This window comes from Dasypus novemcinctus, chromosome 9, assembly GCF_030445035.2.
Source record: "Dasypus novemcinctus isolate mDasNov1 chromosome 9, mDasNov1.1.hap2, whole genome shotgun sequence".
Classification (NCBI taxonomy): Eukaryota; Metazoa; Chordata; class Mammalia; order Cingulata; family Dasypodidae; genus Dasypus; species Dasypus novemcinctus.
In genome coordinates, this window is record NC_080681.1 from 110,385,460 (window position 1) to 110,453,619 (window position 68,160).

The following is a 68,160-nucleotide window of genomic DNA, read 5'->3' on the forward strand; positions in this document are numbered from 1 at the left end:
ACCCGTGTGGTGAGTTGGCCCATGCGCAGTGCTGATGCATGCAAGGAGCGCCGTGCCATGCAGGGGTGTCTCCTGCATAAGGGAGCCCCACACGCAAGGAATGCACCCCATAATGAGAGCTGCCCAGCATGAAAAAAATGCAGCCTGCCCAGGAGGGGCGCCGCACACACGGAGAGCTGACGCAGCAAGATGATGCAATAAAAAGAGACACAGATTCCGGGTGTTGCTGACAAGAATACGAGCAGACACAGAAGAACACATAGCGAATGGACACAGAGAGCAAACAACGGGGGGGGGGGGGAGGGGCGGGGCAGGGGAGAGATTAAAAAAGGTCACTAAAAAAAGTACTACCTATAAAATTTAAAAATATATACATTAAGTTAAATACATTTGTTCATCAAAAGATATAAAGAGAATTAAAAGACAAGTTGCAAACTAGGAGGACATATTTGCATCAGTATTACCACAACTGAGAAAAGATTAGTGTCTAGAATATATTTTTTAACATATTACAAACTAATGAGAAGACAACCCAATAGGAAAATGGGCAAATACTTGAATGTCCAACCTATCAACATGTGACAATATGCTTAAACTCACTAGTAATGCAGAAAATGCAAATTAAGATAGAAAGACTAATTTACGTTTGATTGTTAAAAACTAGAAAGTCTTAAAATGAAGTATTGGCGAAGATATGGATCAAGTGAAATTTTTTAAAAAAGAGTTATTATTTATTTATTTTGTATTTCTCTCCCCTTTCCCCCCCACTCCCCCATTGTCTGCTCTCTGTGTCCATTTGCTGTGTGTTCCTCTGTGTCTGCTTGCATTCTTGTTAGTGGCACTGGGAATCTGTGTCTCCATTTGTTGTGTCATCTTGCTGCATCAGCTCTCCATGTGTGCTGCACTTTTTTTGTGTGGGGTGACTCTCCTTGAGGGGCACACACCTTGTGCATGGGGCTACCCTCCATGGGGGACACCCCTGCGTGGCACGGCACTCCTTGTACACATCAGCACTGTGCATGGGCCAGCACACCACACAGGTCAGGAGGCCCTGGGTTTGAACCCTGGACCTCCCATATGGTAGGCAGTTGTTCTATCAATTGAACCAAATCTGTTTCCCTCTGTTATTTAAGATAAGAAATAAAATGAGGCCACCAGAGGTGTGAGTTAGGTAGCAATGAAACCTTGGGACCATGTCCTGAGACACTCCATTATTTGCAATTACGGAAGGTGACAAGGAGCCAGGAAAAGAGACTAAAAGGAATAGCCACTGGGGTAGGAAGAAAATCAAGAGAGGGTGGGAGTCCTGAAGGCCAAGCAAGAAAGTATATTCATCAAAAATAAACCCATCCATCTATGGCCAATTCATTTTCTACAAGAGTGCCAAAATGTTCAATGGGGAAAGAATAGTTTGTTCAACAAATGGTGCTGGGAAAACTGGATATTCACATACATAAGAATGAAGTTGGATTCTTATCTAAGAAAACTTAACAAAATAGATCAAGGATCTAAATATAAGAGTTAAAACCATAAAACTCTTAGAAGAAAATGTAGGGGATAAACCTTCCCAGCCTTGTATTAGGCAGGGGATTCTTAGATATGATACCAAAACACAAGCAACAAAAGAGAAAATAGATAAATTATGCATAAAAGGACATTATCAAGAAAGTGTAAAATCAACCCTAAAGAATGCTTTATTTGTTTAATTGCCTGTCTTCCCTACTAGACAATACATGGGAAGGAGGCTCTCAGCCACTTGAGCTACATCTGCTCCCCTAGATAATACGTTTTTTATCTGGAAATCAGATATCTGATAAGGGATTAATAAACAATATATAAAAAACTCCTATAACTCAACAACAAAAAGACAAACAACCAAATGAAAAAATGGGCATAAAACTTGAATAGACATTTTTCCAAAGAAGATATACAGATGACCAATATACACAGATTTAGCTATTAGGGAAATGAAAATCAAAACCATAATAAGATACCACTTTAAACCCATTAGGATGGCAACCCAAGCATCCATCAAGAGATGAATGGATAAACAAAACATGGGATATCTGAATATTTTCAGCCATAAAAAGAAATGAAGTTCTGATACTTGATACAATATTGATGAACCTTGAAGACATCATGTTGAGTAAAATTAAGCAGAAACAAAGGAGAAATGTATGATTCTACTTATATGAAATCCCTAGAATAAGCTAATTCACAGAGAAATAAAGTAGATTATAGCAGAACTGGTGTGGCTCAGTGGTTGAGTGCCTACTTCACATACATGAGGAACTGGGTTCAATCCCCAGTACCTCCTAAAAAATAAAAAAGCAGATTACAGGTCACCAGGGGGCAGGGGAAGGGAGAGAGAGAGGAAGAACAGGGAGTTATTGCTTAATGGACTCAGAGTTTCTGTTTGAGGTGATGAAAATTTGGTAATAGATGGTGGCGATGGTATATTGTGAATGTAGTTCGTATCACTGAATTGGGAGAGTGGCAAGCAAACACAACAAAACAAACATCACCCTCTTCTTCCCTTCTGTTCTCTATTATTCAGAACAAACTGCCCAATTCACAGATTCTTCAGTTGATGGTTATGAATATTTGTACATTAATGATTTTTATCTCTTTTACTCCCATGTGCCTCCCAAGGAAAGAACTAGAAAGCTGGAAAGAATTAATAGATTATTTATTATATTATAATTTTCTGGGATCAATTAAGGCACTGCAGCATTCTGGAAATGCATTGGAGGCTCAAGTAAAATTCATTCAAGGGACTGAATTTGGACTGATAGGGGGCCTTCCCTGATAATACCTGGAATATATTCAGACAAGAGAGTTTCATATCACAGGAGACATAAAATAAAGTCAGTCCTGTTTCTACCTGCTTCTCCCAAACATGCGTAGACTATCAGCATTGAAGACAGTAGTATTTGCTTAACCACTGAAGTTTGCTTCCTTGCCAGTAAATTTTCCGGGAAGGGAATAGGAATCCTGAGACAAAAGGCTACAGAACTGAAACAATGTCCCTGCTGTGTGCTCCCATCCAGTGGGCTTGAGACAACTCCTGGGGACATTTTTGTTGGGTTACTCCACACCCACAAATAGCTACAAAAAAGAAAAGTAAAGAAAAAAAAAAAAACTCGACAATTAGAAGGCTATTTAGAAAAGGCATTTTAAAGCTAATAGATACACAGATGTGCCTTCTTGCTCTAGACTCTAAATTGTTCTCCCAGCCTCCAGTTTCTCCCACACCAACTCATTCTGCACATTGTAGCGAGATTAATTTCCTTAAAGCACACGTTTGATCTTGTCACTTCTGTGCTCAAGTACCTTCAATGACTCCCCATGTCTTTAAAATAGCCAGGCATTGAAGATCTTATTTCGAAGCCTCTCCTTCCTTTCCTAGCCCATCTCCCATTTCTACCTTGAATTTCTACTGAACTGAATCTTCTCCCCACTACAGGGCTCTCTTCTTTATCTTTCGTTCTCTCCTCTCACTCTTCCCCTAACTCACTTCTACCCAATCTTTCATTCTTTAGATGTTATTTCTTCTGGTAAACTTTCCCTGATATTCTCCCTTTACCCATCAATCTTCATGCTGAGATAGGGGCCCCAGCAACAGTCTTACACAGCACTCTGAACTTCCTCCTGTTACAAAAGAAATTATATGCATTATATTGTTTTATATGAAATTTATATGCTTTTATTGTAGTTATTTGTTTAATTGCCTGTCTTCCTTACTGGGCATTAAGTTCTGTGATGTCAGGAACCATATCCATGTTGCTCACCTTGTGTCTCTTCAGTGCCTGGTATGCAGTTATGAAAGCAAACAAGAAAGAAGGATAAGTAAACTGAACTTGATTCCAAAGTTTTATTTTTGTTCCCCACTGCTCATCCTACTTGTCTTTTCTACCATTCCTATCTATAAAATTCCTACCCAAACCAATTATATATGTAACTAGATTTATGTTAAAGCTGTCACTGCAGGAAAGTAGGAAAGAACAGTCTTCTAAAAAGATGGTGCTATGTCAATTGGATATCTACATGGGAAAAAAATGTATCATGATCTAACTACACACATATACAGAAATCAATTTCAGGTGGATTAAAACAATAAGACTTTTGGAAGAAAACAGGAAATCATCATAACCTGGAGGGAGGCAAAGATTTCTTAAATAAGATACAAGGAGCTCTAATAATAAAGGAAAACATTGGTAAATTAACATTCAGATTAAACACTTAGTTTTATTAAAAGCACCATTAAGAGATTAAAAAAAGGTAAGGCACAAAATAGAAAAACAATGGAGAAAATCAACAAAACTTAAAGTTGGTTCTTTGAAAAGATAAATAGAATTAAAAAAGCTTTAGCTGGAGTGACCAAGAAAAGAAGAGAGAAGACAAAAACTCAATTACTAAAATCAAGAACTGGTCTTTCAGAAATAAAAAGTATTATAAGGGAATACTATGAAAAATTGTATGCCAATATGTTATCTAACCTAGGTGAAATGAACAAATTCCTAGAAAGATGCAAGCTACCAAAACTGATTCAAGAAGAAAAAGAAAATCTGAATAGACCAATAACAAGAGATTGAACTAGTAATTAAAAAAAAATCCCCACCAAGAAGTCTAGACCTATCTAGTGTCACTGGTAAATTCTACCAAATATTTAAAAGAATTAACACCAATCTTTCACAAACTTCAAAAAAATAGAAAAGGAGGCAACACATCCCAACTCATTTTATGAGACTAATGTTACTCTGATATCAAAACCAGATAAAAACGTCACAAAAACAGAAAACGACAGACTAATGTCCCTTGTCAATACAGACTAAAAATCCTCAACAAAATACGAGCAAACAGGGAAACGGACTTTGGCCCAGTGGTTAGGGCGTCCGTCTACCACATGGGAGGTCTGCGGTTCAAACCCCAGGCCTCCTTGACCCGTGTGGAGCTGGCCCATGCGCAGTGCTGATGCGCGCAAGGAGTGCCCTGCCACGCAGGGGTGTCCCCCCTGTAGGGGAGCCCCACGCGTAAGGAGTGCACCCATAAGGAGAGCTGCCCAGCGCGAAAGAAAGCGCAGCCTGCCCAGGAATGGCGCCGCCCTCACTTACCGTGCCGCTGACGACAACAGACAACAGAAGCGGACAAAGAAACAAGACGCAGCAAAAAGACACAGAAAACAGACAACCGGGGGAGGGGAGGGGAATTAAATAAAAAAAATAATAATAAAATAAAATCTTTAAAAAAAAAATACTAGCAAACAGAATCCAGCAACAATTAAAAATTGTTTTACACTAGGGTGAAATAAAATTTATTTCAGGAATGCAAGGTTACTTTGACATACAAAAATCATTGTAATAAATCATATTAGTAAAATAAAGGACAAAAACCACGTGGTTGAGAGAAGACAGGAAGATGGTGGCAGAATCAGGAGCTCCTGGTGTCAGCTCGTGCTACAGGGCAGTTAGTAATCATCCAGAACTATCTAAAGCACATGTTTGGGACCCCAGGAGACCACAAGAGTAGTCCGAACCATCCTTGAAAGTATGGAAGGAGGAGACTGCCTATCTGCAGAGAGAATTCCTGAGTAGAGCCCTCCATGCCCTGGAGGTCAGTGCCCATGGCACAAGTCACCTTAGGAGCTCTTCTGTGGCTGGAGTTGGAAGCGCCATTTCCCCAAAAACAGGGGAGGAAGACACAGTGTGGCACCGACTTCAGCTACTGATTAGTAAATTTGGCAGGCTAAAGTATAATCTTAGGAGCAGCTAAACTTTGAGCTAACTGCCATTGTGATTCCGCTCTTGGCATGAGGGGAAGCAGGACTGATTGAAAATCACATGCTGGTAGGGACCGGCTTCTTTCCGCCCAGATCAAATTGTAGCTCCAGTCTAAATCCCAGCCCCACCTCTGGCAGAGGGGAAGCTGGTGGGACCTGCACCACCTCTTTGGAAAGCTGCAAGCCATGCTGCAGAGGCTGGTGCTATCCTACTTTAGTGGCACAAGCTGCCTTAGGATCTATTCTGTGACATAGTTAGAAGCTCCATTTCCCATAAATGGTGGAGGAAGAGACAGTTGTCCACTGACCTCAGCTACTATTAGTGGACTTGGCTGGCTAAAGTATAATCCTAGAAACAGCTAGGGTTTGAACCTGTTCAAGTTGGAGAGTCTGGTAGCCACCATTTTGACTCCATCCCCTGGCATGAGGGGAAGCCTGGCTGACTGAAAATCCAGTGAAGTTAGGGACTGGCTTCTTTCCACCAAGATCGGACTGCAGCCCTAGCTTAGGCTCCAGCCCCACTTCCAGCAGACAGGAAGCTGGCGGGACCTGTACCAGGCTCTCCAGGCAATTGCAACTGCTCTCTGCCAGCACAGACTGAATAGCCAGTCACCTGGGGCTGCATCCCCACACTCCAATAGGATAGGAGAAGTGCTGGGTATCCTCAGCCTCTCCAGACAATGGCAGGAGTTTTCAGCCCACATGAACTGATTTGTTGAGTGCCTTTGAGTCCATCTCCACCTCTGCCCCCCCGTAGGATAGGAAGGGACTGATGTTCCTTCAGCCTCTCAGGGCAACTGCAGGCAGTTTTGGCCAGCACAAACCTGACTGTTGGGTACCTGTGGTTCCACCCCATCCCCAATAGGACAAGAGATGGACTGTGTTTACCCAGCATCTCTAGGTAACTGCAGGTGCTTTTGGCCTACACAGCCTGGACTGGTGGGCACTTGTGGATCCACCCTTACCCCACAGTAGGAAAGGAGGGGGCTTGTGTATCCACAGGCTTTCCGGGAAATGGCAGAAACTTTTGGCCTGCATGGACTGGACTGCCAGATGCTTATGGATCCACCCCCACCCCCAATAGAATAAGAGGGATCTGGTGTCTCCACAACCTGTCCATGCAATAGTGGGTACTTTGGCCTACAGGGACTGAACTGTTGGGTGATGCAACACCATTCCCTAATAGGATAGGAGGGGGCTGGTGTTTCCTCAGCTTCTCTGGGCAACAGCAGGTATTCTTGGCCTAAAGGCACTGAACTGTTGGGTACCCATAGAATCACCCCCACCACACAATAGGATCAGAGAGGGCTGGTGCTTCCTTAACATCTCCGGGCAATAGTGGGTACTTTCAGCCTACAGGGACTGAACTGTTGAGCATTGGTTGTTCCGTTCCTACCCCCTAAAGGGCAGAAGGGACGGTACTCCCATAGTCTTTCAGGGCAACTGCAAGTGCATTTGGCCTGCATGGAATAGATTGTTGGGCACCCTAGAGGGTCCATTCCCACCCCCAGCAGGGAAGAGGGTCTGATGCTACATCAGTTTTATCTGGGCAACTGTGGTCATTTTGCCCACAACTATTATGCCATCTTCACCCAAGGTAGGGGAGAAAGGGGTATGAAGCTTTATCAGTCTCTCTGGGCAACTACAGACGGCCCAACTTGGATTATTATCCACGACTGCAGCTCTCTCCTTACCCCTGACAGAGGAGAAAGGTGGGAAAAGCTTCATTAATTCCTGGGGCAATGTAGGCGGCTTCAGCCTCCACAGCTTACAACACCAACTACATACTTGATTCCTGCTACACAATGAGCAAGGGAGAAAGGACAAAAAAGCCCTACACTAAAGGGAGAAATTGCCCCCAGAATAAATACATCTAGCAAGTCAGATGCAAAAACACCAAAAAAAAAAAATTATAATCCATACCAAGAAACAGGAAGATATGGCCCAGCTAAGGAACAAGATAAACCTGAAGATGACATAAAGAAGTTGAGACAACTAATCATAGATGTTCAAACAAATCTCCCTAATAAATTCAACAAGATGGCTAAAGAGATTAAAAAGACACTGGGGGAGCATAAAGAAGAATTTGAAAGCAAACGTAGAAAAATAACAGACTTTATGGGAATGAAAGGTGCAATAAATGAAATTAAAAACACACGGAATCTGTCACAGCAGATTTGAGGAAGCAGAAGAAAGGATTGGTGAGCTCAAAGACATGGCCTCCAAAAGTGAACATACAAAAGAAGGTGAGGAAAAGAATGGGAAAAATTGAACAGGGTATCAGGGAACTAAATGACAACAAGAGATGTGCAAACATATGTGTTTATGGGTGTCCCAGAAGGAGAAGAAAAAGGAAAAGGGGCAGAAGGAATATTTGAAGAAATAATGGTGAAAATTTCCCAACCCTATTGATGTACATAGATATCCATGTCCAACAAGCACAACACACTCCTATCTGAATAAATCTGAGTAGACCAACTCCGAGACACATACTAATCATAATGTCAAATGCCAAAGACAAAGAGAGGATTCTGAGAGCAGCAAGAGGAAAGCAATTTATAACATATAAGTGCTACCCAATAAGATTAAGTGCTGATTTCTTATCAGAAACCATGGAGGCAAGAAGGCAGTGGTATGAAATATTTAAGATACTGCAAGAGAAAAAACTGCCAGTGAAGAATTTTATATCTGGCAAGATTATTTTTCAGAAATGAGGGCGAGTTTAGAATATTCACAGATAAACAGAAAAACTGAGAGAGTTTATAACTAAAAGATCAGCTTTGCAGGAAATACTCAAGGGAGTGTTAGAACCTGAAAAGAAAAGACAGGAGAGAGAGGCTTGGAAGAGAGTCTAGAAATGATGACTGTATCAGTCATATCTGTTACTGTATCACTAATAGTACCTAAGAGTTTCAAAAATAAAATGACAGATAAAATGCAAAGATCAAAATGGATGAAATAAGAACTGCCTTTGGAGTAATAATATTGAATGTTACAGACTAGTGGAATAGATAAGAAAATATGAACCATCTATATGCTGTCTGCAAGGGACTCACCTTAGACACAAGGATAGCGATAGATTGAAAGTGAAAGGTTGGAAAAAGATCTTCCACACATACAGTAACCAAAAAACAAAAACAAAAAACAACTGGGGTAGCTATACTTATTTCAGATGATATAGACTTTATTTCTTTTAAAGAATTATTTTATTTATTTCTCTCCCCCCCTCCCCATTGTCTGCTCTCTTGCGTCCATTTGCTGTGTGTTCTTCTGTGTTCATTTGCATTCTTGGTGGCAGTGGGAATCTGTGTCTCTTTTTTGTTGCATCATCTTGCTGCATCAGCTCTCTGTGTGTGCAACACCACTCTTGGGTGGGCTGCGCTTTTCATGCAGTGTGGCTCTCCCTGCAGGGCGCACTCCTTGTGCGTGGGGCACCCCTACACAGGGACACCCCTGCATGACATGGCACTCCTTGCACACGGCAGCACTGTGTGTGAGCCAGCTCACCATATGGGCCAGGAGGCCCTGGGTTTGAACCCTGGACCTCCTATATGGTAGGCGGATGCTCTAACAGTTGAGCCACATCCACTTCCCTGATATAGACGTTAAAAGCAAAATTGTTATTAGAGACAAGGAAGAACCAATACCACATCACACCCATTAGGATGGCTATAATAAAAAAAAAAGATGGACAATAACAAGTGTTTTTGAGGATGTGGGAAATTGGAATCCTCATACATTACTGGTGGGAATGTAAAATGATGCAGCCACTTCAGCAAACAGTTGGCATTTCCTCAAAAAGTTGAGCATAGAGTTACCATGTGACCCAGTGGTTCCACACCTATTATATTTACAAGAGAATTGAAAACACATGTCCACACAAAAACTCATACATAAATATTCATAGCAGCATTATTCATGATAGCCCAAAAGTAGAAACTGATGAATGGCTAAACAAAATGTGATACATCCATATAGTGGAATACTGTTCAGCCATAAAAAGGAATGAAGTATTGATCCTTGCTACAACATGGATGAACGTTGAAAACATAGTTAAGTGACAAAAAAAAAAAGACACCAAAGGCTACATATTCCGTATATGTGTAATGTCCAGAATAGGCAAATCCGTATAGATAGAAGGTATATTAGTGATTGCCAAGGGCTGGCGAGAGAGGATAATGGATATGGAGATCTTTTTAGGGTGATGAAAGTTTTCTGAAAATTGATAGTGGTGATGGCTGCACAACTGTGAATATACCAAAAACCATTGAACTGCATGCTTTAAAAGGTTGAACTCTATGGTATTTGAGCTGTAACTCGATAAAGCTGTTATTTAAAAAAAAAAGGCAGGTCATAGATAGACAAAGGCCTTATATCTAGAATGTATATAAAACTCCTAGAAATCAATAATGAAAAAGGAAGACAACCAAATACAAAAATGGACAGAAAGATTGAAAAGTTACTTCATAAAGGATGAATCCACATGGCCAATAAACATATATGAAAGTGTTCAGTTCCAGTAGTTATCAGGCAATGGAAATTAAAACCACGAGAGACCACTGCACACATGTAAGAATAGTTAAAAGTAAAGATTCTAAAACTATCTAAGTGTAAGTGAAGGATATGGAACAACTGGAACTCTCATACTCTGCTGGAGGGAATGTAAATTGGTGCTACTCTGTGTAAAACCAGCACTATTGACTAATACTGAATATACACATATCCTATGACCCAGCAATTACTCTACTAGAAATGTTCCCAAGCAATCAAAATGTTCATAGCAGCACTATTTGTTCCAGCCCCAAACTGGAATCATTTTTAATGTACATCAAAAAACAGAATGGATAAATAAAATGTTGTCATATTCACATAATGAAATACTACCACCACGATGAGAGTAAATAATCTTCATCTACATGTGAAAATATGAACAAATATTGCAAACACATTGTTGTGCAAAAGAAGCCAGAAGCAAAGGAACACACACTTATTTATATAAAGTTCGGAAACAGAAAAAATTGTTCTAAGGTGGTAGAAGTCAAGACAGTGGTTACACTTTGTGGGAAGTGAGTAGGATAGGAAGGGGAAAGGGAAGCTTCTAGAGTGTTGACAATGTTTTATTGTTGATCTTCATGTTGGTTACATAGGTGTGCTTAGTTTGTGAAAACTCTTTGAGCTGCACACACACACGTATGTGTGTATGTATGCTATATTTCAATAAAAAAATCTTTGCCAAAAAAAAAATTCTACCTGTTCTTCAAGTCTCTTTTCAAGTACCCCCTTATCCATATTCAGAAAGTCACTAAGTCTTTGGGATACCTGTAGTTGGAAGCAACTCTACTGTCTTTATGATTCCATAGCACTTTATGGAATATTTTGACCATTTAAGTAGTATCTATCTATATGGAAGGAACAAGAGCTTTGGAGACCTGGGATCTGGTGCCAGCCCCTTCCCAGGTGGGTGATCATGACCAAGTATCCCAAAGCCTTTATGGTTCTTAGTTGCAAACAGTTGGAAGGGACTGCTGACTTAAGCAGAAAATGGAATTAGGCCATTGCCAGAACTTGCAGAGGGCCAGAGGTATGTTGTCAGAGACCATGATTAAAATCATACCAAAGAACTAGTTAGGTTCAGATACCACTGCGGTTGTTGTGTGGCACTACTCACTCAGCCAACTCCATAGGCATTGCTTTCTGGACATTCAATGACCTTGCCACTGTAGCTAGAACCCCTGATGCTGCTGCCTCTTGAAATGGAAAGTGCCAACACACCTGCCACCAAAATGGATTCTGCACAGTTCCTCCCCCTTTATGTTACCAGCTTCTGGATTCTAGGTCCATGGTGGGAGCATCTGAGTCATAGACGGTAGTTATGTGCCCTCATCCTTACTGAAGGGACTCTGGGAAATGAATATGTGGCCTTTTTACCTTTTATAGCAGGAAGTGGTCTCGCATTTTTTATAGTAGAGGATTCCCCAAAGAAAGGTCACCAAGAGAATGACAAATGTCTACTGAATCACCCAATGACAAGTCACATCCTTGAGCCTATTTCCTTAGCCATAAAATAAGATAGTAATGGCTCCTAAGCTTGGGAATTCTAAGGATTAAAAGAGCTCATGGGTGGAAATGGACTTTGGCCCAGTGGTTAGGGCGTCTGTCTACCACATGGGAGGTCCGAGGTTCAAGCCCCCGGCCTCCTTGACCCGTGTGGAGCTGGCCATGCACAGTGCTGATGCGCGCAAGGAGTGCCCTGCCACACAGGGGTGTCCCCCGCGTAGGGGTGTCCCCCGCGTAGGGGAGCCCCACGCGCAAGGAGTGCGCCCATAAGGAAAGCCGCCCAGCGCGAAGGAGGGAGCAGCCTGCCCAGGAATGGCGCCGCCCACACTTCCTGTGCCGCTGACTGACAACAGAAGCGGACAAAGAAACAAGACGCAGCAAAAAGACACAGAAAACAGACAACCGGGGGAGGGGAGGGGAATTAAATAAATAAAAATAAATCTTTAAAAAAAAAAAAAAAAAGAGCTCATGGGTATAAAGGGCCTCATAAGCTTGGCATATAGTCAGAACTTAGTTTATGAGAAATATCATTATTGGTGATCTGGGGTTCATTCTAACATTTCTTACAATTCTAGGGGTCCTCAAACCTTGGCATTTCAGCATCTCTGGAGTTTAAGTGCAGGTTGAGAAATAGATTCCTTTTGTAGTATTTGAATAAGTTACCAAACTTTCTAAATCATGGAAGGGTCTGTTGATGATAGCCCATCTTTTTTCATCAGTCTGTAGAAGTGATAACCCAATGTTTAAAAAAAAAAATCAGGCTTTCCCACAAGACCCTATGTACATTGTCAGGCAAAGGAAGTTTTTAGAAAAAGTGTTTGTTAGTTCTAATTGAAATCACTTGACAAATGTTCGATTTAAACATTTTTATTTTTAAATATTTTTCTTTAAGTGTTTAATATCTTTTATTGATTTAGTGGCCAAATAAGGCAGTATCAGTTAACAAAAGCGCCTTGTCAAAAATGAAATAACCAACTGTGTTGTAAGATCCCTGCCACATGAGACCAGCTGCAGATTCCTTGAGAGCAGGGACTGTCTTAAAGTAATTAATAGCACCTTAACTTACACATAGAAGCCCTTCAAAGGGTGTTCATTGAGTTATCTTCATTAGTTAAAAACAAAATATTAAACCCTTTTATTTGCCCCCAACTCATTGCTCCCCCTCTGCTTCTTCCTTCATTTCCAAGCTTTCGTTAAGCAAAAGAACATACAAAAGGGTAACCCCAAGAAGCTTCCACTGTGGGCAGAAGAGACTGGTTTCAAGGCTGGAACATTCCAAAGGGTGTTTTTTTGTTTTTGTTTTTTATTGTAATATGTTTAGGGGAGCATCTCTGTTTAGGGCTTGAGCCCTCAAAGAAATGGCTTTGCCCCAGTTAGAGTCCATTCCTCCTCTTACTCCTTGGACCTAAGTAGTAGTGAGAATGAATCAAGAATCCTTAAAGCTTGGATGGTTTTAGAAAGGGCTCCTTTTGCTGCACTCATGGAAACCCAAAGAAAGCTACCAAAGTGACTTTGTCCCCCACTTTCAACTTGGAAACTAGACCCCTGATCTCCAAATACATGGAACTAACCTGTCCTCTTTTTGTTCAGCCCACAAAAGAATCTGTGCTTCTTTGAGCCAAGATGGCAAGGCACAAGTGTAACATAATGAAAAGATGGACTTTGGAGTCAAAGAGACCTGGTTTAGAATCCTGTCTTTGAAACTTACTTTGAAGGGGAAAAGTACTTTTATTTTTGAGTCCCAGTTTCTTATCTGCAAATGGAAAAAATAACATCTCCCAGGGTTATTGGGAAAATGAAATCCTATGAGATAACTTACATGAAAACACTTTGTGAAGTGCCTGGCACTTGGTGGATATTTAAACATGGTAGGAAAAAAGATGGCTGGGAAGAATTTGTCAGTACTTCTCCAGAGCTCTTTAAGGTATTTTTATATAGGGATGACATAAGCTGTGTGACCCTGAGTAAGTCCTCTTTCCCCTCTGAGCCTCAGTTTCCCCTCAATAGGGATTTCTGACCTCAAGAGGAAGAGAGCCCTAGAATTTGAGATTAAACAGCAAGAGTGTGTCACTTTCTGTAATGAAATAAAGGTTTATTACCCTGTTTCCAAGATGCCATTAATTGTAAAATGCACAATTGATTAAGAGGGACCTGTCGGTTTTAAGACGTTCTGATTTCAGAATCATTAAAATGTGAACAAATTTATGTCTTGCAACTGAAGAAATAAGGTAATAATAATGCCAGCCCCATTATTAAGCATCTTCTAGGTGCCAGGTACTTTGCTAAGTCCTTTAATTGTTATAAGAACCCAGTGAGGCAGATGTTATCATTCTTACGCCAGGGATGAGGAAAGTGAAGTTGGAAAGGTCAAGGCACTTTTCTAAGGTCACACAGATAGAAAGTGGGGCTTAATTTCCAAATGCTTTGCCCTCTCAGTAGATTGCTCTCCAGGCTAAGGAGTCAGAGATCAGCTCTCTATAGAGAACTGGTTTGTGGATGTGTTCTTCGACTAGGTCTTGAATCTCTGCAAGGTGACCAGGAAGGGCATAAGTAACATAGAGTAGTTATCTAATCAGTCTAATACTGGTCAATGGAGGTAAGGTGTCAACAGAATGGTCAGTGTTGCTTAGGGCCCAAATATAGGGGAGCCAAGAATGGAGACTGGGTCAGGGTTAATCCAGCCCTGTGGTGGATAGAGGAGCCCTGACCAGCCACCTGGTTCATTCCAGGCCTGTGGACATTGGAACAAAGCCATTGTCAATATTCCTCAAGGTCACCCTATTCCTTCTGCTTGGACTCTATACAAATGAAGTAGAAACCTTTTGAAAAGAAATTAGCTTTTCCTGTGACCTTTCTTAAAGAGGGGGAAAATGTGCTGACATTTGTCATAAGCTAGCCAGCGGTCATCTAGTACTAGAACAAGTTATAAATTAACAAGTTGGTTTTCTGGTTAGTTGGCCCAAGTTAGCTCCCTTTTGCTGATTATGGGATTTAATATTTTGTTCTTCAAAGCTGTGGATTTGACACTTACTCTGAGTTGGTCCCACTGGTGAATCCTTTCCCTGATTTCTGAATAGAAGACTCCTGGGCTATATGTCTGTCTGTCTATCAAACCACACTAGTGGATTCTAACACAGCTTGACATTGTCAGATGACAAAAGAAAGTTCTGTGGCCTTTTGGTAGGGTGACCACAGGGATATGAGCATAGTTGGGATGAGGCAGGGCAAGAAGGGGGTGGGGGTTGCATGAAGCATCACCTATTGCATAACAGATGTCTCTCTTGACTCAAATGAAAGGAAATCATAGTGAAACTGCCAGAGGAGAAGCGTGCTTCTTGGTCGTAATGCTGGAGAGGGCTCTTCAGACAGTGACGGAGATAGGGCAAGGGTAGGTGTCACCGATTCTCTGCATGAACATCAACAGGGATGAAGGTCACGGTTGCAGGTTGTTGGTTGCTGTTACCGTTTGGGCCCAGGGCAGAAGGGGAGGCTGGCTTGTGGCCTTTGGGCTCCAGCTCCCGCCTGGTTCTCATTTTCCTGTAATGAGATACATTTGCCATGGTTAAGCCCATTCCCCCCAGAGGAATGGGTTCTGTGACTGTCTGAAAGGTTAAAAAAAATTAGTTTTATGTTCGAAGTTGTAGTTAAGTTAAATTTTCAAGCCTCTTATCACTTGATATGCTTGTGGCTAGAAATTTTTACATTGTGGATTTGACACAATGACATGTTTACATTAAGAATTTTTTACATTGTTGAGAAGAGAAGGTACTTAAAACATGTCTTTCGTTCCGTATACTATAAAATTTATTAACTAACAATAAACATTAATTCTAATATGACATTCTAACATTCTCACATGGTATTTCATTTTGTTGTCATGCCAAAATTCTTTGTTAAAAATTTCAAATCTGGGAAACGGACTTTGGCCCAGTGGTTAGGGCGTCCGTCTACCATATGGGAGGTCCGCGGTTCAAACCCCGGGCCTCCCTGACCCGTGTGGAGCTGGCCATGTGCAGTGATGATGCGCGCATGGAGTGCCGTGCCACGCAAGGGTGTCCCCCGCGTGGGGGAGCCCCACGCGCAAGGAGTGCGCCCGTGAGGAAAGCCGCCCAGCGTGAAAAGAAAGTGCAGCCTGCCCAGGAATGGCGCTGCCCACACTTCCTGTGCCGCTGACGACAACAGAAGCAGACAAAGAAACAAGATGCAGCAAATAGACACAGAGAACAGACAACCGGGGGAGGGGGGGAAGTTAAAAAAATAAATCTTAAAAAAAAAAAATTTCAAATCTCAGAAAAGTTGTATGAATAATACGATGAACACCTGAATACCTTTCACCTAGATTTACCAATTGTTAACATGTTGCCACATTTGCTTTCTCTTTTTCCCCATTTGCTAACACACATGCATGTGCACATGCACAGATAGTTTAAAAATTATGAGTTAGTTCCAGTCATCATGCCATTTCACCCCCTAAGTTCTCCTAATAACAAGGGTATACTCTGATATAACCATAATGAAAATAATGCACTTTGAAATCCTTCCATTTCAAAAGTGACAAAATAAGGCACAGAGGTCAAGTGATTTGCCTGTTTTGACAGAGCAAACAGTGAACTCAGATCTCTAACTCCCAGCCCAGGCATCAGTGTGAACAGGGATAGCTTAGTGAAGTCTCTATCCAAATTACACCCTACAAAAGCGGCTTAGAGTTCCGGCAACGATCAAAAAGGATGAAGGGCAGGTGTTGGAGTTTGTTGTTACTTCAGGAAGGGCATTTAGGACAAACCCATATGATAATACCCTAAAGATTTTTAAAAACAAGTTTTAATATTATTACTACATGCAGTGGTAGGAGTATTGGTTTTGGAACCATACAGACTGGGTTGGAATCCCAATTTTGCCAGTTAGCGCTGAGTAAGCTTGGGCATGTTACTTAATATTCCTGTGTGTCAGTTTTTACAGCTTTCTATAAAATTGGGGATAATAGTAGCATCCATCTTGTGGGGTTGTTGTGAGGATTAAATGAGTTAACATGTGTAAAGTGCTTAGAGCCATACTTGCACAGGGTTAGAGATAAATCAGTATATGTTAATTACCTTTATTAATGGTATTAATATTATAAAAGCAATGCATGATTACTACTCAAAAATAAGGAAACACCCTCCCCCCAAAAACAAAAAAACTCCCAGTTCCACCCTGCAGACACACTGGTTGTTCACACTTTGCTGTGCATCCTTGGGTATGTGTGTGTGTAGCCCATGCATATGATCATAAAGTATTGTAAACATTGACAATATTGTAAACTGCTTTTCTCATCAATAAATACATTTCTTCGGTATATATTAATATTTTTGAATGGCTGCCAGGTTTTCTATGATGTGGTTTTTGTGGATTTTTTCTTTCTTTCTCCTTCTTTATTTTTTTTTTTTTCTGTTTTTTTTTTCTTTATTTATGATGTGGATGTTTTTTTTTTTCTTTTTAGGAGGAACTGGAGATTGAATTCAGGACTTTGTATATGGGAGGCAGGTACGCAATAATGTGAGCTACATCTATTCCCCTATGGTGTGTGGGTTTTTTTTTTAAGATTTATTTTATTTATTTCTCTTCCCTTCCCCCCTTGCCCCGCCCCGCCCCACCCCAATTGTCTGTTCTCTGTGTCCATTTGCTGCGTGTTCTTCTTTTTTGTCCGCTTCTGTTGTTGTCAGTGGCATGGGAAACTGTGTTTCATTTTGTTGCATCATCTTGCTGCGTCAACTCTCTGCGTGTGTGGCGCCATTCCTGGGCAGGCTGCATTTTCCTTTGAGCTGAGTGGCTCTCCTTACGGGGTGCACTCCTTGCGCGTGGGGCTCCCCTATGCGGGGGGCATCCCTGCGTGGCAGGGCACTCCTTGCGCGCATCAGCACTGTGTGTGGGCCAGCTGCACACGGGTCAAGGAGGCCCAGGGTTTGACCCTTGGGCCTCCCATATGGTAGACGGACACCCTATCCACTGGGCCAAGTCCACTTCCCTATGATGTGGTTTTAAGTGAGGCTTTTTAATAAAATTTCTTCCCTGAAAAGAAGAACCTTTGAGCAAAGTTTTTACTAAAAGGTGATAACACATAAAACGTAATGAATTTATTTTTCATGTGGTCACATTACATTATTTTATTTTCCCTTATTTTGTCCCAGAAAGTGAAATCAGGGACTATGTGCCTTACAGTTTTTGTCACCTCATATACACATTTCTACCACTTGATATAATCTAGCAGAGGTCTCCCAAGAGGACTGAAACATTCCCACATTATCTGTAATTACATACAAGTGTTTACCACAGTGCTCACACCATTAATATTATATCTTAAAAATATTTCTCCATGTACGAAAATATTTGGCTACTCTACAGTTCTTCCAGCAGGTCAGATGTCAAATAAGGACCCAAAAAATTTCAGAGCATTGGATGAGGGACTCCTGGCTACTGCTGGACATACGACAGGTACCCACCCCACAACTGTCTGCTCCCATTCACTCTGACTTCGCTGAGGGCCCAGGCCATTCCAGATCCCAGGGCACCCGTACCTGTTGTACATCTTCAGCAGGATCAGAACCACAGAGAAGATGATGATGACAACCACCACAATGGCAGCGATGATGGCTCCAGAACCTACAAAGAGGAGAGGAGAGGAGAGGATAGGAGATGGGAAAGTGTGCACTGAAATGCAGAGAGAAATGCAGAGGGGCTGAGAGGGGACATCTACTGTGGCACAAGACAGTCCCCACTAGGTCAAGGGAAGGAGGAGAGAATGATGTGTCCTGGGAAGCTCACTGCTGACCCCAGGGCAGGGTGACGGTGCATCGCGACTCCCGACTGTGTCCTCAGCATATCATCTGCCAGAATTCTGCCTTAGGTCAAGTCCTATTCTCAACCATAGGTATCGGCCCCAATATACCTTCAAGTTTCTTTTGTGAAACTGACCAAACATGTCTTCTCTTTTTGATAATACAAAAGTAAAATGTAATATGTGATATTTTTAAAAAATTTCTTTCCCCTTCACCGTGCCCCCCTCCCCCAGTTGTCTGCTCTCTGTGTCCATTCGCTATGTGGTCTTTTGTGTCCACTTGGATTCTTGTCAGCGGCACCAGGAATCTGTGTCTCTTTTTGTTGCGTCATCTTGCTGTATCAGGTCTCCGTGTGTGCGGCCCCACTCCTGGGCAGGCTGCACTTTTGTTGCGCTGGGCAGCTCTCCTTACGGGGTGCGCTCCTTGTGTGTGGGGCTCCCCTACATGGGGGATACCCCTGTATGGCAGGGCACTCCTTGCACACATCAGCACTGTGCATGGGCCAGCTTTAATATGTGGGTCAGAAGGCCCTGGGTTTGAATCTTGGACCCCTCTGTGGTAGGCAGATGCTCTATCCATTGACCCAAATCTGCTTCCCAATATGTGATTTTTGTAGATAATTTTGAAAATATAAATACAAGCCAAACAAAAGGGGTGGGGTGGGAAATAAAAACCTCATTGCCCCAGAACCACTGGTCTTCTAGACTGATGTGATCTTATATACGCATATGCATATTAAACATCTATCCATCTATCTTTTTTTGAAAAATTTATTCTATTTCTGAAAACCCATCTTAAGGAAATATCTCCAAACATGGAAAAATATTCCATATACTGTTTAATAACAACATCATGATGATCTTTTCAAACTGTAATGACATCTTTTTCATGACTTTAATGGCCACATAGTATTCCACTTTTTAGATATACCATAATCTGTTTGTTAATTCCCTTTGGGGATATTTATGCTCTTTTCAAGTTTTCATTAGTAAAAACAAGGCTATGATGAATGTCCTTGCAGCTTAATATCACAGATTTTAATTTCAAAGTCAGCTCCCAGTACCAATGTCAAACTCTAATTTTAGGTTTGAGTCCAACATCCTTGTCAGAATCAATACTGAAAATATCAACAACCATGAAAATGCTCATACTTTAGACCTATCTATTCTGAGGAATTTATTTTAAGGGAATATTTCTAAATAAAGAAAAAGCTACATGATGAAGATGTTTATTACATTATTCATTTTCTAAATATGGAAATGATTAAAAAGTATAGCACACTTATCCCATGAAATAGTATATAATTTAAATGATTATTATGAAGACTAAGGTAATATGGGAAATAGGAAGAAATAAAGTGTAGAAAATAGAATGTATAATATACATATCCATATACACATGCACATACTATGTTGTAACCATTAAAATATGTGCACGCAAACATAGTGTTGAGTAAAAGAAGCCAGGCACAAAAGCATATATATGGTATGATTACATTTATATAAGATTCAAAACCAGATAGAACTAATCTGTGATGGCAGAAATCAGAATAGTGGTTACCCTTGGGTGGGTGGGGGTGGGGACTGGAAGGGGCACCAGGACTTCTGGGATACTGGGGGTGGTCCGTTCATTGAGTGGAGGGCTGGTTACACAGGTGTGTTCACCCTGTGAAAAGTTCATCAACTGTGCACTTCTGTTTTGGGCACCTTAATGAATGTACACAATACTTTCATTAAAAATTGACTTAAAAAATGCTAGGTATAAACATACATATGAAGATAAGAAGAAAGACTGGAAGAAGAAAACAGGAGGGGCAGGGAATTCATTATGTAGTAACTTGGTTTTTTTCTTCCTTGGGGTTCCGTCCGTGATGATGCTTTACTTCAGGGTTTCTCAATCTCAGCTGAACTCTGTTGGGGTAGACTATTGTGTGCACCGCAGGATGTTTAACAGCATCTCTGGCCTCTGGCTACTATGTGCTGTAGCAACACACACACCCCCGCCCCGGTTATGATATCCAAAAATGTCTCCAGACTTGCCAAATATCCTCTGGAGGTAGGGTAGCCAGATGAAATACAGGACACCCAGTTAAATTAGAATTTGCAATGAACAATGGATAATATTTTAGTTTAAGTATGTCCCAAGTATTGTGTGGTACAAACTTACACTAAAAAATTATCCGTTGTTTATCTGAAATTCAGATTTATCTGGGAATCCTATATTTTCATTTGTTAAATCTGGCAATCTTCTCTTTTGGGAGAATTGCTGGCAGTGATTGTGTCCACCCTGCATTTTCTCCTCTGAGTTTTTTTGAGACTTACCTCAGCAGGCCTCTATAGGCCTCTCCCATCAGCAAGAGCAGAATAACTCATCCATCTGCATCTCCATGGAGGAGACATACCCTGCCAGTCCCACACCCTGCCAGCCCTCCTGGTAGCAGGACCCCAAGTGTACACCCAAAGGCTGGTCCAGTTGGACAGCTTTCCAGATGAATGGAGCTTTCTTTCATCAGCAGAGCTCTCTGCATATGTCAGGAAGCCTGTTTCATGTACAGAGGTAAGTACATAGCCAACTGAAATGGCTAAAATGGAGTTGAAATGGACTCAAACTTCCCCTTATACAATCAGTTGATTTTTCAAAGACTTATCCTCCAATCTTTCCTTTTGGGGACTGCTTATTCCTGGCAAATGTCTCCCCAGGACTAACTCTTCCCTATATTTTAAGGTGATCCATTTAGGGACATCTTACAAGAAATTCACATTTCTATTGCCCTCTAGACCCCAAGACTCTCTAAAAAAATAATAGTAATAGTGGTAATCATAACTATCATGATCATCCTATTAATACTCAGTGGGTGCTTATTACGGACCCGAGGCCATTCTAAGGTCTTTCACGGAGTATCTCTTTTAATCCTCACTACTATCTTATAAGGTAGCTTCAATTAACATTCTCAGCTTACAAATGAGGAAACTGAGGCTGTGAAGTCAAATGCCCAGGATCATACAACTGGCAAGTGGCAGAGAAGGAACTCAGACCCAGGCCTTCTGTCTCCAGAGCCCGTGTTCCTGACCTCTACACCCGGAGTGGACTGTGACATTTGTGCTGCCCAGGAGCCCTGGTCCCAAGCTAAGTTGACCTTACTCTTGTACAGAAAGTCTTCGCCCCTGGTGGTCATGTTCAACGAGAAGATGGGGGTATCCCCCAATGGGGTGGCTGTGGTCATCGTGATCCTGCTGAGAGAAAAGAAGAAATTTTGTTTAAAATCAGAGTAAACCTTATTATCCTTGTATAATGACTTTCTGATCTTCATCTGAATGACATGGAGAAACACAAGCATGCAATTTCTCTTGGCAACAAGTAAATACAAGGCCCTTTACTATATACTGCAGTGAATTGAAAATAATGTAAAGAACTTGAGGTGAAGCAATGTTAATTAACAATATGTATTAAACTCCTTAATACGTTTCACACTAATTTGACCTTCTAGAAACCTTGTGATAAAACTGAAGCCCAAAAGACTACATGGAGCTCCCAAGTTTATCTAGTAAAACTTAACCCAGCATGTCCACCTCCCATTCTAGTCATCCTTTCACCACCCTGCGATGATGCCTGAAATTGTGTTCCTGCTTTCCAAAGCTTTACAATATAAGAGGGCCAAAAAAAAAGCAGATGGGAAAAAGAACTATGATTATTAAGCATCAGTGACATGAGCTACTGGGTTGTAAGAATGATTTCATGGAGGGGATAAGTTTCAATGGGCCCTGAAGAATGGGCATGGTTTGGGTAGACAAACAGAAGAGGAGAGAGAACTAAGGTCAGGTTGGACCCTTGTCAGGAGGAGAATAAATATTAAGCATCTGCCATGCAAGCTCAGTCCCAGATGCTTTCACAAAATATCATCTCATTTAATCCTCTCAACTGCTGAAAAGTAGGTATTATCCTTATTCTGCTGTTAAGTGAACTGAGGTTCAGGGTGGTTATGTAATTTGACCAAGGTCACACAGCTAGGAAGAGGTAGAACAGGACTCAAACATAAATCTCTGAGTGCACAGTGCATCTTCTTACCCTGAACACTAGGTAATAAAATTCACAGTCCTATAATCTTAACACTCAAGGAATGAGCAAGGAGGTATGCAGTTAATATGATGTGATGCTAGAAAGAAGTATTGAGCTCCTCCACCTAGAATTATATTTTAGGAATAATGATATAAAAAATGGGAAACAAAACCAGGGTTTTTTTTGTTTGTTTGTTTTAGGAGGTACCGGGGATTGAACCCAGGACCTCATAGATAGGAAGCAAGCGCTCAGCCACTCAGCTACATCCACTCCCCACAAATCAGGTTTTGCACCACTGTTTCAGAGCAATAGGTATTATGACTGCTGATGATTTGGAAGCCCATGAAGGATCTGCATTGAGAGGAGAATATCTAGGCCTATTTTTAATCCTAAGAAACCATAAGGCCTCAAATACAGTCATTCCATCTTCTGGAAAAGAGTTACTTTGCACATTTAAAAAAATACTTGTAAATTTATTTCCTATTAAAAATAAGAACGTTTTTAAATTATGAAGACTATAAAAGGACTTCATATACCTATTCCATATATTTAACAAATGTTTACAGTCACATTTATTTTAAAAAAGTTTCATCCATAGTTTAAGTCCCTTTTATACCCTATTCCAAACCCATTTCCTCCCTGTCCCAAAATGCCTACTACTTTGATGATAGTGTATACTCATCAAAGTTTTAGAATGTTGACTATGTATGTATACATCCATAAACATTGTATATATTGTTTCTACATATTTATTAAGCAAATATTAGTTGAGCACCTACTAAGCGACTTACACTCTGCTAGAGGCTGGAAATATACTAGTGAAATGAGAGCCTACTCCTTGCCTTCAGAAGCTCAAGTTCTAGTGAGAGATAGACTACAGGGTTTGTTTTGTTTTGTTTTTTTAATTTTTATTTATTTATTTGTCTTTATTTTTTTAGCATTACATTAAAAAAAATGAGGTCCCCATATACCCCCCATCCCCCTCACCCCACTCCTCCCCCCATAACAACAATCTCCTCCGTCATCATGAGACATTCATTGCATTTGGTGTATACGTCTCTGAGCACCGCTGCACCTCATGGTCAATGGTCCACATCATAGCCCACACTCTCCCAAGTTCCACCCAGTGGGCCATGGGAGGACATACAATGTCCAGTAACTGTCCCTGCAGCATCACCCAGGACAACTCCAAGTCCCAAAAACGCCTCCACATCTCATCTCTTCCTCCCATTCCCTACCCCCAGCAGCCACCATGGCCACTTTCTCCACACCAATGCCACATTTTCTTCGATTACTAATCACAATAGTTCATGAATAGAATATCAGTAAGTCCACTCTAGACTGCAGGTTTGATCACATCATTCCTGGGCTCAAAATCAATCAACCACTGCCCACACTTTTCTAGTTGTGGAAGCCCTTGACTTGCTGTTTCCACCCCTGGTTTCCAGCCTTGTGGCTACTCACTCCTGCCTTTGCCAAGCTGCCATCACATTGGACCCACCCCCCATCATTCCTGGCCTTTGCTGTCACTGGGCTAACTGCCCTAGGCGTTGGCCTCCCCAGGCTCCCACATTGGGAATCTCCTGAGAGTTTCCACTAAGGACTACAGCTCCCCTGCCTTTCCAGATTCTGATACCCCACCTGTGCCATCCATTGGAATCAGGTCATTTGCACCCAGAGCAGGGGCTTTGGTAGCTGCCATCTGCCCCAGGGTCCTCACAGCTTCAGAGTGGTCCTCTGTGGCCTGGCCTTATTGATCCATAGGGCGGGCTCTGCCTTTTCTGTCCTCCTTTAAGCCTGGGGCTGTGCCTGGAACCCACCCACCCTTGTCTGTCGCTTCCTTCCAGAGGCCCGGCCCTCAGGCCTCCAATGACTCAGGCTCCCCCAAGGAAGGGCAGGTTCCTGGGCTGCCCATGTGGCTCTGACTGACCTCCCTACGCCTGCCAACTTGTCTTCCTGTCTCTTGACCATCTTAAACGAGCCCCGGCTTGCCATGCTCCACTACCATCCCCCAACAAAACGAACACATCCATCAAGACTCAGCTAGTCAACCCCCCACCCCAGAAGGCACCCACCCAGACAGAATGAGTCAGTCTGTCCTCTATACTGTCATAGCAGAGCTCTGCAGAGCAACCTGGCCACAGCATTCAGTTCAGTTGCTCGTCTGGCAGTTAACCTTCCCTGTACATTGTCAGGTTCTTGAGGGTAGTGACTATTTATGGTAGCTTTTCATGTCCTTCTACCTCCCCACAGCACACAGCATCTGGCTTTTCTCGCCTTTGCCACTTGAGCAAGTAATTGAATTTCTCCAAGCTTTGTTTGCTCATCTGTAAAAGGAGATGAGCTGAGGGTTAGAGGAAAGGAATGGAAAGTGTTTTTAAGTGCTCAACAAATGGTTGCTCTTAGTACTATCGTGGTTACTAGTAAATATTTGCTGAACTAAATTAGAGACGGTTGGATGTGGATCTCAACAAGGAGAACTTTTCGATAAAAATAAGTAGGGGGAAGCAGATTTGGTCAACAGTTAGAGCATCTGCCTGCCACATGGGAGGTCCAGGGTTCAAACCCAGGGCCTCCTGACCCATGTGATGAGCTGGCCCACATGCAGTGCTGATGTGCTCAAGGAGTGCTGTGCCACTCAGGGGTATCCCCTGCATAGGGGCGCCCCATGCACAAGGAGAGTTGCCCAGTGTGAAAAAAGTGCAGCCTCCCCAGGAGTGGTGCTGCACGCACAGAGAGCTGACGCAGCAAGATGACACAACAAAAAGAGACACAGATTCCTGGTGCCACTGACAAGAATCCACACGGACACAGAAGAACACACAGCAAATGGAGAGAGAGCAGACAACGGGGTGGGGGAAGGGGAGAGAAAGAAATAAAAAATAAATTTAAAAAATAAAAAGGAGGGCACATAGAAGTTGGAATGAAAGTCCTCTCCAATCCCCACCCCCATCCCCACCCCCAAGGAGAGATGCCCACCCCCCCACCATTCCCAGTTCCTGCACATAAAGCATTTTAGTATGTATTTGCTTCTATCCCAACCAACATCAAACTGACAAGACTTGCTAGTGATTCTTAAAATTCCACTTAAAGCAGAAAAAAAGATGCAAATGGGTGACTGCTGTTCAAAGGTCACTTATGAGAGAGACATGGTGCAATGACTGAATAAGCCAAACCCTACTCATGGGCACATCCACCATTAAACCAAAGGGCATAATGACATGTCTACATCCGAGTGCCTGCCAAGTGCCAAGACCTTGTGTCAAACATTTTTTTTTCTTTTTTTTAAAGGTAGGACTGGGAATTGAACCCATGACCTTGTACATGGGAAGCAGGTGCTCAACCACTGAACTACATCCACTCCTCCAAACATTTTTTTAAAAATCCATGACCTGATTTACTTAGCAAAGTGGCCATATAAGGTAGGATTTACGCTCCCCTTATTTCAAATCAGGAAGCTGAGAGTTGGGATATAAAGCTAAGTATGCAGGCTCACATAGCTGGGAAGCTACATAGCTGGGAAGCTGCAGAGCTGGGATTTGAATCCAGGTCTTATAAACTTCAAAGCCTGTGTCCTTCCCGCTGCACCTCCCTGCCCCTCCCTCGTCCATGCATAGAAGGGACATGAGCAGCCACTCATGCATGCACACACACGCACAAACGTACCAGCAGTGCAGCCACTGCAGGCCCCAGGACACAGGCTTCTCTGGAGGTCCTGCAGGAATGACCGCTGGGTGCCAAGTTCCAGGGGCAGGCACCCTTCTCTTCTTTCTGAGAGGACAGTGAATAATCTCAGAGCCTTTCTTGCCTCATCTCAGGACGGAGGGCTCTCATTTACATCTCTGTTCCTGCCACATCTGAGAGGGTGGGAGGGAGAGTGGTGGAACATTGATGGCCAAGGACGTGGGTGTTTTCGTGTGTGGGGCCTCAGCAACTTTTGTTAACCAAGTGAGTTCCAGCAGGAGTCTCAGAGAGAAGAAGCTGACCTAAGCTCACAAGGCTAATAAATACCCCGCTAGGATTTAAGCTGGGTTCTCTCTAATTTCACAGCCCCAGTCTCTCTAAACCCTCACCAGATTGCCTCCCTGTGAAGGCACAAGGTACAAATGGCCCAGCACCAGGCAACTGGGGGGCTTTTATGAGGAAATGCACTCAGGCTGGAGTGCAGCAGAGACAGAGCCCTTGCACTGGCCCCAGACCAAGCTCTGATCCTGTGTCTTCCACTGAACCTTAATCCCATTTACAGAACCCACAAGGAAGTGTTGTTCCCCTGGGCTGTTTACAAATGGTCCAGTGTGGAAGGTCAGCTTGGGAAGCGATTAGACCAAACAAGCAATGATCCTGTGGGTATTTCATACATTTCAATCATTGGTCATTTAATTGCAGCTCTGGTTGAGTACAACTAAAGTCAATGAAGCAGCTTGCCTCCATGAATGAGTGATGTCTCAACCAACCATTTTTAAGGCCCTTACAGGGATAACTGAATTGATCGTGCTGATGAAAGTACAATTCTCTGATTATATTGAGAGCTGTATAACGTACATTTGGATGGATAGTATGGTGTGTGAATAAAACTTTATTATTTTTTTAAAAAAGCAATTAGGACGGGGGTGCAGGGGCCAGGAGGTCATGAGCATTTACTCTCTGATCGCCCTTCCCTGACTCTTCTTAGTCAAGTGTTAAGAGCCATACGTGGAAGATATCTGTAGCCTGATCCCAGCTGTTTCCCTACTGCTGTGCCCCAGTGATACCCTCCTGCCCTCTACTTACTTTTTATTTTTATTGTGGAAATATATACATATAATATAAAAGTTCCCACCTCAGTTACTTTCAAGTATACAAATTCAATGGGCCCTCCTTCCCTCTTGCCTAGCCTTCAAGTTCCTCCATGGAAAAGACACACAACTATCCCAGCAGACCACTACGCAAATGACCAACTGTAACTGAGTAGGTAACCCATGAAGATCCTTCGATCCACCAAAACACTGGGATTGATTTCTTCCAGTCACTTAAGAGGAAGGAGATTTAGCATGACTTGGTCTCTTCTACAGACAAAAAACCCAACTCCCAAGCAGTCTCTTGAGTTATTGGGATGCTTTAAGGGTCAGAAAATTAACTTTCATGTTGGAGCTGTAGTTTCCCTGTAGTTTTCACCCATTGGCCCTAATTAGCTCCTCATAAAGGTAAATCTTTTACCTCTTCCGAATGATGGTCTTTCAGAGATAAAAGCACTTCCAGGTACGAAATTTAAACTCAAATTTCCATGGATGGGACAAAGTATCCATAGTTGGAACATCAATTTTAGTTCTCACCAACAGGTGGCAATAGCAGTTGGCTATAGCTTGTCCCTTTGAATTTTGCAACAAATGGTTGGCAAATGTCCTGTGGAACCTAAGCTATTTATTTCTAAGTGGAGAAGATTTCTGCCCTTGAAAATAGCAATTGTGTGTCCCTTGATGATCTCCTCCAAGCTAAATAGTCTCCGTATCTTCAAACATTCCTTTGGATGATGGTGTTCCTTTGGGGTTCCTCATTCCTCTGCCAGTGTCTCCCTTAAATATCACTCCCCAAACCAGACACAGGACTCTAGAGGAGGCCTGAGATGTCCAGAATAACATTTTTTGGGAAACAGAATAGCACTTACTAGCTGTGTGACTGTGGCCAACTTCCTTCACCAATCTGAGACTTAGTTTTCTGATCTGGTAAATAGGAATCATAATAGTCACAATTCCACAGGGTTGTTGTGAGAATTAAAAAGGACAAAGCATATAACATATTTACCACAGAGGCTGTGCACAAAATCTATCAATATTACTCTCAGATTAATGTAAACAAATAGCTTTGATCTCTGTTAGCCTTGATCTTGTTGATGCTCCAGCTTTTCCGGGGTGGCTCCTGAGAACCCCCAATGGTGTTATGACAGAGCGCATGCTCCAGGAACTCATAACCCAGCTAGGGCTTTGGGGCCAAGTGGCCTGGGTTTTAATCTTGGCCTCACCACTGACGGGCGCTCCAAGCCAAGCCACTTATCTAGGCTTCAGTGTCTGCCCTTGTTAAACAGGACTAATACCCCCTCTCATGGGGTTGTAAGGATGAGGTATTGTAATTGCCCAGCACTGTGCCTGGTGTATGGAGTGGGGATGGGAGGTTTGATAAGTCATTCTCCAGTCCCTCTTCTCCTTTCTATTCTGTCTCCAGTCTGTGTTCTCCCTGCTCTTGTTGGCGTTCGAGCTCCCTGTTCTCTATCTGGTCAAGTATTGGTGGCATTTGGGCAAATTGAGGTATAAAATGGGAGGTTAGGGAGGCAGGCAGTGAGCCACAGTGTCCCAAGTAGGAATTTGAGGTGGGGTTCTCCAGTTCTTCTGAGAAGCCCAATCTTCCCCTCCATATCTCCACTGAGGGCAGAAACAAGGAGACAAGGACCCCCTTCCCCCGCCAAGGAGCCACAAATCCTAACAGAGTCAGCAGGGCATAGGAATGCTGGGTGGGCAGGGGGAAAGCAGGCCTCCAATTTGCATCTTGGGGTGAGAATCAGGAGACCTGGGTGATAGTTGCCTCACTTGCCACAGGAGCTTGGCATGCCTTCTCCCCTCCCTGGACCTTGGTTTTCCTACATGTAAAACGACCCAGATTGGAGATGATCTCTAAGGACCCTTTCAATCTAGCTTCTATTGTCTGGAACAGCCATGCTTAGTTTAGTTCAAGAACCTGTGTCTTCTTCATTCTTCTTTGTGATATTGACTCGGGTTGTGTTAGGAGAGGGAAGCCAGGGTGTGCTGTTCATGCTGGAAGGCAGGAGTCTTCCTGGCAGGCAGTCGAGACTGGAACAAACTGAGAACTCCACAGAGGGGTTTTGAGGGGTATGAATGGGACCATTAGAAATGAACCTCTGAATACTTTGTATGTAGGAACCCAAGTTTTCCTGGACTCTAAATGGCCACCTCCTATACCCTCTCTGGTGGACTGAATCGTGTGCCCCAGTTTGGACATGTTTTTTTATCTTCGTCTGCCCTCTGGTGAGTGTGGACCCATTGCAAATAAGATCCCTTCAAGATGTTTTTTCATTTAAGGTGCGGCCAACTGAACCAGGTAGGCTTTGAATTGGATTACTGGAGTGCTTTATAAACAGTGAAAGTCAGAAGGAAAGAGAAGCCACATGGAGCATCCAGAAACTGGAAATCAAGGGAACCTGGAGGAAAAAGAAGACACTGCCATGTGCATTGGCATATGATGGAAAAGCCACAGAAGCCCAAAGATTGCCGGCCAGTCAGAAGATAATGATCTTCAGAGGAAAAAAGACTTCTAGCCTCTGAAATCATGAGCCAATAAATCCCTGTTGTTAAGCCAACCTATTGCGGTATTTGATTTAGAAGTCAGGAAACTTAAATACCCTCCATTCCTGCTGGCTTCCATGTCATCTTCCCCAGTCCCCCATGTGCCTGTCTGTACATGGCTCTATCCTATTGCATGACTCAGCTCTCAGAAGTGGAGTCCAAATCTGTTTAATGAACTTGGGGTCATCGACAGTTATGTACTGAATAAGTAAGTATTCCCTGTGGTTGGTTCCCAGAAAGTATGAAGTACATTTTCTGCTTCCTGTATCCATCCATCCACCCTTTCATCTTCCTATTCAGTCCTGCCCCCACCCGCCCACCTATCCTCTGGGCATACATGCATCATCTTTCCTCCTGTTCTCCCATGCATTTGCCCTCTCATTTATTCAACCAGAGTCAGCCCCGGGTATAGCGCTGGCAGGATGCAAAGAAGGGGACGCCGGGAGCCCAATCCTAGAGCTCAAAGAGGATGAGAAATGCCATTCTTTCCTTTTAGAATCTTTCCTTGAATCAGTGTTTATTCAGAATTACTCTCCCTCATGCCTAGCCCAGCACTATTCAGAGAGGAGCCTGATCAATATCATATTAAAGTCCTGTGGAACAAGCAGGGATCTGTGGATCTGGGAGTCTGGATCCTAGGCCCACTGCATATTAAGTCTTATTTATCCCCTGTAACATGATGGCTTGAACATCCTTTGTTTCTGTTATTTGTGTGGTCCTCCGAATTATAAGGAAAGGTCCCTGGAGGAGCTTCCAACCCAAGACCCACAAGTATGATAAGCTCCATGTACTAATCGCTATATAGATAAATGCCAGATGAAGTGGTCACAAGACAGATTTTGCATAGTGCCAAAAGGGTGGCCTGTGGTTGTTGTACTGGAGACTGAAAGCTGCATGTGACCTGTGGCTTCCATTTGTCCCTCAGTCTTTGGGCCCCAAGCCAAGGGCCAAGCTCCCAAGAGTCCTCAAACTATACCTTAGGTCCTTCATAAATCACCATGCATCCTGCTGTCCCCAGGAGGAAGAAAAGGCACACGGTTAAGTTTATACTCTTTGACAAATATGACAGAAGAACATAATTCCATCCCAACATTCTAGTCAGGAAGGGAAGGGAGCTTCCTTCCTTTTGAGTCAAGAAGACTCAAAGTGCCAGGCACTGGGCTATCACATGTTTTCTCATTTAATCAATACAGCAAGGGAAACGGACTATGGCCCAGTGGTTAGGGAGTCCGTCTACCATATGGGAGGTCCGCGGTTCAAACCCCGGGCCTCCTTGACCCGTGTGGAGCTGGCCATGCGCAGCGCTGATGCACGCAAGGAGTGCCGTGCCATGCAAGGGTGTCCCCCACGTGGCGCAAGGAGTGCGCCCGTGAGGAAAGCCGCCCAGCGTGAAAAGAAAGAGCAGCCTGCCCAGGAATGGCGCCGCCCACACTTCCCGTGCCGCTGCCGACAACAGAAGCAGACAAAGAAACAAGACACAGCAAATAGACACCAAGAACAGACAACCAGGGGAGGGGGGGAAATTAAATAAATAAATAAATCTTTAAAAAAAAAAATACAGCAAGACAGGTCTTTCTACTCTCACTTTGCTAAACAAAACAGAGGCTCAAAGAGATGAAGTCACTTGCCCCAACTCTTTCAGTAAGTCTGAGTGGTGGAGCTGTGTCTCGAACCCAGATCTTCTACCTCCAAACTGTACCATGACTGCCAAGCTCCCCAGGAGATAAGCAACATTCCTGGGGATACTTAGAAAGTCAGAGGCCCTGCTAGGACCAGACTCTTCTCACTATTCTTTCTACCTGGTGATACCTTGAACCCCAGAGGTACATATAGCACGGCCTCAGAGGATAGCAGGATTTCTCACCCTTGGCACTGTTGCTATTTGGAGCCAGCTAATTCTTTATTGTAGTGGGCTGCCCTGTGCATTGCAGGATATTTAGCAGCATTCCTGGCCTCTACCCACTTGAAGCCAGTCACAGTTTCCAGTTATGACAGCTCAAAATGTCTCCAGACATTACCAAATGTTCGCTGGGGGGCAAAATTGTGTCTGATTGAGAACCACTGGTATAGAGCTATCAGGCTTATCTCTTCACTGTTTCCTATTACCTCTATCCAATAAGGTTCAGCCAAGAGGGAAAATGTCCATCTGCACTTGTATCTGTGAATAGACAACCAATAACAATGAAGATGATGATGACGATAACCACAAATAACAACAGCTACCATTTATCAAGACATCACACTAAGTACTTTATATATGCTTTTGCATATATATTATAACTATTTTACAGATTGCAGAACTGAGGCTCAGAGAGGTTAGGTAATTCACACAAGGTCCCAGCACTAATATGTTACAGAACTAGGGAGTATTAGTTTTCTATTGATGCTGTAACAAATTACCACAAACCATGTGGCCCAAAACAACACAAATTACTTTTCTTATGGTTCTGGAGATCAGAAGTATAAAATAAGTCTCAATGGACTAAATCAAGGTGTTGGCAGGACCACATTCCTTCCAGAGGCTCTATGGGGAATCAATTTCCTTGCCATTTCTAGCTTCTGCAAGCGGTGCACCTTCCTTGGCTCATGACCACTTCCTCCAACTTTAAGGCAGCATTGTATTATCTTCTTATATCTCTCTCTCTCAGATTTCTGCTTTCATTGTCACATGTTCCTTCTCTCTGACTCTCTTGTCTCCCTCTTATAAGGTTACTTGTGATTACATTGGACCCACCTGTATAATCCAGGATAATCTCCCTATAGTAAGATTCTTCACTTAATCATCCCTGCAAAGTCCCTTTTGCCATGTAAGGTAACATATTCGCAGGTTCCAGGGATGAGGATGTGAACATCTTTAGGGGGCCACTATTCAGCCTTCCACATAGGCTTTAAGTCATCTGTCTGACCCCAAGGTTTGTGCTCTTAATCCACCCCTGCCTCTACACTGCCTGAACATAGACATATCCCATAGGGCAGGTGCTATGAGGGGCCATAGAACTGGATAAGACTTGTCAGTAGGGTGGTGGGCACTAAACTGCACCAGGAGGAAGAAGTGAGAAGTACTGTGCAAGAGGTACAGATGAAGAACCCTTGAGCCACCCAGTCAGCTGGGGCATAGGGAGTGGGCTCAAGAAGCAACTGGACAGGCAGGATTCCCTCCCTCCAAGCATGCTGATTTCATGAAAGTCTTAACATGGATCCCCACTTCCCACCTTCAACTTTAAATATGTCCGTAGCTGAAGGTCAGCCTCAGCCCATTGGCTAGAATTCTGTCCCATTGGAGGAATCTCCCCAGTTAAGGGTAATCATTCTCAATCTTTCCTTTCCAAATCTCTTCCCTACCAACAGCTTAGAGGGTCTTTGGTCTTGTTCAATTCCACTTCTTCTAGTTCTGGTTTGCAAGGATGCTCCTCCATGAGCCCTATCGGTCCCTTCACAGAACAGAGAAACACAGAGTTGGTAGCCAGGTTGTCACTCTCCTCAGACAGCTAGAGCCTTTGACCTTTTCCAGGTGCTGTCATCCTCTGCAGTGACTTAGAAATGGTTTCTCTAGGCTACAGGAGGATCAAGTCTCCTGCCCTGCAAGAAAACTCCAGGTAAATTCTAGTTCGCCTCATCTTGGGAGGAACAGATTTGGGGGCTGTGGTGGATTGAACTGTGTACCCCAGTTTAGACATGTTCTTGGTGTTGGTTCCTGTTCTGGTGGGTGTGGACCCACTATCCATAAGATCTCTTTACATGCTACTTGATTTAAGGCGTGGCCATCCAGATACCTGGGGTCCTTTACAGGCAGAGTGAAAGTCAGATGGGAAGAGAAGCCAGGAGAGGCCACCACGTGCATTGCCACGAGACAGAAAAGCCAGGGACCAAGAATCGCCAGCTGCCAGCTCCAAACTGCCTCTGTCTTTGGGAAGACAGCATGGCCTTGCTGGTGCATTTTGGATACCTCCTAGCCTCAAAGTCACATCCAATAAATCCCCATTGTTTAAGCCAACCTATTGTGTGGTATTTGTTTTAGCAGCCAGTAAAACAGGGATTTTGTTTTAAAAAGTGCAGGAGGCAGAATTTCTGTTGGGGGTGATGGAAAAGTTTTGGTGATGGATGGTGGTGATGGTAACACAACATTGTGAGCGTAATTAACATCACTGAATTATGTAATTTGAATGTTGTTAAAGGGGGGGACATTTTAGGTTGTACATATGTTACTAAAATATAAAACAAACAAATAGGACTGTACAACACAAACAGGGAACCCTAAAGTAAGCCATGGACTACAGTTAATAGTCTAATTATAAAAATGTTCTTTCATCAATTGTAACAAATGTACCACACTAATGCAAGGTATTAATAATTGGGGATTGTATATAAAAACTTTGTATTTTCTGCATGACTTTTCTATAAAGCAACAACTTCTCTAATAAAAAATTAAACTAAAAAAAAGTACAGGAGAAACTTCTGGTTAAATAATGATGGAATACTGCCATCTGTTCCACCTGGAAGTCATGCCTGCTTCCTCCTGAAACCCCGTGCAACTGACAGTAAAGGGATCAAAGGGTGTAAACTCACAAGTTCAAAGGGAACAAGAGGAAAGATTGGGAGCTCAATGCCTCTCAGGTGTGAAAACTGGAAAGGCTGATGGCTGAGTGTGACTTAGCAGATTGGAAAAGGCCAAAATGTAAACCTGCAGCATGGGGAAACCAAGGAAATCTGACAAAGACTCAGGAATGGGTGGAAACAGAGGTCACCCAAAGACGGGGTGCCGGGTGGGGTTGAAAAGAGGTAGACAAACATTTGTAAAAGGAGTTCAACTCGAGCCCCCTCTGTCCCTCCCCTGAGCCCTCACTGCCACAGACCTCCTCTACCCCTGTGCACTATAGTAAATTCACTCTGAAGAGTGTGAGCCAGGAGAGACACGCACCATCCAATATGAAAGCCACATGCGGCCATTTACATTTAAGTGAAGATTAATTTAAAGTAAGCCTAATTTAAAATTCAGTTAGTCACACTAACCAAATTCCAAGTGTTCAATATCCACATGTCGCTTGCAGCTCCTGTATAGCGAAAGCTACCTTTCCATCACTGTAGAAAGTTCTCTTGGACAGTGCTGATCTAGACCCTTGCCATTCAAAGTGTGGTCCAGGGATCAGCAGCACTGGCAACTCCCGGGACCTTGTAAGGCATGCAGAATCTTGGGCTGCCTCAGACCTGTTGAGTAAGAATCTGCATTTGAGCAAGATTCTCAGGTGGTTCACATGTGCATTTGACTTTGAGAAGCACAGCTCTAGTGGGGCTGAAGGAAAAGTCTGAATCCTGCCTTCTGGGGCTCCCCCAGTTCCCTTAACCACTGGGCTTCCGAAACACTGAGAAGCAGGCTTAATCACCAGGGAAGAAATTAGAAGACCAGAAGCTGGTGATATTGACCAGCCAAAGAGCACAAAGCTACAGATGGTGATTGACATTGGAAAATCCTCCAGTGAAATGAAAGGGTTCCTAGTTAGTCAACTATGGGGAAGCCACTAGTCACCCAGCCTTGCCCACAAACGAGGAACTTCCAATGAGCTTTTTAGTTTCTAATTTTTAAGTAGGAACAGATAGCCAAGGATCAAGAGGCTTTAGAAGGGGTGGGGGAAAGGCCTCAAACATGATGAACAAACAGGAGACAAACAAATTAACACGTGGAAACATTTAAAGCATAGGGAGGAATATAATACAAAAAGAAAAGAACTTCCAAAGATAAAACCATAAAATCCTCAGGGAGACAAGAGAAGATATTGCATCCATAAACCAAGAACAGGATGCTATAAGAAAGGAATATTCTGAGAACAAGAAATTTAAAATATGGGATTAAAAATATGACCAAAGAAATTAAAATATTTAATAGAAGGGTTGGAAGATAGTTGAGAAAATGTCTCATAAAGTAGAACAAGAAGGAAGAGATATAATAATTATATATATAATAGAGATACAGAAAGAGGTGAAAACAGAAGATTAGTCCAAAAGCCCCAACAGCCTAATGCAAGAACTGCAGAAAAGAATAAGCAGAGAAAATTGATGGGAAGAAATGATCAAACAAGGAATATGTGGAAATTTCCCAAAAATTACAGATAGAAAATTTCAGAATGAGAGGAATCTCCAAGTCCCCAATATAATGAATAAAAAAGACCTGCAGCACGGGTCATCATTATTAAATTGCAGAACACAGGGCATTAAAAGATCCCACACACTTCCACAGATTTTTGGAAAAAGGCCATACACACGGGATCAACAATCAGATGAAATCAGAGTGGCATTGGATTTGACAGTGTCAACACTGGAAGCTCTGAGACAACTTTTAAAAATTCTGAGGGAAAATAATTTCCAGCCTAAAGTACACAGCAAGCCAAACTAAATATCAAGTGTGAGGATAGTAGCTACATTTTGAGGTAGGCAAGGTTTCCAAAAAAAAATCCACCCCGTCCCGTGCACCTTATTCCGGGAAGCTCCTGGAGGAAGCGTCATGCTGAAGTGGGAGGGTGAACAGAGCCAGAGGAGGTCAAGGGATCAGGGACCAGGGGCTCCAGCAGGAAAGGAGAAGGGGGTGCCCCTGGGTGTCCTGCAGCAGCCTGGGGCAACCAGCCCGAAGACTAGGGGGAGGAGTGAGGGGGGCGCGGGTGAAGTGGGGGTGGTGGACACTCAGCCAAGAAAAAAATGAAAGCCGTGGATTTCCTGATGTGCTTCTCCAGGCGGAAAGGAAAGCCACTCCTGTGGGAGAGTTTAGGGGGTAAACTTAGGATAGAAAACTAAGCTCCCCCCGAAAGGCCTGGGAACAAAACTCCACTCAAACCTCTGAAATTTCTCTTTTGTCCCCACACCCTAGGTGGTGACCCTAGGAGGCAACTCCTAGGAATCTCAGAATTTTGTGGAACCCAGGCTGACAACTACTGAGTCCACTGTCTCTGCCTTACAAATGGGGAAACTGAGAGCCAGAGAGGTCCCCAGGGGCACACAGAGGAAGGGTCATGGGAAGGTAGTTCATCCGTATGCTTTGTGAGCTCCCTTCTGATTCAGTCAAAACAAAAGCAATAATGACAAGAGCAAGAACCAAGCCAACCAAACCTAAAGGAGCTCGCGGTTGTGTGAGGGAGGAGATTCCTCCCGGCGCTTGCATTTCCCCCGTAGCTTTGCTTCCAACCACCCTGTACTAAGGTTCTAAAATCGCAGACTGACGTTTCTGAGTTACTTCTAATCGTCACTGACTAAAGTCAAGAATTTGTAGATGAATTGAGTTTTGTAAGCCATGCAACGGTAAACATCTGGGGAAAAAGTTGGGGGTGGGAGTGGAGGGAAGAAACCAAGCCCAAATGAGCACCGGCAAGCTCCTGGAGCCGGGTGGGGCGACCCCTAGCGCTCTTGGTTTGTTTTTTGTTTGTTTGTTTTTTAAGAGCCAAGGCCAACGTCCTACAAACTCCAAACATCCGAGACATTTATCTCTAACAGGGCCCTTTCAGTGGCCTGGCTTTTGATTCTCTGCCTTTCCTTCCACCTAAGGCTAAGCTAAACGCAAAGCATTTATTATTAATGAATGAAGGATGGCAACACTCTCTGGAGTGTCTGTGTTGTAACAAAGAATTCTAGGAAATGCAGGGTTCTGTCATCTTAACACACAACATTCTTTCTTCGAGCCTCAATGTCCTAGTCTGTATGGAGCTGAGACCTCACCTCTGCCAAAACCCTGACAGAGAGGCCTGACGTGGGAGAAAGAACCTGGGCCAGAGGTTAGGAGAGCTGGGTCTGAGCCTTACCTCTCTGTTCCTCGCTTGCTGTGTGACCTTGGGCAAGTCGCCTGCTCTGTCTGGGCTTCAGTTTGCCCTCCCGTAAAAGGAACCGCTGGGCCCAGTGACCTCCCGGCCCCGCTCCTTCCAGCTGTGGCCTTCAAGGTCGCCCAGCCTCCTGGTTTGGCTCGGGACATGGCCCCTCACCCTTCCCAGGGCTTGCTTGCCTCCCACACCCTCCATTCCAGAAGGAACACCCCTCCCCTTTCCTGCCCCAGCCTGGGCCTGGCAGGCGCTGGACTCCAAAGCGAACAGGAGGTGGGGGGACAATCCCAGCCGTTCAAGCTGCCGCGGTGCGCGCTGGCCTGCGGCCAGTCACAATAGGCCCCAGGACACAGAGGGGCATTTGTCTGGGGGACCCACAGTTTCATTTAAACCTTCACCCTTGCTTTGGCCAGCTGCCTCTCTTTTCTCCCCACCCTGTCAAGGCGCAGCGCCAGCCCCGGCTTTGTTAGGAGGCGGGAGGTGGATGCCGCAGGTCCGAGCAGCCACTCTCCGGGCTGGAAACAGGACAAGAGAAGGGCAGGTGGGAAGAAAGGCAAGGAAGCCACCTGCAAGGGGCGGCTGTGGCGAGGGTGGTGGGCGGAGGTGGGGGCGGGAACCCTGTGCCCTCATTCCCTTCCAGACATACCTTGTGATATCAAATTTGAGCTCTGTTTTGCAGTCTGAATCACTGACACTCTGGCCTCAGAAGGGAATTAGGAACTTGACCTGCACGCCCGAATTCAGCCCCACTGGACGGCCAAGGACTATCACTCAGCACTGTGCTTTGGTCTCCTCTTCTGTGACAGGGGATTCGATTCAAACGACAAGGGCCGCCTGCAGGTCTCCTGGGCCTTGTGTGGGTTCAGAGGTGAACACCAGGCGGCCCACGGGACTCTGGTGAGGATCTAAGGAGTTAATGAACGAGGTTCTGCCCTCCGTGCAAAGAGGTTCTGGGGGGGGTCTCTAATCAGGGTCCCCCGGTGGTCCCTGCCATCGGCTGCCACCCTTGTGCTCCACTCGCTGCATGACCTTCCATAAGGTGCTGCTCCTCCCTCTGAAAGCAGAGAGCATGGCTGTCCTGTCCCTGACCTCCAGAGGCCAGGCCAAGGTCGGGCAGTGGGGCAGGGGACAGAGCGTCAGAGGAGGGGGGCTGCTGGCCAAGTGACCGAGGGCAAGGTGCTTCTTCTCCTCTTCAGGCCTCAGCTTCCTCAGCTTTAAAACAGAGGTCATCATCCTGCCCTCATGCTGTGAGGACTAAATTAAGTCATCTTGCTATTTAATTGTGAATGTCCAGTGTGGTGCCGCAAAGACAGCAAGGCTTTGGCCTCTGGGGGGCCTGGGTTCAGGTCCCAGCTCTGCCACCTCTAAACCTGATGTTGAAGAACAAATTATTTACCCTCTGTGAGCCCCCGTTTCCTCATCTGAGGAAAAAGTAAGCGTATCTGTGCAGGTAGACAGGGCTGTAATAACTGAATAAGAACTGATATAGGGAAACGGACTTTGGCCCAGTGGTTAGGGCGTCCGTCTACCATATGGGAGGTCCGCGGTTCAGACCCCGGGCCTCCTTGACCCGTGTGGAGCTGGCCATGCGCAGTGCTGATGCGCGCAAGGAGTGCCGTGCCACACAAGGGTGTCCCCCGCGTGGGGGAGCCCCACGCGCAAGGAGTGCGCCCGTGAGGAAAGCCGCCCAGCACAAAAGAAAGAGCAGCCTGCCCAGGAATGGCGCCGCCCACACTTCCCGTGCTGCTGACGACAACAGAAGCGGACAAAGAAACAAGACGCAGCAAATAGACACCAAGAACAGACAACCAGGGGAGGGGGGGAATTAAATAAATAAATAAATCTTTAAAAAAAAAAAAAAGAACTGATATAAAGTATGCTGGCCAGTGCGTTTGTATAAGTGAAGAATTGGTCAGGTGTGCATTAAGACTTTTGTGGGCCCCTCCACCATAATTAATTTTGTTGGCCCTAAAAATTTCATTTTTTTAAAAATGAGGAAAAAAGTGGGGACGTTTCCTTCTACCCTAAAAGTTCATTTTTTTCCCCTTCTGATTTTAAAATAAATTAAAGCGCTTTTGTGGGCCCCTGACGGTGTTGTGGTTCAGGGGCTCTCTCAGCACGGCTCCGCCCCAGTCGCCACCCCAGGCCCGCTGGGCCCACAGGGCTGTCCCTGAAGAATCCTGAGACCCCGTGCTTCCCAGGGCTGAGCTCGGGGGTAGCCCTGCCCCGAGGCTGACGGGCCCCAAAGAACCTCAGGTGTGGAGGCTGAGGACCCCAGTTCTGCCCATACAGGGACCATGTGTGGACTGGGCCTTGTCCCCAGGGAACTAGTGGGAGACGGGTGAGCTCTTGCCACTCACTGTCATATTTGCTCCCTTTTGGGCACCGCCTCTGTGCCAAAGGCTGTGCTTGGGCCTTCACATTCGTGATCTAACTGAATTCTCACCACACCCCATTTCCTGCTTTACACCCGGGGAAACTGCAGCTCGGAGAGGTTACATGTCCAAAGTCACCACGCTACCAGGAGCAGGAGCGGGTGCCCCCAGCACCCACCCCAGTCCTCCTTGAAGCCTTGGAGGGAGTAGGGAAGAGACTGGAACATGTGCAGGGCCGTGAGAGGCAAGTGTGAGTCAGGGTTCCCAGGAAGTACAAGGGTGAGTGGGACAGCATGTGGGAGGGGTGTGATGGGCCTGCTGGGGCGCCAACCTCAACAGGGCCACCGCGTACTCCCGGAGGGCTGAGCAGGGGTGGGGAGGCAGGAGAGTGAGCCTGGAGCCACTCTGTCCCGAGCTGGCCCCGGAGGCAGCTTGGCCAGGCAGGGCTGTTGCTAAACATGCTACCGGGCCATTCATTTATGCCGAGCTGCCCAGAGCCACATCTGTTTACCTCAAGCCACAGCAGAGGCCAAGCTCAGCCCACACCTGAGCTGTCCAGGGGCTGCGGCACAGACCCAGTTAAGAGAAGCTTAGAGTCACCTAAGAAGTGGCTGATTGTGGCGCGGGGGCCTCAGGCCTTGAAGGTCACCACAGGAGGGACATTTCTAGCCGGGGACAGGGAGCCATCTCCCCCTCTAAGCCGCACCACAGCAGGGTCAGGAGGGTATGTCCTGAGTGCGACCCACCCACCCTACAGATGAGAGGATGGAAGAGGACTCTCTACTCTCAAAGCTCATTGCCTGCGCTGGGACCCCAGAAAACTTTCTGAAGGCAAATCTGACCACCTATGCCTAGACCTTCAGTGGCCGCCCACCAGCTAAACTGAAGTCCAAACTTCTCAGCATGTGTTTCCCCCTGGTGGCATTTAGACCCGTGCTATGGTAGACACTTCCATGTGTGGCAATAGAGCCCTTGAAATGTGGTTGGTCCAAATTAAGATGTAAATGTAAAATATACAGTGGATTTCAAAGACTAAGTTAAAAAAAAAAGAATGTACGATGCCTCAGTGATTTTTTTTTTTTGAGGTACTGGGGGCTGGGGATTGAACCTAGGACCTCATTTGTAGGAAGCCAGTACTCAACCACTGGACCATGTCAGCTTCCCTGAGTCGGTTTTATCATTTGTTTTGCTTGTTGCTTATTTTTGTTTTTTCAGGAGGCACTGGGAACCAAACCTGGGACCTCCCATGTGGGAGGCAGGTGTGCAACTGCCCGAGCCAGATCCGCTCCCCTATCTCAGTAATTTTTATATCGAAATGATACTATTTGGAAAATATTGGTGTGGCAGCTTGACATTATATATGAATTCCAAAAAGGGATATTATGTTTGTAAAATGGTCTGTTCTTCTGGGCATGATACCCCTTTGATTGTATTAAATCGAGAGGTTTCACTTTTACTTTATTAAATCAAGATTAGGGCTTTGATTCGAACACATCATTAGGGCTTGCAGGGTTGAGTTCCCACCCTTTGGTGGGCTACATTCGTGGATGCCCAGTCAAGAACACAGAAGTAGACACATAGAGAAGACACACAGAGGAATAGAGATGGCTCCACAGACATGACAGAGGCCCAGGGAAGAGAGAGAGCCTGACAGTCTACAGCTGATCTTGTGAAGAACCCAGAGCAGCTGAGCCCAGAAAGAAACGAGCCCCGGGAAGAGAGACAAGCCCTATGCCAGCCTACAGCTAAGATCAGAAGAAGCTGGACCCACGGAGCCTTAAGAAGGAAGAGGAAGGCTTCCCTTGCAGACATTGCCTGCCATCTTGCTTCAACATGTGGCAAGAGAGTTTGGTAAGGAAGTATCTTGAGTTGGACTCTTTAGGGCCTGGTAACTGTAAGTTTTACCCGAAATAAATACCCTTTATAAAAGCCAACAGATTTCTGATACTTTGCATCAGCATCCCTTTGGCTGACTAATACAATTGGGTTAAATAAGATGTCATTAAAAGTTATTTCACCTGTTTCTTGTTACTTTTGTAACATGGAAACTAGAAACTTAAAAATTAGATATGGTTTGCATTAAATTGGACAGCACTGATTCACACCCGGTGCTTCTCTCCTTGCTGCCTCCCCTGCCAACACTGATTCATTCGTTCCTGCATTCCATTCATTCATTCAGCAAACATTCTTTAGTCACTCACTATGTGCTAGAAACATGCTGAACACTAGAGATGAGAAGGAATTGGTACAGGCCTGGCACCTGAGCCCACATGGAGCTTATGAGCTGTGCTTCAGAGATAGCAAAGAGCTTGTGTGTGACACAGTCACACCCCATAAGGTTACTTGCCCCATTCATATTAGTTCTTCTCCCCAGAATGAACTCCCAACCCTGTCTAGCTGGTGAACTCCTTTTTATACTTCAAAACCCAAACCTTCAAACCCTTCAAAAGCTCATGTCAAATATTTCATTAAAAAAAAAACTCATCTCATGAAGCTTGTTTAACTTGTCCTCACTGCTTGTTCATTCCCACCTCTGAACTATTACTAACTATGTGATAAATGCAATTTTCTTTAGGAAATACCCAGATTGAACCCGGGGCCTTGTACATGAGAAGCAAGCACTTAACCACTGAGCTACACCCAATCCCCATGAATGCAATTTTCTTGTGTCAATTTAAATATCACTCTTTCTAGCCCCTCTGTCCCCTGTCCCTAAGAATTCTCATGCATATAAGAATTCTCATGCATATACCCTCTTTAACCTTCTTCACAGCAGACACGATCTCATTCGTAACCCGTCTGCCCCCTCCCCGGCCCTGAGCTCCATGGGAGCAGACCACTCGTCTCCCTTGTTCACACTGTCATCCCAGCACCTGGCACAATGCTCGGTACCTAGCAGGCACGTAGAAAGCGGAGAGGATGACACAGCAGTGCGCGGCGTTTGCTACCCCGCAGCCTCTGGGGCTGGACCGCCGGCGTTTGACTCTGGGCTGTCCCTTTTCTGTCCCGTGGCCTTGGGCAGTGGATTAACCTTCCTCACCCGCTGTCTTGGTCTCCCAGGGCTGCTGTAACGAAGCACCACAAACGGGGTGACGTGGAACAAGAGAAACGTACTTTCCCAGCTCTGGAGCTGCAAGTCTGAAATCCAGGTGTCGGCAGGCGCTGCTCGCTCTGAAGGCTACGGGAAGAATCTTTCCTCGCCTCTTCTAGTTTCTGGTGTTTGCTGCCCGTTCCTGGCCTTCCTTGGCTTCCTTGCTCCAGTCTCCACCTCCATCGTCCTGTGGCCTTCTCCTCCAGAGCCTGTGCCTCTTCTTAAAAGGGTAGCAGTGGACTGGATTTAGGACCCACCCTAATCCAGCATGAGCTCATTTTAGCTGGATTACATCTGCGACGACCCTACTTCCCCATGAGACAAGGTCACAGTTCCAGGTAGGCAGGAGTTTGGGGAGAACACTATTCAAGCCAGTGCACCACCATTTCCTCATTTTAAAGTCTCTTTTGGGTGCTGTGAGGATGCAATAATATCGTACCTATCCGGTGCCCAGTGCTCCAGCAGCTGTCGCCGTCGTCACGGCTGCACGTCTGCTCCCCCTCCTAGGCTGCTGCCTGCTGGAGGGCTCAGGTCTTGGTCAAGGTTGCTGCCCCAGACATCACAGAATCTGGTCTGTCCCCTGGTATTCCTGTCACAGGAAATGGCACCCTCATCCATGCAGCTTCCAAGGCCAGAAAATAAAGGTTGCCCCTGCCACCTGTCCTCCTGCCCCGCCTGCCACCTTCACTGCCAAGCCCTCCGCTTGATCTTCATTTCTCACACGTTGATTTGCTTATCTCCCTCCTCACCACCCCCTCCAGTTCCAAGCCTCTGCGGTCTCTCGCCGGGATGCTGCCAGTGCTTCCCAACAGGCCCAGGCTTGCTCTGCACTGGGCCCTGGAAATCCCTTCTCCATGATGCAGCCACAGAGATGTTTTAAAAAGTCAGGTCTACTTAAAACTAGAATTTAGGATGGTGGACAAGGCCCCACGGGGTCTGGATCCTGCAAATCCCTTCAGTCTCCTCCTTGCTCGAGCTCCCCCAGGGCCACTCTTGTGGAGCCACACTGGCTCGGTCAGGCTCTCCCACCCTCCTCTGCCACAGGGCCTTTGCATATGCTGGAGCTCTCTTTCCTCACCTACAGTTGTTTCTGACACTTTAACCCAAGTGTCACTTCGAACCCCTGTGCTATGCACTCTCACAGCGCCGTGACCCTCTCGCCCCTGCTTGGAGTTAGACACTCCCGCTTGCGGAATGACTGTCCTGGTGTCTGCTTTAATTCATCTTCTGAATCTCCAGGGTCTAGCACGCTGCTTGGCACGTGGCAGGTACAAACAAATACTTGTCCAATGAAATAAACGACTGCCTAAAGTAACAGAGTAACACAGTGGGTGCTCAGTAATTGCTGGCAGAGCCGCAGCACCAGGCAAGGATGAAGCCCAGATCATCCAGTGCCAGGCCTTGTGATTTTTCCCCACAGGCGGCTGCCACAGAGATGCAGTTTAACAGTGAAAAACCAGAACTGCCGAGCGTGTTCTGTAGGAACTCAGAGTGGGAGGGGGCTAGCAAGGGGCCAGGGGAGAGGGCAGGTGTCCTGCAGGGGGTGGGATTTGAGTGGCACCCTATGGTTGTTAAACTCTTGGAGTCAACGTGGCCCGGGTCTGAATCCCAGTAATATAATGATAGCTAATATTTACTTGGTTTATTCCAGTGCCAAGCCCCATGCTATGTAGTTTTGGTTTAAGTGATTGTCTCATCTCCTCTAAGTGGAAAGCATATTACCATTTACAAATTTTATATGAGGTAAACGGAGGCCTAGAGAGGTTAAGTAATTTGTTCAAGGTCGCCAGCCGAGGCGATGTGACTCAGCAACAGCTCTGTATTTTAAAGGCTCAATGATAGGAGTGCCTGAGGAGCGCTATGTGCCAAGCATTTCTAAACAGTTTACAAATATTAATCCATCTCATCCCATAACAATTCTAGGAGGTGGGTATCATCATACCCATTTTACAGGGGAAGAAATTGAGGTTCAGAGATTCAGCAACTTGCCTGAGATCACACAGACAGCAAATGGCAGAAGAGAATGGAACCCAAGTGGGAAACCCAGAGTCCATGCTTTTAACCACTCCGCCCCTCCCACTGCTTCTGCTCAATGAGGGAGAACTGTTATTATTATATTACTGGAACGTTGAAAGGTAGAAAAGGGAGTTGTGACAGTCTAGCTGGGAGGAAGAGGGAGAGTAAAGGAGACTTGGGGTGGTGGTGAGCAGACAGCAGGCTCAGGACAGAAAGCGTAAGATCTGGCTGGGGGATGGGACAGTGAGGGTCCCAGCACGGTGGAGCTAGTGTCCAGGGAGGACCGAGTGGAGACCAGACATGGGAGATGGCTGGAATTAAGCTGTGGTGGGACTTCCGCGACAGAGGGCAGCTCGCCCGCCCTGCTCCCGGAAGAATCCCCATGGACTGGACTCAGTGTGAGATGTTTGAAAACTAGGAGCGTCAGAGCCAGATGGCTCTGGGGTTAATTCTAGCTTTGCCAGGTGGCCTTTGGCAAGTTGCTTAACCTCTCTGTTCTGTTTTCTTGTCTGTAAAGTGGAGGTAATAATGAGACCCTCCTTTATGGGATTGCTGTTTGGGTGAAACCAACTTTTAATTCTAAGGCCCTTGGCAGAGTGTTCGGCACAAAGCAGGCCTTGAGTATATTTCACTCCCTTCCCCTCCCCCATCTCTAGGAAGAGCTTCACCCCAAACTCCCAGCTGAACCAGGATCAAGACTAAAATGACTGCTAGTCTAGAACTCCCAAGAGGCTCCAGGTCAGGAAAGCTGAGAGGGGAAGAAGAGAGGGAAATGTCCAGCTGCCCAGTTTCAAAATGTGTCCAAGACTGGAAAAAAAAAAGAATCCATGTAACTTATTTCCTTCTCCTTCCTGCTGTCAGCTCAGGGTTATATAACTGAACTTCTCTATGAGGTATCCCTGGGGGCCTCCAGGAGGCAGGGCTGGCAGGGACATAAATAAATATTTCTGTGCTCTCTGCCCTGGGCCCTGGTTCTGAGCAAACACCGCAGCCTGAAAGGGAGGTTGTGAGAGGAGGAAGCTGGGCGAGCAGCGAGCTCTGGGCTGGGCTTCAGGAGCCCCGTGTCCCAGGCCCAGCCCTGCCTCGAAGGACGGGGACATGTCACCAGCCAGCACATAGTTCAGTGATGAGTGTGCACAGGAAAGTGACCCTGGAAGAGACTCTGGCGTGGGCGGGGGTCCTGGAGCCCTCAGCCGGCCCCCCGTGGACCGGAGCTGGCCCCTGCCCGTCAGCCTGGCATTCAAGGCCCTCACAAGGCGGCCCCAACCGCCGCGGCCCCAACCGCCTCGCCCCTGCCTCGTCTCCCACCGCCCTCAGCACCCCACACTCCACACCTTCGCTCGAGGGATGAGGTGTTTTCCCGGGCAGGGTTGGCACCCTCTCCCTGGAATGTCCTCTCTTCCTTGAATCCCCGGTGAAGCTGGGTTAGAATTGGCTTTGCCGAGTCACCTTCAGCCCGTAACTTAGCTCCCCTCGGCCGTGCGATTCCTGCCTCGTTCCCTGGGACCAGCAGGTGAGCTAATCACTGTCCATAACAAGTGCAATCACGTAACGTAGGCACGCCGGACAGTTTTGCACGCACTGCTCACACGGCAATGTGTGCCAACCCCCCAGCAGAGGACCCGGCACATAGTGGGTGCTTACAAAAGCTGGTTTCCTTTTCCTCCAAGGCTGAATGTCTCTCCCCTCATCTCAGGTCAGTCTCTTTCGAGAATCTTCACAATATCGAGTAGATGCCTTGGGTATAACACTCATCACATGCGAGTGCTGTTACTTGTAGACAGGTCTGCCTTCTGTTCTGTTCCAGGAGCTCCCTGGGGGACAAACCTGCCTTAGTCATAGCCGTGCTGCCGGCACCCAGGACAGGTCTGTCCCTTAGAAGGGACTAGAAGGCAGGAGTGCATGCACGCCTGCACAGAGGCTGCAGAGGAGGGAAGGGCTTAAGCAGATCCCCGAGGGTGGTCAGTTTTGAACGTGCCCTTGCCCCTCCAGGCGCCAACTCCCCGACTGTCCACCCTGCTCTTCAGAGCCCCTCTCAGCTCCATGCACACAAGAGGACGACTCACACCCTCTGGGCTCCTGTGTCACTTGCACTTGGAGCTGGGCCATATTTTTCCAGTCAAAAACTGGGATACTTCTCCCAGCCAAGGTTTTGAGGGCCATGAGGAGTATAAGAGGGAGTCTGGAAGCTATGGAAGCAATGTACAAATACTGGAACTTCCAGAATACCCCAGGGGCTTATGAATCCCAGACTCAACTTCATAATGCCTGACTGTGCACCCAGCACATAGTAGTTGCCTAATAAATGTTTAGTGGATTTGGGGCAGCATGATAGGCTGGGATATGCTGCTGTGAAAAAACAGAAGCCATCACCCTTCTTCCCTGCGGAGTCACTCACAGGGAAAGAATTAAAATTCCAGAGCCTCCAAGACTACCTTTCTGGGCAGTGTCTCTCCATTGTTCCAATACCTTCAATTGCTTTGAACTGCTTACAGAATAAAGCCCTAATGCTGTCTCAGCAATCAAGACTCCATGAACAATTCCACCCCGCCTCCTGAGATGGCTCCCTTGTTTGTTTGCTCGTTGTGCTGCTTTTTTTTTTTTGCTCATTGCTTGCTCATTGTCTTTTTTTTTTTTTTTTTTCTTTTCTTTAGGAGGCACTGGGAACTGAACCTGGAACCTCTCATGAGGGAGGTGGGCACTCAACTGCTTGAGCCACATCTGCTTCCTGCTTGTTGTCTTGCTCTTTGTTTTTTTCTCATTGTCTGCTCATTGTTTGTCTTCTTTAGGAGACACAGGGAACTGAACCCAGGAACTCCTGTGTGGGAAGTGGGCGCTCAACTGCTTGAGCCACATCTGCTCCCTTCCATGAACTTTTCTCAGTCTTAGCCACCTGCACCATTCCCTTAACTCCACTTCCCACCCCAACTGGCAGAACACGTGCCTGCTCACCTCCTAAACTCAGCAGTGCTTCCTAGCCATAGCATATTACATTTCCACCACACCATATCCCCCATCCCACATGCTCTTCTGCAATGAGACCTTATCACACCCCCACCAAGAGGTAGGGTCTATTTCTCTGCTCTCTTGAGACCGGGTAGGCCCTATGACTGCTGGGACCAAGAGAATATGGCGGAAGTGATACTGCCAGTTCTGGGCATAGTCCTCAAGAGGCAGCTTCTGCTTCCTGCTTCTCAGAATGATTGCTCTTGGGAACCTCCTCTCAGAACCCAGCTTCCATGCTGCAGGAAGTCCAAGGCACATGGACAGGCCACAGGTAGAGGCTGACGGCGTCAGCGGCCAGCTATGGGAGTGCGCCACCTTGGACACCCAGCCCAGCTGAGCCCTCAGGTGACTGACGCCCCAGACAACATCTGACTGAAGTCATGGAGAGACCCAAGTGAGAACTGCCTGGCTGAGATAAATACATGCCATGAGAGACAATAACAAATTGTTGTTTTAAGCCACTAAGCTTTGGAGTGATTTGTTACAGAGTAATAGATAACCAACACATCGACCTTCATTTCCATACACTCTTCCCGACTACACCAATTTAAACCCCGTCTCAGGCAAGGGCCTCTTGTACCTCTGGCCTGTTTGAATCATTATTTGTACCATTTGTTTTACAGCCATGATAGCTCTGTGTGAGTATCCTAGAACTCGCTTTTCCTTTAAGTAATATAAAAACTTCTTCCCAAAAGAAAATTTCTATCACTTCTGAAACACAGAAAATCAACAGCACTTGCCACAAATGTAAGGTAACAATGAAATAAATTCGATGAAACAAATCCATGTTATTAAATTCTAGCTAGACAGAGTTACTTCTCAAAATGTCGGAGCCCGGTGCTCTTCCCACCTTTGTTGAAAGGGAGATTAGCAAGTGTTGCAGAGATACTACTGGAAGCCTGACTCTGAGTCCCAGCTTCCAGGTTCCAGCACTCCAAGAATATAAATTTCCAGACCCTGGATCACATAGACATCCAGGATAACCTTGAAATTAACAGTTTCAGGGCAGCCTTGAGATTCTCCCACTTTACTGATTGTGGCAGACCCCACGGCTTCCCAATATGGCCAGTTCTGCAGTGTTTTGGGGGTCTCCAGCTTTTCCAATGTTTTAAAAGTATTAGTGTCTTAAACCCCCCTCCTACCTTAAATGCTGCGTGCTGCTTCTGTTTCTTGCATTGAACCCTCACTTATACACCCAGATTTCCCATAGCTCCTGCAGGATCTCCTGGATTTGTTTCTTTTATTGTTTAAATATTTCCTCCAAGAGAAATTTCAATGTGGGTCTTTGTGTGTTCCACCTTCTGAGGCTTTATTTGCCTGAGAATACTTTCATGATGACCTCATGTTTGAGTGACAATTTGGCTGGCTTTAAAATTCTCGATGGAAAGTTCTTTTTTTTTTTTACTTCCCATATGGAGTATTGTTAAGAAGTATAATGTCAATCTGATTCTTGTTCCTTTGAACATGATCTGTTATTTTTTTCTGCTCTTTGTCTTTCATATTTCTGATTTCATCATGATCGCTGTGGACTTTCCTTATTTCTACTGTTGGGTTACACTATGAGTCCTTTCAATCCAAGTTAATTCATTTTTCTTTACTCCTAGAACATTTAATCTCCATTATTTCTTCAATTCATTCCTCTTCTCTATTTTTATTTTTCTTCCTTTTGGGATTCCTATTCTATCCTCCATCTTGTTTAAATTTTCTATTTTCTTTGTTATTTCTTTATCCTTTTCTGCTGCCTTTTGGGATAGTTCTCAATCTGATCTTTTTCTTTACTAGTTGATTCAACTGTGTCCATCTGATGTTTATCCCATCTATTGTCTCCTTTATTTTAAACATATTTTCATATCTAATATTTCTACTTAGTTCTCTCCTCTGACTTCTTTTTCTTGCACTACTTTATGAATTTCTTCCCCAATCTCCTTAAGTATACCTTTCATTCTTTACTTTAAAATCTTGATCCATCTGCTCTGATAATTTTGCTTCTGATGGTAGATGTGGCTTGATTTCTTATCTTTCTCTTATAGTAGTTGTACTTCTCTGTTGTCTAATTATTTTGTGTGGAAAACTCAAATCCACCTTGTGGGTACAGCTATGTGTCTGGAAATGAGTCCTGGGAAAGGACCAAAGGCATAAAGAGAGGAGAGAGGAGGAGCCCAGGGCAGAGAGCCACACAACTACCCTGGGCCCTGCTCTTCTGGCTGGTACTTGGCCAGGTATGCCTGTCGGGCTTCACTTTAAATCCTCGGGGAGAACAGCCAGGGCTGGAGGCAGATTTGCCAGGCAGGAAGCCACCGGTGGGAGCAGGGTGTGGGAGGGGAGTGAATGCCTGAGCCCTTGCCTGTTTGATCAGTTCCTTACTCCAGCAGGGCTCTGAGCTGCCCCTGGGACTGGAGAGCCAGATTATTCCCTAAAGAGGCAGGCAGTGATTGTCTCAAGACAGGGAACAGGGACCTAAAGCAGATAAGCTTCTGCAAAGGGCAGGGCAAGTGGGAAGATTAAAGAATTGAGACACTAGGGCGGCGGACTTGGCCCAGTGGTTAGGGCGTCCGTCTACCACATGGGAGGTCCATGGTTCAAACCCCGGGCCTCCTTGACCCGTGTGGAGCTGGCCCATGCGCAGTGCTGATGCGCGCAGGGAGTGCCGTGCCACGCAGGGGTGTCCCCCGTGTAGGGGAGCCCCACGCGCAAGGAGTGCTCCCCGTAAGGAGAGCCACCCAGCGCGAAAAAAAGTGCAGCCTGCCCAGGAATGGTGCTGCACATACGGAGAGCTGACACAACAAGTTGATGCAACGAAAAGAAACACAGATTCCTGAGCCGCTGACAACAACAGAAGCAGACAAAGAAGACACAGCAAATAGACACATAACCGACAACCGGGGTGGGGGGGAAGGGGAGAGAAATAAATAAAAATAATAAAATCTTTAAAAAAAAAAAGAATTCAGACACTGAGGTCAGTCAAGGATTCTTTCATTCCACAGTTACTGAAAGCTTGAATGTACCAAGAAACTGTGCTGGGTGATGGGGAGACGGGGGGAAATGGGACACAATCCTTACCCTCATAGAGGTTACCCTCAGGTCTGAATCTGGGCTCTGCCCCTTGGGCAACTCCTTAGTCTTTCTGAGCCTCATGAGCACAATGGAGATGACACTAGTCCCTGTCCACAGGGCTACAGGAGATGGTGCACGCCAAGGGATTAGCACAACGCCTGGCACATTGGAAGTCTAAGCATTGTTATTACCAATGATATTGTCCCTAGGGTTTTGGTTCTGCTTCTAAAAGACAAACAGATCCTCTTTCGTCCCTGGACAAACCAGTTCCCATTAATCTTATGACTGGAGAGAAGGCCAAGGTACGGTCCAGAATTTCAGGGAAAGGAGAGGATTGAGTGGGCTTAGTGCTTAGAAAAGTTGTGGTCAAAAAGCAGCAAGGCAGGGACAAACCAAACAAACCAAGGTCCATTTTCCAGAGAGAGCTATTAACACCACTAAAGATTTTGGATAACTAGTCACTTTTCCCCAGTTTTTGCTTCTTTCCTCCTTTCTTTTTTCCCTTCCTCCCTCCCTTCCTTCCTTTCATGGCTAAAAGGCAGTACTGTGAGGAGGTTGGGAGTTGTACAGCGATGGGCGTGGGCTGTCCCATCCCTGTTACTTGTTAGCTGCAGAGTCAACACCTCTTTTAGGCACTTGTTCCCATGATGCTTTTAGGTGTCCAGGAAAATGTTTTCATTTCTTTCAGAATCAGAAGAAAAAGGGAACATTTATGTTGAAGAAAATGCTTTAATATATAATATTAATAAATTCACCTTTATGCCAACATCATAAATTTAATTCTTCACATATATATACACACACACATAATGGAGGAAGAGGACTATGAAGGCAAAATTGCCTAGAGCCCATGGAAGTCAGCTCTGAGACAACAGGCAAGTTGCTTCAGCTCTCTGAACCTTGTTTTGTAGCAGGAAACTAGGAAATAATACCCATTTTGGGATACTATGGGGGTTAAAGGGACTGAGGCATGTGGAACATTTAGCACTGTGATGCCTGGCCTGTAGGGTGGCTCAAAGGAGGTGAAGATGGTCAACCACCACATCAGGGAAGAGAGAGTGCCTACCACTGCAAGCAGGAGAATCGCATCCATCAGCCATGTGGGATCTAAGCCCCCTTTCAATTCAGAGGTGGAGTGGACATCGCCATTGCAGGGTCCACAGGATGGAGGAATAAAATATCCTCCATCAGAGTGAACTCACTGGTATTCTGCTATAGAACTATTGTGCCTCTAGCAATGGAAGAAATTATATCATTGATGTGGAGGCAGTGGCCACGGGAGTTGCTGAGGGCAGGGAGAGGGAAGAAGAGGTGTCATGTGGAGCCATTTTTGGAACTTGTAGTTGTCCTAAATGATACTGCAGGGACAGCTGGACATTATATATCCTGCCATAACCCACTGAATGGACTGGGGGAGAGTGTAAACTACAGTGTAAACTATTATCCATGCGAAGCAACAGTGCTCCAAGGTGTAGTCACCAAATGCAATGAATGTGCCACACTGACGAAAGAGGTTGATGATGTGGGAGGAGTGGGGGGAGGGGGTTGGGGTGTGGGGAATATGGGAACCTCTTATATTTTTTAAATGTAACATTTTTTGTGATCTATGTATCTTTAAAAAAAGTCAATTAAAAATAAAAAAAAAAATTCTTAGGAAACAAAGCTTTAGGAAACCTTCAGGAGGGTTACAGGATTGAGGGATTGAGTCTAATGGTGGGGAACAAGTAAGACAATTGCCTTTTATCACAAAACAGACCTAACAGACGCCCCCAGGAGGAGGAGCGGATGAAGCTTCAAAGCAAGGCCACACTCTCCTGGCATCTGTAAGAATCCACAGACAGCCTGGCAGCAACAGGAGCTCTCACCAAAGTCCCAGTGCAGGACACAAGGCAGAGGTTAGCACGTAAGTGGAATAAATGAGTGAATGAATGAACAAACGAGTGAATGGTTAGTGAATTGGGTGCCCTAAGAGTTGGCTCATACAGACCCCCCCAGATCAAGTCCTCCAAAGGGGAAGGGAAACTAGCATTTATTAAGTGATGGCTGCATACTGTCTCTGCTCAACAAATTAGGACAAGGAGGCCCAGAGAGGTGTCCTGGCTTGAACAAGATTCCAAGGCTCGAAAGCAGAAGAACGGGGCTCCAGTTCCTGCTCATTTGCCATCCTCCCTGCGGCACTTCTGCCCAAGGCAAGCCCCGTAGCAAAGCATGCTGGTCCTCCCGGGTGTGCACTGATCTCTGAGGGGCCTCTGTTCCTAACACAGCCCACCCCCACATCCTTGAGGCCCCAGCAGGTGCCAGAGGATCTGGCAGCCCCGCTGGGGGCCCCACAGCTCAGATGTGCCTGGGCCAGGCAGGAGGCCCTGCAGAGCAGGCCTGGAGGCTGGTGGGAGAACAGGCTTCTCTGTCTTAAAGATTGGCACACCCTCTTTCCCTTCTCTAGGCCAAACTTCAGCAGCCACCTCTGGGAGTTTCAAACCACATACAAAGTTCCAGCCTCGCTGCCCTGCTCTGGCCCCACTCCCTCAGCTTGCCCGACACCCCAGCCCTGCTCAGGAATCCGAGAAGTCAGCCCCTCTCTTCTCTCCTTGCCTCTCCCGCCTACCTAGGAGCTATAGTTCAGACCAGGAATTCATATCAATGCACAAGGGGAGGGAGACCCATCCTGCCAGATCCCAAAGCAGAGTGGGATGCCAGAGACTGAGATGTAAACTGCTGATCAGGAGGTCTGCTGGGAGGAAATGGGGACGGCAACAGGGGGAGTGTGCCTGGGGCTTTGAGGTTGTCGGGGACAGACAAACAGGCTGCTGTTCCTGGACGGCAGAGGCCCCCGTAGGGCAGCCCGTGACGGGGTGTGCGCCTACCCAGGCCCTCTGGCCAGCCGGGGGTCAGCCCAGGCTGGAGAGGCTCCTACAGGGGCGATTCTTCTTCAACAAAAACACATATCTTTTAAAAAATAAAGTGAACGTGCATCATTTTGGATCTTTATTTTCATCATAAGTGAGGTTTTTAAAAATGAAAAAGCTTATTGGGGAGGTTGAAATGCAGTCCTTTGCTTTCCTTCTCTTCCTTTCCCTCCCTCCCTTCCTTCCTTTCTCTCTCATTTCATTTTACCGGAAGATCGAAAAATAAAGAGAAGCATTGGTACATTTACAATTTCCAAAGAATTTCAGAGCCCACTGTCGTGACAAAAGTATTTGGCCTTAGGAGACGTGAGGTCTCCCCTAACTCTACAAGACCCCGAGCGTGTCCCACCCTCTCTGGACCCCAGGTTCCTCCCCTGTAAGAGAAGGGCGTGGCCCCCGTTACCTTTAAGGGTCCCCCAGCTCTAATACTCTACGACCCCGGGATCTCACGCAGTGTCTCTGTCCCAGGAGCAGGAACCTGTGTCAGCGTGGACGTGGCTTCCCTCCCCCCAGAGCACGACAGGCTTCTGGGGACTAACTTTGCCAGGGGCACGTAGCACCACGCCTCGCCCTCCAGTGTACATGTCCACAGTAGCAGGTCCTCTCCTGAGAAAAGGCAGTGATTTGGTGGAAGGGAGGACAGAGGGCAGAATATGTGAGAGGGGGACACAGTCCAAGGCGGGGTGGGAACTGGACAATGGAAAAGGAAGCTCGTGGTCCTTATGTCACTTCTGTCATGAAACGCCCTCAAGAAACACCGAAACCCTCCTCTCTCAAAGCCGAGAGCCCCGGTCCTCAGCCTGGGTTTATGCGGGCCACAAATATCCACTGAGCACCTACTATGTGCCAGACTGTGCTTGTGGGGAGACTGAGGAAGGAGGCAGGCATGCTCCCTGTCCTCAAAAAGTTTCCAGTCTTGGGAAGCAGATGTGGCTCAAGCAATTAGGCTCTTGTCTACCATATAGGAGGTCCAGGGTTTGATGCCCAGGGCCTCCTGGTGAAGGCAAGCTGGCCCGTGTGGAGTGCTGGCCTGCACGGAGGGCTGCCCAGCACAGGAGTGCTGCCCCGCGCAGGAGTGCCAGCCCACGTGGAGAGCTGATGCAGCAAGATGACACAACAGAAAGAGACACAGAGGAGAGACATTAAGAGACACAGCAGGGAAGCGGACGTGGCTCAACTGACAGAGCATCCGCCTACCATATGGAGGGCCCAGGGTTCGATCCCCAGGGCCTCCTGATCAGTGTGGTGAGCTGGTCCACGAGCAGTGCTGCCGTGTGCAAGGAGTGCTGTGCCACACAGGGGTGCCCCTGCATAGGGGCGCCCCACGTGCAAGGAGTGCGCCCCGCAAGGAGAGCTGCCCTGTGTGGGAAAAAAAAAAAAGTGCACACATGGAGAGCTGACCCACCAAGATGATGCAACGAAAAAGAGATGCAGTTTCCCAGTGCCACCGAGAATGCAAGCAGATGCAGAGGAACACACAGCAAATGGATACAGAGAGGAGACAATGGAGGGAGGGAGAGAAATAAATAAACAAATCTTAAAAAAAAAAAAAAGTTTCCAGTCTAGGGGGAAACATAAATATTAAACAAACGATCACCATCACTTACGGAAAGTGCTGCAAGGAGAAGCTCAGAATGGTACTTTTAGGGGGTACAGTGCTTCCCTTCCACTCTTTTTTTTTTTTAAAGATTTATTTATTTTTAATTTATTTCTCTCCCCTCCCCCCCACAGTTGTCTGCTGTCTGTGTCCATTCACTGTGTGTTCTTTTGTGACTGCTTCTATCCTTATCAGCGGCACCTCTGTGTTTCTTTTTGTTGTGTCATCTTGTTGTGTCAGCTCTCTGCCTGTGCGGCACCATTCCTGGGCAGGCTGCACTTTCTTTCGCGCTGGGCAGCTCTCTTTACGGGGTGCACACCTTGCATGTGGGGCTCCCCTACACGGGGGACACCCCTGCGTGGCACAGCACTCCTTGCGCACATCAGCACTGCGCATGGGCCAGCTCCATACGGGTCAAGGAGGCCCGGGGTTTGAACCACGGACCTCCCATGGGGTAGGCAGATGCCCTGTCTATTGGGCCAAGTCCGCTTCCCTCCTTCCACTCTTGATGTGTTCCCTGAAATCTCTCACTTTTCCTTGAGACCTTTGTTTCTTACATATTCCTGGCCATTCCAGGGGAATGAAACCCCAACACGGCTGACAGAAAAGCAAACAGCCCCTAACTTTGCTTAGAGAGGCTTGACCTAAGGGAGCTGCTCTCTCCTGGCCTGAGGCAGGAGAGGCCACAGCCCTGACTGGGATGTGGGGCCCAGGCACTGGCCACAGGGAAAAGCTGGTTGACGTGAAACCACGGCACCAGGCTCCCACAGAGACTCAGCTCATTCCCAATGAACACTGTGTGCCTGGCTTGTCACGTACCCCCAGGGCCTGCTGGCGTGGTGCCGTGCTGCGGCCCCCTTCAGCTCACCTCACCACCAGCCAGCACGGAGACCAGGTAGGGGCAAGGCAGAGTATTCCACCCCGTGGAGGGTCCCTGGGGCCCTCCTCCCTTGCCATCTTCCCTCCCCATGAGGCACTGGGTCCTTTGCTCTCCCTTGCTTCTCCTTCCTCTTATCCCTATCAGCCTGTGGGGTGGGTACCCCAGAGGACTGATACCTGATCTACCTAGAGATGCAGCCTCTTCATCTACTCCCCCACGTGGCTGCTGGGATTTAGAATTCCCGGATTTTATCCTTCCTCCTCCCCACCCTCTATGCTCTGGCTATGCCCATCGCTTTACCATCCTCACCATGCCCCCCCCCCAAAAAAAAAGGGTGGGCCTCTAATCTGTTACTCCAGATTTATGTTCACACTCCTGCGTTACCTAGACCACATCTTCTACAGGCACACGCATCTGTTACAAACTAGACAGCTCTAAATACCCTACCACATGTTGACAACTCACCACGTGCCAAGTGTTGCACTACATGCTCATTCATGTGTCCATTCATTCACTCAACAACTATGCACCGAAGCCAACTACATGCTCAGCACCAGGCTGGAGGCGGGGCATCAGCGGTAAACCACATGAACAGGTCTCTGCCCCCAAGGAACTATCATCTGGAGGATATTAATAGCTTTGCTCATCGAGTGACTTAGACCCTGTACTAAGCACTTTTTATCTGACTTAATCCATCAGAGAAAAGGCCTCATTTAAGGCCCATAGCCACATAACTGAACCTGGAGAGATGAAGGGACTAGTCAAAGGCTAAATTAACAGCCCTGGTCAAGTAAGGGGCAAGAAGGGGATTCCAACCCCAAGGCTGATTCCAAGGCAGGGATTCCCAGCCAGGGCTTGCTTTCCCAGCCCCACTCAAGTCCCACTTGCTCCGAGCAGCCCGCTGGGACCCTCCTCCGCAGACTGGAGGGCTTCCTCCGTCCCTCTAGGCCAATTCTTGCACTTGACACATCCATCTCCTCCTCACATCCCCACGGCCAGGGAGCCCAAGCCGTCTCCACATCCTTCCCCTGCATCACCCAGCCCTGCGAGCGGCTCCTGGAGCCAACTCTGCCGATCCGAGAGAAGCCACCTCCTGGGCTCCCTCCCTGCTGTGGATTGTCACCTCATGGACTCGGGCTCGCAGCTCTCCTTCCCCAGGGGCAGCAGTCCCACATGAGAAAGGCCTTTGCACAGATGAGGCAGACCAGGTCCCAAGTCCCACCCAACCTCCCGGCGGCCCTGCCAGCTCCCTTTTCTTCCCGGGTGTGTGTGTGGGGGGTCCCAAATCCTCCGCCGCTGGCTTGGGTTATGAGTGGGACAGGGACCCGACTGTCATTTGGATGCTGGAAACAGCAAGCCCCGGGTGCCTGCTGGTTCTAGGAAGCTTCTCTGCATCCAGTTGAACTCGGATGCACCCTGGGCCAACTCTTCGCAGGCCAGCCCCACCTCCAAACGCCACTGGAGGTGACCCATCTCCCTCCCACCACCCCAGACCACTGCCCTCACCAGCTGCCACCCAGCACTTCTTCCGACAGGGGTGGGGATGGCACTGGGACCCCGCCCCGCCTCTGCTTCGCCCAGCGCTGCCCGCAAGTAGACAGCGAGGCGCGGGTCCGATCCGGGCCACCCCCGGCTCCCGGGGACCCGCGCGAGCCGGGCGTCCCGCTGCCTCTTACCTCCTCGGGCAAGCCCTGCTCGCCGCCGCCTGCCCCGGCCGCCACCGGCTCGGCCTCCCGCCGGCGCCCGCCGCACTCGGGGCGCTGGGTGCCGCCGCCGCCGCCGCCGCCCGCCTCCACCCGCCTGCGGACCCCGCCCCCGGCCCCGCCCCGCGCAGGTGCTCCCGGGGAGGGGCCGAGCTCGCCCTCCGAGCCCCGCGCCGGGGGCCGCCGGGAGGGGCGGCGGGGTCGGGGCGCTGGAGTGGCGGCGCCTCCCCGTGGTGTCCCCGCGCCTCTCTCGGACCCGGGTCTTTTTTGGGGCTCCGGGTCTGGCACCCCCGGGCGTCCAGGCCTCCAAACCACATCTTCCAGGTTAGACCCCTGGACGGCCAAAGGGGAGGAAGGAGGCTTGCGAAGACCCCGGGCCGGACGCGGACTCCAGGGCGCTTGTCTTTAGAGGGGATCACGCGCGTCAGACGGCAGCGGGTGGGGCAGGTTGGGGTTCAGAGTCACAGCGAGCGCCAGGGGCAAACTGGTGTGCGCAGGGCGCTCAGGCGCGAGCGGCAGGAGCTCCGCCATGACCGGTCAAGGGCGGGCTCCTCCACCAGACTGTCAGTGCCGTTTACCGCCGTCTCCCTCAGCCCTCAACAGTGCCCGCACACAGTAGGTTCTCAATAATTTAGACTGAAAGAGGGGCGGGATATTAGAGAGGGGTGCCCCAACCTCTCCCTTCCCAAAGGCGAAACTGGCTCAAGAAGCAGAGGCCGGTGGCGGGTGGGCAGTGGGGACCCAGGACAGGCCCCCCTGTCCTCCTCCTGCTCACACATTATCCCAGAGATTCGTTATGGGGCTACTGCTTTGCTGTTAGGTGCCTGTGAGATGCTTTCCTTTTTTTAAACATTGATTTTTTAAAATTTATTTCTCTCCCCCCCCCCCCCATTGTCTGCTCTCTCTGTCCATTGGCTGTGTGTTCTTCTGTGCCCACTTGTATTCTTGTCAGTGGCACCAGGATTCTGTGTCTCTTTTTGTTGCGTCGTCTTGCTGAGGCAGCTCTCTGCGTGTGGGGTGCCACTCCTGGGCAGGCTGCGCTTTTTTCGAGCTGGGTGGCTCTCCTTACAGAGGGGCTCCCCTACGCAGCAGGGCACTCCCTGCGCGCATCAGCACTGCGCATGGGCCAGCTCCACGCAGGTCGTGGAGGCCCGGGGTTTGAACCACAGACCTCCCATGTGGTAGGTGGACGCCCTATCCGTTGAGCCAAGTCCGCTTCCCTGTGAGATGCTTTTGAAACCCTGAAAACATCCCCTCAGGTTGACTGAGGATTGAGAAATAGTCCATGACACAGAAAACCCCTGTGTCTTTACCAACAGATATTGATTGAGAAGTATAATGATGTCATTCTATTTCCTCACCCAAGGAAGGCACAATCATTGGCTCCAAAGAGCTTCCCCTGTGGAGGGGGAGGCAGACCTGGCCGCCAGGGGGGCTGTGGAGGAGGGGAGGGAGCCCGATGTGAGACTGCGCTGGCCCTGAGTCCCAGCACCAAGGAATACTGCACTCTCTGGCCTCTTCAGGACTCTTCCAGAATCTGTCTTGGGGTGTGGGTGGGGCACAGGTTTTGTAGTCTTGGATTTTAATTCTGACTCCTTTAGTTACTAATTGCAAGTCAGAATCCATATGGTACATCTGAGACAGGGGTGGTTAGACTGGTAATTTTATAAGCAATTTTCATTGACTTTTTTTTTTTTTTTTTTTTTTTGAGGTACAGGGTATTGAACCCAGGACGTTGTATATGGGAAGTACGCACTGAATGAACCACTGAGCTACACCTGCTCCCTTTCATTGACTTTTTAAAAAATTTCCTTCATTGACTTTTAAAACCATTTTGCACAAACATCATTAGCTTTACAGAAAAAAAGAGCATGGAAAATACCACACTCTATTGCATTCCACCAGAATCTCTTCAAATTTTAATCAGCAGACAGACAGACATTTCACATGGTTGTAAGCATTTATACATGCTATTTTTTTTCTATTTATGCCCACCTCTTCATGTGTTGCAACACCTGAGCTTCTGTATGATTTGTGTCTCTGTTATGTAGCATGCTTGGCTTGGCCGTACTCTTTCACTTGGAATCGCAATCTTTCCCAGTGTTTACAAACAGCATGACTTGAAAATCATGTTCCCTGTTGCCCAAGGTGGCACCTCACCATGACCTGTTCCTGGGTTGCCCAAGGAGTGAATTGACTCCGTTGGGTCAGATGAGTTCTGGACTGGAAGGTAGGAGGCCCCTGCCTTTACCTGGCAGCAAGGTACAGGCGTGTTTCCTCACTTTCCGAGTTCAGACTCCTCGAGTGGACAACGAGGGGAGAGTGGAAGGTCTCCAGGTCCCCCCAGCTCTGCCAGAAGGCTTGGTGACTCCGGTCGTGGAAGCCCCCACGGCTCAGGGCGTGAGCAAGACTCTTCAGCCACCAAACCACCACGTGGCCTTCTCGGAACATTCCTCCGCAGCAGCAAGTCCTGTCTGCCCTCCCCCTAGAATATATCCCATGCCTGACCACGTCTCTATGTTCTTGCCACCTCCCTAGTCCACACTGTCCTCCTGACCTCCCTCCATCTGTTCTTCATAGCCGGCCAGAGTGATCTGAGGCCTCTTCCAGCTCCACGGCAAGGTAGACGCCCAGGCCGCCCCTCTAACAGCCCGCCCAGGTCGTTCCAGGCAGCTTCCTCATTTTTATGCTTTATTTTTAGGAACCCCATGATTCTGTTTGCACAAATCATCTGCAAGTAATCAATTACAAGGGAGAAAGAAAGCTTCTCTTCCCAGAACTCCTGAAGAATGAGCCTGAGAAGCTATAAGTGACGTCCTTTGGCCATCAGCGGGGTTTCTGCAGAAACTGCCCCTCTTCTTCCTCACCTTAGCCAGGAACCTGCGCTCTTACCCCGAGAATTAAAGCAGCACTGACCTGGCGGCAGCTGGCCCAATCAAACCACCATCTGAGCTGCGGAACCCCCCTCCTCTCTTTTCTCCTGATTTCCACCCCAGTGTCATGGTAACCCTAGGAGACCCAGAGCCAGAGTAGAAAGAGCACACATTGAGAGAAGAAATAGTTCAACTGCTGCTCCGTTTACTTGCTGTGTGACCTCAGGCATGTGTCCCAGCTTCCCTGGGCTTCAGTTTCCTCTTCTATAATTCATTCATTCATTCGAGGAATATTTACTGAGTGCCTACTATGTGCCAGTCATCAACAAAAGAAATGAAAATCCCTGCTGTCAGGGTGGGGTGGTGGGGATAATAAAACAAAATAAAAACAATAAAAATAAATACACCAAAGATCTAGTATATTGGAGGGGTGAAAATGCTCTGCAGAAAAAGAAAGGGATGGTGGAGCAGTATTATGGGCCAATTGAGGGTCGCTGAGAGGATTAAATGAGTTAGTGTACATAAAATCACTTCACAGGCAGTTGTGGGCTATGCCAATGTAAAGAATAATCCAATTACGGTGAATGTACATTTTGTTAAATGAAATGAAAGAATCTGCAATGATTCTAAATGCCAAGAAATTGTGGTCACTCAGGGAGAAAGAAGACAGGAGGGTGTGAATCAGGAACTCAAGGCTGGAAGGATGGTGAACATGCGCTCAGCCCTGGCTGCCCCTCAGAACCTTCCCTGGTCCAGGCTGCTTGCAGAACCACTGCACGGAGCTCGCTGGTGGTGGAGCGGCACTCACGTCTCCCAGCCGCCCAGCTGGTGGAGCCCACTGCGTCACATCCCCCAGGTTTTAACAGGTAACGCTCTCGCTATTCTTTCCCAAGAAGGAGTTTTTCCAAAACCAGTTTTGTTTCCCTCTTTAACCAAAGAGATAGAGTGGTTTTGAATTTCCAAGGGATGAGACTTGTTTTTCTATCCTTTCGTGGTTCATTTCTAATTGTATCACATCATGGATGATGACTGTGGCATGTAGGATTTCTGCTTTGGGTAACTGGTTGAAAATTTCCTGGTGGCCTAATGTCTGATGATTTCTAGTGATATCCAACATTTGCTTGAAAAGAATGCATAACATCTGCTTTTATGAGGCACAGAGCTATATATTAAGTTATATATTATATATACACACATGTATAATGCATTATATATAAGAGGTCGTATAATTATAACGTATCATGATACTGGTTATATTATTATACATTATATAATATAATATGGTATCTCTATATTACATATCCTCTATAATTAAGTCGCTTCACTAGCTGTAATTATTTTTTGTCTCCCTGATCTGTTAAGAGATACATTAACACCTCCCCTTCCTATCCCTATACGATTTCCCACCCAACCCTCCAGGCAGGCTTGGTTTCAAAGCTGACTGCTGTCATCGCTGAGATGAGAAGGTTGGCAGTGGTCATCAGCCCACCAATAAATCATGAATTTGTTTTCCTAGGTCCCTTTTCCTCCAAGCCTGGGGCGCCATTCCTCCCTCTTCTCGGCCTCTTACATGCCTGCCTGCTCTCCAAGGCCCAGATCCGTGTGTCTTACGTTGCCTTCAGGCCTTCCCCAGGCACTTCTTTGATTTTCTATTGCACTCGACAACTGCCTTTTTGCTATAAAATAATAATAATACATGCCTGGCTTGCCTTCTGGGCTCCTGTGAAGACCAAAGGAGATAATGAATGTGAACATGTTTTGAAAACAGTGAGGTGCAAATGCCAGTTGTTAATTGCAATAATTGAATTAATAATCAAACCTATAATGATTGGAATGCAAAACATGGAAAGTATACTGTGGCCGAGTGTGGAATCTGTTGCCTTGCGATATTGTCAGGGACCAGTAACAGCAATGGAGAGGCGACTCTAAATCGAGGTGGCAGGTTGCTCAGGAAATAAAGCAAAGCACCCTTGGGAGCTCTTTTAATACAATTGACTATGGAATGGCATTTTAAGGACAGAAAGTACCCCTGGAAGCACGCTTTGGGAAGAATGTGATTCATCAAGGTTTTGCGTCTCTTCTTTGACCCTTGGGGGCTTTGTTTGGGTTTCGACTAGAGATGAGCTTTTCCCAGTGGGTACCCTTAATGCTTCTTTCCCATCAAGGTAAAGTCCTTTCCTTTCCGAATGAAGGGACAGAGAGAGTATTCCTCCCTAAGTAGTATGGGAAGAGGACAGCCACCCAATATTAATAACAGCAATGTTTTTATTTACTTAGGGCGTATCATATGCCAGAACACTGCTAGGCAATTTATAAGTGTCATCACTGACCCCTGCGGCAAGGTAACTTTTACTATTCCCATTTTTCAGATGAGGACACTGAGGCTCACCGCAGCTAGGATTAGGGGTCTCGCCCAAGTCACAGAGTCATGAGTCAAGCTCCGAGCCCAGGTCTGGCTGGCTGCTATGATTCCCTTGCGGAGATCCTCATCACCTCCAGCCTCGCCTCCAGCCGAAGTCTCCTACCTGACGCCTCCTCTCTCTCCCTGCTGCAGAGTATCCTCCCGAAGACCGCCTCCAGCCGAAGTCTCCTACCTGACGCCTCCTCTCTCTCCCTGCTGCAGAGTATCCTCCTGAAGACCCCCTTGCACAGTCCTCCTTCGTGTCCACTCTCCCTGGAAGCCACAGTAACCCGCAGGCTATAGTCCCAACGCCTGGCTTCCTGAGTCCCACTGCAGCCCTGCAGGACCAGCCTCCCTTCCTGCTGCTCTCTTGGCCAGCTCTAGGGGGCGCCAACCCGTCACTCTGCTCTCTGCCACTCCTTGGTTGAGACTTCCTCCGCACGATCTCTGTCACTCTTCTTTTTCTCTCTACCTACCGGAAGCTTACTCTTTCTTCCCGGCCCAACTCATCCCTTCTCTTGTGAGGACTTTCTTGCTGAGTTCAGTTCTCATGACCTTTCCACCCTGGGAATTTCTGTGGCCTTCATTCATTCATTCATTCATTCATTCGTACGTTCGTTTGTTCGTTCGTGCATGCATGCATGCATGCAGATCTGGATGCTGTTAGACACCACGGGCGCTGCATGTAGTTCTACATAGCTCTAACTCCAGAAACACAAACAGGTAATTACAATCCAATTCAATACAGCTTTGATAATATCGAGTGGTGATGATGCGCCACGCACCATGGGAATATGGTCACGCTCCTCCTGCCCCAGTGGAACTCACAGCCTGTTGGGGGAGGCCCCCGATGCAGTGGAATAAACACGTGGCAGGGGCCCTAACCCAGAGCTGGGGGGTGGGGGTCAAGGGAGGCTTTGAGAACCAGAGAACATATCATCCAGCTCTGCCTGAATGGTTCTAATAAGGTTTTCCAGAATAGGAATCATTTAAGCTGGGAATTAAAGATGAGGAGGAGTTTGCTAGGAGAAGAGGGGTAAGGACATGCCATATGGATGGATCACATTTGTGACATGTGGAGTCAGGAAAGGGCACGGCACGTTCAGAACTAGCCCGGTTGAGGGTGACGGGTGAGGCACACGCGGGAGACGGAGGTGAGAGAGGGGTTGAGTTCACTTCTCCAGGAGTCTCGGCCAGCCTGTTAAAACACGTGGACTTCATCTTGTAAGCCAAAGGACTAGCAGAGGCCATTTGAACAAGGAAGTGATCTCCCAGATTTGTTTCTTAGGAGCAGAATGCAGGATGTGCAGGGGTGTAGAGACGTGGAGGCGGGGAGAACAGTGTGGAGACTGGACTTGAGCCCAAGGCAGTGGCAGCAGGACAGGGGAGAAGAGACCACAGGTGGTGTTGACACGATGAGATTCTGGATTCGAGTTTGACACGGAGAAAAGAATGATAATGACCTACTCTCATAACTCCTGGTTGTGAATGGGTGTATAGAGATGGCATTAAATGAATTGGGAATTATAAGAAGAAAAGGTTATGGGAGGGAAAGTGACAAATTCAATTATAGGTATGCAGAACACCTACTGGTAGTGATCTGAAAACATCTTCAATTTAAAAGATAAATAGTATGTCAATGTGATGGAAATACCAGGCAAAATCCCTCCTCTGCTCTGCTGTTTGCCTTAGGAGGGGGGTTCCTCATTGCAATCACTTTGGGGAGACCAGCAAGGGCTTTGAAGCTGCTTTAAGACAAAATGAAATAAGGCACAGAAATTGGGGGCCAGTGGGAAATCTCTGGCAAGGAAAACAGCTTTGATCAGATTTGTCTAATGTATGATGACTATTTTAAAACAAACAAACAAAAATCACAATTTCTATAAGAATAAAGTGTCCTCTGGAAAATCCGCCACCCTGCCTTAGAAAGTTCTTTCTGATATATAGGGTTGGCTTTGTTGAATTTATTCTTTGGGGACTGAAAGTCACCTTTTCTGGAAAGCGCCAGTGTTAACTCATTTTTTCACCTGCATGAATTCATTTACATAAACACTCAGCACATACAATGGACAAGGAACTGAGAGCTGTGCACTGAGGGACGAGAGATGTTGATGATCTCTGCCTTCAAGGAGTTAGTGTCTGGAAGAAATAATTCTTTATATATGTATAGAATTTTACAACTTTTAAATGTCTGCACCTACACCAGCTCACTTGAGTTTAACGCCACCATGAGTGTGGTGGCAGATGTTGGCTTCTCCATTTTACAGATCAGGACATTGGGTCTCTGTTAGGTGACGCCACATCTTCAAGGTCACATGGGAAGTACTAGAATGAATCCAGGTGTGGTGGGAATAAAATGTGCTTCAGAAAATATCAATACACCCTTCACTTTTGTATTTCCTTCTCTGACCTCCTCTATTCTGCAAGGTTATGTGTTTCTGAGTGTGACATTTCTACTATATATTGTCCTGTCCTAAACTGGTTAAGTACGGGAAAACCACATTGTACAAAACACAGTTCCCGCCAGTGAAAATTCTTTCCAACTAGGTTATTTCATTTGTTAACTTCTTTTTTTAAAAAAATATTTTTACTTAATTTTAGGCATTTGTTTCCTTCTTGACTATATATATAGATTTTTTTTGTTTTATGGTCAAAATATAATTAGAAATAATATAATGGTTAAACATCTTGGTTTCTGTGATGCAAGATTTGAATTGGCAAGACTACCTTTTAGCCTGTGCAGATTCTATAAATCTCTGCATTTCCTATGGTTGTTTCAAAAAGTTGATCAGCAAGGAGGTGATTGTTGATCCAAGTCCAACTAATACCAAAGGTCATGACCCACCAATGTGTCTGACAACAACATAACAATTAGATATCACTGTGTGAAAGAAGTTCTTATTCTGGGAAAATGACATTTTGTATTTTGGTCTGGTAAGCACTAATTCAAGATAATATTGTTTTGGATGGCAAACCTTTGTATTTTTAGAATTTTCATTAAAAAATATTCACATCTCATAAAACTAAGTCCCATATTCTTTTTTCTGTAGCATTGGTATGATACTTTCTTTGCTTTTGCTATAAAAATAATACAATATTACTGTTGACTATAATCTAAAAGTTACATTAGTTGTATTTTCCCCATGTATTGCCATATCTTTAACAAGCTGCAGCCTGCCCACTCCCAAATCCCATTCCAGAAGAAAGAGAACATATATAACAAAGGATTTCAAATCCTTACCAAACATATGGTTTCTGAAAAATTTCTCCCTTTTTACCTTCTTAAAGTCATTTGAAGCACAAAATTAAGTTGGAGGAGGTCCCGTTTTTCTATTTTTTCCTTTCATTGCTCGTGCTTTGGGAATAAGGTTTAAGAAACCACCATCTTCCACAAGATTTTGAAGATGTTTCCATACATTTTCTTCAAGGGGTTTATGGCTCTAATTTTTCTATGTAGGTCCTTGATCTGTTTTGTTTTTTTAAAAAATGTATTTATTTACTTATTTTTTTCCCCTCTTACCCCCCCCCCCCCCCGTTGTCTGCTCTCTGTGTCCATTCACTGTGTGTTCTTCTGTGACCGCTTCTATCCTTATCAGTGGCACCGGGAATCTGTGTTTCTTTTTGTTGCGTCATCTTGCTGCATCAGCTCTCTGTGTGTGCGGTGTCATTCTTGGGCAGTCTGCACTTTCTTTTGCACTGGGCGGCTCTCCTTATGGGGTGCACTCCTTGCTCATGGGGCTCCCCTACACAGGGACAGCCCTGCGTGGCAGGGCACTCCTTGCATACATCAGCACTGCACATGTGCCAGCTCCACACAGGTCAAGGAGGCCTGGGGTTTGAACCACGGACCTCCTATGTGGTAGGTGGATGCCCTATCTATTGGGCCAAGTCCGCTTCCCCTTGATCTATTTTGAGCTGATTTTAAAAAAATATATTTATTTTTAAATTTATTTCTCTCCCCTTTCCCTGCAACCCCCCAACCTCCCCGTTGTCTGCTTTCTGTGTCCATTCACTGTGTGTTCTTCTATGACCGCTTCTATTTGTATCAGCGACACCAGGAATCTGTGTTTCTTTTTTTTGTGTCATCTTGTTGTGTCAGCTCTCCATGTGTGCAGCACCATTCCTGGGCAGGCTGCACTTTCTTTTGTGCTGGGCGGCTCTCTTTACGGGGCGCACTTCTTGCGCATGGGGCTCTCCTACGTGGGGGACACCCCTGCGTGGCACAGCACTCCTTGCGCGCATCAGCACTGCGCATGGGCCAGCTCCACACGGGTCAAGGAGGCCTGGGGTTTGAACTGCAGACCTCCCATGTGGTTGGCAGATGCTCTATCCATTGGGCCAAGTCTGCTTCCCTTGAGTTGATTTTTGTATAAGGTGTGAGATAGGGGTCCTCTTACTTCCTTTTAGATGTGGATATCCAG

At 46.3% G+C, this 68,160-nt stretch overlaps 1 protein-coding gene across 15 annotated transcripts; it reads right to left on the reverse strand.

The window, feature by feature from the left end:
- Positions 1 to 12,687: 12,687 nt before the first annotated feature.
- Positions 12,688 to 58,510, reverse strand: NCMAP (non-compact myelin associated protein). Of its 15 annotated transcripts, none has more exons than XM_071217645.1 (5): positions 58,439 to 58,494; positions 55,483 to 55,644; positions 21,793 to 21,881; positions 18,391 to 18,475; positions 12,688 to 15,373 (listed from the first exon to the last, which is right to left on the reverse strand). In XM_071217645.1, the coding sequence occupies exons 2-5, from the start codon at positions 55,596 to 55,598 to the stop codon at positions 15,232 to 15,234; spliced, it is 432 nt and encodes a 143-aa protein (XP_071073746.1). In that variant the 5' UTR covers positions 55,599 to 55,644; positions 58,439 to 58,494; the 3' UTR covers positions 12,688 to 15,231. The 15 variants fall into 15 exon arrangements, with proteins under 15 accessions (XP_071073746.1, XP_071073745.1, XP_071073754.1 ...); XM_071217644.1 differs by having other exon boundaries at positions 21,793 to 21,884; XM_071217653.1 differs by lacking the exon at positions 55,483 to 55,644 and adding an exon at positions 43,743 to 43,892 and having other exon boundaries at positions 21,793 to 21,884; positions 58,439 to 58,477.
- Positions 58,511 to 68,160: the final 9,650 nt, after the last annotated feature.

Excerpts from the sequence above, each read along its gene's own strand:
- NCMAP (XM_071217643.1), bottom strand. The coding sequence starts at position 37,989 with ATGTCCCGAGCCAAACCAGGAGGCTGGGCGACCTTGAAGGCCACAGCT. Across the intron at positions 21,885-37,822 it reads AGCAAGCGAGGAACAGAGAG|CAGGATCACGATGACCACAG; the intron begins GTAAGGCTCAGA and ends CTTTTCTCTCAG. Across the intron at positions 15,374-18,390 it reads CTGCTGAAGATGTACAACAG|GAAAATGAGAACCAGGCGGG; the intron begins GTACGGGTGCCC and ends ATCTCATTACAG.